The sequence below is a fragment of the Rattus norvegicus genome, chromosome Y, assembly GCF_021556685.1.
Source record: "Rattus norvegicus strain SHRSP/BbbUtx chromosome Y, alternate assembly SHRSP_T2T, whole genome shotgun sequence".
In the NCBI taxonomy this organism is placed as follows: domain Eukaryota; kingdom Metazoa; phylum Chordata; class Mammalia; order Rodentia; family Muridae; genus Rattus; species Rattus norvegicus.
This window is the reverse complement of record NC_141555.1, coordinates 55,496,770-55,568,858: the sequence shown is the minus strand read 5'-3', so window position 1 is coordinate 55,568,858 and position 72,089 is coordinate 55,496,770. Positions and strand designations below refer to the sequence as shown.

General features: G+C 40.7%; 1 protein-coding gene across 3 annotated transcripts; it reads left to right on the top strand.

Annotated features, from left to right (window-relative positions):
- Positions 1–32,704: 32,704 nt before the first annotated feature.
- LOC134484260 (Y-linked testis-specific protein 1-like) lies at positions 32,705–34,975 on the top strand. Of its 3 annotated transcripts, none has more exon segments than NM_001447563.1 (3): positions 32,705–32,900; positions 33,943–34,815; positions 34,895–34,975. In NM_001447563.1, a coding segment is annotated over 1 exon segment (795 nt). In that variant the 5' UTR covers positions 32,705–32,900; positions 33,943–34,019; the 3' UTR covers position 34,815; positions 34,895–34,975.
- The last annotated feature ends 37,114 nt before the right edge of the window (positions 34,976–72,089 follow it).

Sequence of the window (72,089 nt, the reverse complement as noted above, 5' to 3'; positions counted from 1 at the left end):
TAGTGCAGAATTCTATCAAACCTTCATAGAAGACCTCATACCAATATTATCCAAATTATTCCATAAAATTGAAACAGATGGATCACTCCCGAATTCCTTCTATGAAGCCACAATCACTCTTATACCTAAACCACACAAAGACCCAACAAAGAAAGAGAACTTCAGACCAATTTCCCTTATGAAAATCGATGCAAAAATACTCAATAAAATTCTGGCAAACCAAATCCAAGAGCACATCAAAACAATCATCCACCATGATCAAGTAGGCTTCATCCCAGGCATGCAGGGATGGTTTAATATAAGGAAAACCATCAACATGATCCATCATATAAACAAAGTGAAAGAACAGAACCACATGATCATTTCATTAGATGCTGAGAAAGCATTTGACAAAATTCAACACCCCTTCATGATAAAAGTCCTGGAAAGAATAGGAATTCAAGGCCCATACCTAAACATAGTAAAAGCCATATACAGCAAACCAGTTGCTAACATTAAACTAAATGGAGAGAAACTTGAAGCAATCCCACTAAAATCAGGGACTAGACAAGGCTGCCCACTCTCTCCCTACTTATTCAATATAGTTCTTGAAGTTCTAGCCAGAGCAATCAGACAACAAAAGGAGGTCAAGGGGATACAGATCGGAAAAGAAGAAGTCAAAATATCACTATTTGCAGATGATATGATAGTTTATTTACGTGATCCCAAACGTTCCACCAGAGAACTACTAAAGCTGATAAACAACTTCAGCAAAGTGGCTGGGTATAAAATTAACTCAAATAAATCAGTAGCCTTCCTCTATACAAAAGAGAAACAAGCCGAGAAAGAAATTAGGGAAACGACACCCTTCATAATAGACCCAAATAATATAAAGTACCTCGGTGTGACTTTAACCAAGCAAGTAAAAGATCTGTACAATAAGAACTAGAAGACACTGAAGAAAGAAACTGAAGAAGACCTCAGAAGATGGAAAGATCTCCCATGCTCATGGATTGGCAGGATTAATATAGTAAAATTGGCCATTTTACCAAAGCGATCTACAGATTCAATGGAATCCCCATCAAAATACCAATCCAATTCTTCAAAGAGTTAGACAGATCAATTTGCATATTCATCTGGAATAACAAAAAACCCAGGATAGCTAAAACTATCCTCAACAATAAAAGGACTTCAGGGGGAATCACTATCCCTGAACTCAAGCAGTATTACAGAGCAATAGTGATAAAAACTGCATGGTATTGGTACAGAGACAGACAGATAGACCAATGGAATAGAATTGAAGACCCAGAAATGAACCCACACACCTATGGTCACTTGATTTTTGACAAAGGAGTCAAAACCATCCAATGGAAAAAAGATAGCATTTTCAGCAAATGGTGCTGGTTCAACTGGAGGGCAACATGTAGAAGAATGCAGATCGATCCATCCTTATCACCCTGTACAAAGCTTAAGTCCAAGTGGATCAAGGACCTCCACATCAAACCAGACACACTCAAACTAATAGAAGAAAAACTAGGGAAGCATCAGGAACACATGGGCACTGGACAAAATTTCCTGAACAAAACACCAATGGCTTATGCTCTAAGATCAAGAATCGACAAATGGGATCTCATAAAACTGCAAAGCTTCTGTAAGGCAAAGGACACTGTGGTTAGGACAAAATGGCAACCAACAGATTGGGAAAAGATCTTTACCAATCCTACAATAGATAGAGGCCTTATTTCCAAAATATACAAAGAACTCAAGAAGTTAGACCGCAGGGAAACAAATAACCCTATTAAAAAATGGGGTTCAGAGCTACACAAAGAATTCACAGCTGAGGAATGCTGAATGGCGGAGAAACACCTAAAGAAATGTTCAACATCTTTAGTCATAAGGGAAATGCAAATCAAAACAACCCTGAGATTTCACCTCACACCAGTGAGAATGGCTAAGATCCAAAACTCAGGTGACAGCAGATGCTGGCGAGGATGTGGAGAAAGAGGAACACTCCTCCATTGTTGGTGGGATTGCAGACTGGTAAAACCATTCTGGAAATCAGTCTGGAGGTTCCTCAGAAAATTGGACATTGAACTGCCTGAGGATCCAGCTATACCTCTCTTGGGCATATACCCAAAAGATGCGTCAACATATAAAAGAGACACGTGCTCCACTATGTTCATCGCATCCTTATTTATAATAGTCAGGAGTTGGAAAGAACCCAGATGTCCTTCAATAGAGGAATGGATACAGAGAATGTGGTACATCTACACAATGTAATATTACTCAGCTATCAAAAAAATGACTTTATGAAATTCGTAGGCAAATGGTTGGAACTGGAAAAGATCATCCTGAGTGAGCTAACCCAATCACAGAAAGAAATACATGGTACGCACTCATTGATAATTGGCTATTAGCCCAAATGCTTGAATTACCCTAGGTGCCTAGAACAAATGAAACTCAAGACGGATGATCCAAATGTGAATGCTTCACTCCTTCTTTAAAAGGGGAACAAGAATACCCTTGGCTGGGAAGAGAGAGGCATTGATTAAAACAGAGACTGAAGGAACACCCATTTAGAGCCTGCCCCACATGTGGCCCATACATATACAGCCACCCAATTAGACAAGATGGATGAAGCAAAGAAGTGCAGACCGACAGGAGCCGGATGTAGATCGCTCCTGAGAGACACAGCCAGAATACCGCAAATACAGAGGCGAATGCCAGCAGCAAACCAAGGAACTGAGTATTGTACGTCTGTTGAAGGAATCAGAGAAAGAACTGGAATAGCTTGAAGTGGCTCGAGACCCCATATGTACATCAATGCCAAGCAACCAAAGCTTCCAGAGACTAAACCACTATGTAAAGACTATACATGGACTGACCTTGGACTCCGACCTCATAGGTAGCAATGAATATCCTGGTAAGAGCACCAGTGGAAGGGGAAGCCCTGGGTCCTGCTAAGACTGAACCCCCAGTGACCTAGACTGTTGGGGGGATGGCGGCAATGGGGGTAGGGTAGGGAGGGGAACACCCATAATGAAGGGGAGGGGGGGGGATGTTTGCCCGGAAACCGGGAAAGGGAATAACACTTGAAATGTATATAAGAAATACTCAAGTTAAAATAAAAAAAAAAACAAAACTAAAAACAGAAAACAAAAAAAAGATAAATGATATAGTAAAATAAGTTATAAAACAGAGAAATAAATCAAAAATTGAAACTCAGATTACCCCCACCAAAATCAAGATCACTGAAAATAAAGACCATGGCCCCCTTATATAAGTAAGTACCTGTGAGCACATGTTTGACAACACTCTAAGTTCTTTCCCTCCATTTACATTAAGGGAGCAGAGGTAATGAGTTCCCCTATGTTCTCTGAATTATTCATGGATCTGCTCAAGATGCAACAAAAAATCTAAAATGCCTGTTTATCGAAGATTCGGGTTTTTTTTTTTTCTTATTTGCATCCGTAATGTTTCATAATCGTTGAAATTCTAGATGCCTAGTGAAGATGTGTTATATAAATAAGTGATGAAGAAGATTCAATTTTAAATTATATTATGTTTATTAGAAGAATTTTTCCACTCAATTTCATAATCCATTTTATATAATACAGAATCTGTCATTGTTCTCCACAGATTCCAGTCAGGATGTATCTTAATACACCTCGCTTATTCAAGTGTATTTTGTACTTATTTGTATCCACCTCCCCATGACAATGCCCTCAATACATATTTCATATACTGGCAATGCCTACCGTGATACTTCCATTTATTAGGATGATACTATCAAGAAGATACAAGCTTCCTGTTTCTGGCTGAGTCCAGAGATGACATACTACAATAGCTCACTGTACCCAAAATCTGAGGGGGAGATAGCTGGACTCGCAGAATCATGGAAAATTCTGAGAACTTAGGAGAAACCATTACCTCTTTTCACATTCCTGTGCTGAGAGGAAGCTGCTTAGAGCCCTATGGACACAGGAACCTTGGGAGAGTAAGGGAGGTGATCCTTCCAGTATCTACCTGTGTTCAGAGATGAAAGCCAATGGCCAGGAAAAGTAACACAACTGAGAACACAGGCAAGACCAACACTTCTGCTACAAGTAACCAGGCTGGAGGCCTCAGGACACAGAATACAAGAGTAGTTTCCGACAGGACACTTCCTGTTTCTGCTTGCACCCATTGCTGATCTGGTCCTACATATCTCTCTACCCACATCTTGGTGGGAGAAAAGAAGTCTATAGGAACAGTGACAAAGAGTTTTACAGGATGGTCATGCCACTGTCAGAGACAGCAAGACCACGAAACACCAGAGGAAACCTGATGACAAGAGTCAAGCACAGAAACCTAAGCAATAGAAACCAAAACTACTTGGCATCATCAGAGCTCCCTTATCCCAAGAAAGCAAAAATTGGATACCCCAACAAACTGAAAAAGCAAGATGTGGATTCAAAATCATTTTTCATGATCATGATAGAGGACATTGAGTAGGGAACAAATAAAACTCTTCAAGATATACAGTACAACACAGGTATAAAGTAGAAGCCCTTAAAGGGGAAACACAAAATTCCTACAAGAATCACAGGAAAACACAGTCAAACAGATGAAGGAATTTAAAAAAAATCTAGGATCAATAAGTGGAAATAGAAGCAATAAAGAAAGCACAAAGAGAGACAACCCTGGAATTGGAAAACCTAGGGAAGGAAATCAGAAATCATAGACAGAAGCATCAGAAAGAGAATACAAGAGATAAAAAGTAAAAATCTCATGGGCAGAAAGTACTGTAGAAATCATTTACACAACCATCAAAGAAAATGTAAAGCTCAAAGAGCTCCGAATGGACAACAACCAGTAAATCCAGGACAGAGCGAGAAGATCAAACAAAGGATAATGGGTATAAAAGAGAGCGAAGATTCCCATAAAAAAGGGCCAGTAAATATCATCAAAAATTTTTGGAGAAAACTTCCCTAACCTAAAGATTGAAATGCCTATAATAATAAAAGTATCATACGTTTTTCCATATATATTGGACCAAGAAGAAATTTCTCCCTTCACATAATAGTCTCAACACCAAATGCATAAAACAAACAAACAAAAAAAAAAGAATACTAAAGTCAGTAACGAAAAAGTCAGGTATCATATATAGGCATACCTATAACTATTACACCAGACTTCTCACCAGAGACTATGAAAGTCAGATCCAGAGTGGATTTTATAATACTCTAAGAGAAAATAAATGCCAGCCCAGGTTACTCTCCCCTGCAAAACTTTCAATCAGCGCAGCTGGAGAAACCAATATATTTTATGATAAGCTAAATTTGCACAGTATATTTCACAAATCATGCCCTATGAAAGATAATAGATGGGAAAATCCAACAAAAGGAGGGAAATTACACCCTATAAAAAGAAAAAAGTAATCCTCTTTCAACAAACCCAAAAGAAGAGAGTCACACAAACATAATTCCACCTCTTCCAAAATAACAGAATACCACAATAACTATTCCTAAATATCTCTTAGCATCAATGCAAATTCTCCAATAAAAAGACATAGACTAACAGACCGCATACATAAAGAAGAACTAGAATTTTGTTGCATTAAGGAAACACAGCTCAATGACAAAAACAGATAGTATCTCAGAATAAAAGACTGGAAAACAATTTTCCAAGAAAATGGTCTGTAGAAACATTGTGGGGCATACATTCCAATATCTAATTCAACCAAAAGTTATCAAAAAAAAAAAAAAAGATAAGGAGGGACACTCCATTTTCATCAGGGAAAAAATTACCACCAGGGTCATTTCTCTATCCTGAATATCTATAAACTACATCCAACGGCACCTAAATTTATAAAGGAAACCGTACTAAAGCTCAGGCTAACGAAATAGTCGTGGGAGACTTGAACAACCCACACTCAGCAATGAACAGATCATGGAATGGGAAACCGGAGACACAGAGAAATTAACAGATTTTGAACTAAATGTATTTAAGAAATATCTATAGAATATTTCATCCTTGAACAAAAGAACATACCTTATTCTCAGGAACTCATGGTACATTCTCCAAAACTGATCATACAGTTGGTCATAAAAGAGGCATCCACAGATACAAAAGAATGAAATAACCCCATGCATTTTCTCACACTAACATGACCTAAGGCTGGACTTTAATAACAAAAAAAAATGTCAGAAAGCCCAAATACACATGGACGTTGAACAATATTTAATCAGTGATAACTTGGTAGAGGAAGAACTAAAGAAAAAAATTAAAAATGTTTTGGAATTTAAGGAAAAGTAAGGCACAACAAACTCAAACTTATGGGACACAATGATAATATAGCTAAGAGGAAAACTCAAAACTCTGAGTGTATCCAAAGTGAAACTAGAGAGAGCATACATTAGCAGCTTGACAACAAATAAAAAGCTCAAAAACAAAAAGAAGCAGATACACCAAAGAGGACGAGAAGGCAGGAAATAATCAAACTCAAGGCTGAAATCAACAAAGGAGAAACAAAAAGAACTCTACAAAGAATCAATACAACCAGGAGCTGGACCCAAGTGTAAATCAACATGATAGATAAATCTGAGCTAGAATAAAAAACGGCACAGAGAAAAAATGCAAATAATAAAATCAGAAAAGAGAGGGAAACAAAACAACAGAATCTGCAGAAATTCAAAACATTATCATACCCTATTACTGAAATTTATATTCAAGAAAAGTAGAAAATCTGGATCAAATGATCAATTTTCTATGCAGGCAGCAGATACCAAAGTTATGTCAGGGTCAGATAAAATATCTAAACTGTACCTTGAACCCTAAAAAAAATAGAAATAATTATTAAAAGGCTCCCAATTGGGAAAAGATCCCATGACCAGATGATTTTAGTTGAAACTTCTATCAACCCTTCCTAGAACCAAATACCACTATTGGTCAAAATATTCCACAAAACACAAACAGAGGAAAACTTCCCAATTCCAACGATGAAGCCAAAGTTATGCTTATACCTAAAGCATACAAGGACCCAATAAAGAAAGTGAACTTCAGACCAATTACCCTTATGAATATTGACGAAAAATAGTCAATCAAATCATTGGAAACCAAATCCATGAACACATCAAAATGATCATCCATCACTCTAAAGGAGACTTCTTAACAGGAATGCAAGGATAGTTCAATATGGAATTCCATCAACATATTCCACTACATAATCGAACAGAAAGAAAAAAAAAACATTTTCATCTCACTAGATGCTGCGAAAGCATTTGACAAAATAAAACACCCCTTCATAGCCAAAATCTTACAATGATAGGAATTCAAGGCCCATACTCAACAACAGTAACGTAATGTACAGCAAACCAGCAGCCAAAAATCAAACTAAATGAAGAGAAAATTTAAGCTCTCCCTCTAAAATCAGGGACTAGACAAGGCTATTCATTCTCTCCCTACTTATTCAATATAGTACTCAATGTGCTAGCCTGACCAATTAGACAACAAAAGGAGGACAAAGGGATACAAATATTAAAAGAAGAGATCAATATATCACTATTTGCAGGTGATATGATAGTATACTTAAGTGACTCCATAATTTCCACCAGAGAACTACTGCACGTGATAAACAGCTTCAGAAAAGTCCTGAATGTAGAATTAACTCAAACATATCAGTAACCTTCCATGAATAAACAGACCAAGAAAGAAACTAGGCAAATTACACTCTTCACAATAATCACAAATAACAAAATATACCTCTGCATAACTCAAACTAGGCAAGGGAAAGCGCCGTATGAAAAGAACTTAATTTCTCTAAAACAAGAAAATTTCAGAAGATGTAAAGACTTTTCATATTCAAGGACTGGCACTAATGAAATAGCAAAAATGGCCCTTTGCCAAAAGCATTGTACATATTCAATGGAATCCCCAAGAAAATCTCAACAAAATTCTTTATACAGTTAGAAAGAGAAATATGCAAGTTCATTTAGAAAAAGAAAAAAAAAAAACAAGGAAGTGGAAACTATTCTCAAAATAATAGAAATTCTGTGGAAATCAACATCCCTAAACTCAAGTTGAATACCCAGCAATAGAGATAAAAATTATATGGTACAGGTACAGAGACAGGCAAGTAGAACACCTGTGTTAGTTCATCTAGATATCAGAAAGTAAATGAATGTAAATCCATCCATTCTTATCACGCTGTACAAAGCTGAAGTCCAAGTTGATTAAGGGCATCCAGAAAAAAGAGATATACACAAACCAATAGAAGAAAAAGTGGGGAAATGCTTGAACACATGATAACAATGGAAAAGTTCTTGAACAGAACATCAAACCAGTGGCTTATTCTTTTCGTTGAAGAGTTGACTGATTGGACCTTGTAAAATGCAAAGTGTCTGTAAGGCAAGGAACACTGTCATTATAACAAAATGGCAACTAATATCTTGTAAAAAGATCTTTGCTATCCTATATCTGAAAGAGAATTAATAATCAGTATGTACAAAAAACTCAAGAAGTTATACTCCAGAAAGTCAAATAACCCTATTTTAAAAGGGGTACAGATCTAAACAAATAATTTTCAGGAGAAGAATTTTGAATGGCTGAGAAATACATAAAGAAAAGTTCAATGTCATTGTTCATCAAGGTAATGCAAATCAAAAGATACACAAGGCAGAATGGCTAAGATAAAAAATTCAGTTAACAGCAGATGCTGGTCACAATGTGGAGAAAGAGGAAGACTCCTCCATTATTGTTGGGATTAAAATGAGGAACAATATTCCGGAAATTACTCCGGACTTTCCTCTGAACATAGTATATGCTGAGGACTTAAATATCCCACTCGTGGGCATATTCCCAAATGATGCCCCAACATATAACTAGGACACGTTTTGTACTATGTTATAGCAGCTGTATTCATGGTAGCCAGAATCTAGGAAGAACCCATGTGATTTGACTACATGAATGGATATAGAAAATGTGGTTCATCTACATAATTGAGTGCAATTCAGTAATCAATACAATGACATCATGAAATTCATAAGCAAATGAAGGAAACTATAAAATACCATCATGAATGAGTCAACCAAATCACACACACACACACACACACACACACACACTACCCCAAAACCTTGAATTATGCAACATACAATTCACATACCGCTTTAAGTTCAAGAAGAAAGATGAACCAAGTGAGGATGGTCTTTATTAAAAGGGGAAACAAAAATATTCATAGGACTTGATATAGAGTAAGTTTAGAACCGAGATTGAAGGAATAGCCATTCTGAGCCTTTACCACCTGGGGATCCAGCCCACATACATACAGCCTCCAAACCTAAACAATATTGCTGATGCCAACAAGTGCATGCTTACAGGAGCCTGATATAGCTGTCTCCTGAGAGGCTCTTCCAGATTATGGCAAATACCGAGGATGATGCTTCCAGTCAACCATTGAACTTAGAACAGGTTCACCTTTGGAGAAGATAGAGAAAGTATTAAAGGAGTTGGAAGTGCCTTTCAACCCAGTAAGGACAACAGTGGTCACAAACCAGAGCTTCATGGGAATAAAGCACTTCCTTAAGACTGCACATGGACCGAATGGTGGCTCTAGCTGCATATGTAGCAAAGCATGACCATGTTCTATACCAATGGGAGAAGCCCTTGGTCATCCAAGGCTGGACCTTCTAGTAAATAGAATGTCATCCTGAGGAGGGAACAAGGGGATGTTTTTTGTGGAGGGGAAAACACCTTGGAAGAAGACAGGGCAGCTGACGTGGATAGGGATAGAGTTCTTATGGATGGAGACCACACACATAGAGCCTTTATTTTTTTCTATGGCTTTAACAGCTCAATGGCAAGGCCACTTCTAACCTCCATGTGGCTAAACTATCCCACCCTGATATTCACACGTTATTATTTGCTAAAATCTATATCCCATCTTTCTTGCCCTGGACACCATTGGGCAGCTCTCCTGGGTTTGCTTATTCTCATGCTCTTCTATGTCAGCTGCTTCTCTGTCCTGAAAGTCTGTCCTGGAGAATCTCCATGCATCTTCCTCTCTTGACCTTCGTTTAAGCATTCTGAAACTCCTGCTCTGTCTGCCCTGCCAAGACACTGGCTATCAATATGTCTATTTTCCAATCAGAACCAACTGAGGCAGGGTCCCTTATTCATAAGTTCAGGACACTATGAGAAGTATGAGAATAAAATCAGCTACAATAACTATTTGTATGTGATTTTCTGGGAACAATATTCCCCAAACCAGAGAGAGATACCTGTTAAAGTACTAGAATCATAGAAAATATAAAGTAGACACATAATAATAATAATAATAATAATAATAATAATAAATATTAATAATATAATATATTATAATAAAAGTGAAAAAATAATAATTATAATAATTATAATAGTAAATAATAATAAAAATAAACTAAACATCATCATCATTATCAAAATCATCATAATCATCAAAGTCAAACTGAACAGAGATATAAAAATACAAAAACTGTGAAGGAAAAAGACTAAGTCACACGTAAACTGATCACATGAGACTAACACCTGATTTTTCAATGGATATTCTAAACTATAAATGTGCTTGGATCACATTTCAACACGTTTTCAAAGAATACAGATACTAGCCTAAAATTTATTACTGAGCAAATTTATCATTCACTTCAACAAAAGAGGAGAAACTTTACATAGCATAATCACCAGGAAGCCATGTCTCTTCAGCAATCTTATCTAAAAATAGGAAACTGCATTCTGAAAATAATGGATATTATCAAGAGGAAAGAAATGGTAAATAAACCTGTAGTAATTCATCGGAAGAGGGAAAAAGTATGTGGAAACAACAAAATAAAAAAGACCCATAAATACTCCTCATTAATAAAGCTAAGCATAGTGTTTGGGGATTTGCCTTAGTGGTAGAGCGCTTGTCTAGCAAGTGCAAAAACCTGGGTTCGGTCCCCAGATCCAAAAAAAAAAAAAAAAAAAAAAAAAGAATGAAAGAAAGAAATAACGCTAACCATTAACTGTCCCACATCAATAATATACAGTCTATCAGTTTGTATAAGAAAACAGGTTTATTTATCCTGCATCCAAAAAGTACAATTGTTTTAGATACAATTGCATACTCGTGTTTAGAATGCAATTGCCCATATTTTTTTTTCTTTTTCTTTTTTCTTTTTTTTCGTAAGTATATTTATTGTTCATTAGTTTTTTAAAAAAATCTAGAAGAGTTTCTGTTTAATTGTAAGTATAGAATTTTCATTTAAATGTATTTCTTTTTTTTGTAAGTATATTTATTGTTCATTAGTTTTTTATAAAAATCTAGAAGATTTTCTGTTTAATTGTCAGTATAGAATTTTCATTTAAATGTATTTCTTATTTTTTCTTCTTTTTGGGGGGGTGTTCCCCTCTCCATCCTCCCCCCATTACCGCCCTTTCCACAGCAATCAAGTTCACTGGGGGTTCAGTCTTAGCAGGACCATGGGCTTCCTCTTCCACTGGTCCTGTTACTAGGTTATTCATTGCTACCTATGAGGTTGGATCTCAGGGTCAGTCCATGCATAGTCTTTGGGTAGTGGCTTAGTCCCTGGAAGCTCTAGGTGGTTGGCATTGTTGTTCATAAGGTGTCTCGAGACCCTTCAAGCTCTTCCAGTCCTTTCTCTGATTCATTCAACGGGCGTCCTGTTCTCAGTTCAGTGGTTTGCTGCTGGCATTCGCCTCTGTATTTGCTGTATTCTGGCTGTGTCTCTCAGGAGAAATCTACATCCGGTTCCTGTCAGCCTCCAATTCTTTGCGTCATCCATATTGTCTAATTGGGTCGCTGTATATGTATGACCCACATGTGGGGCAGGCTATGAATGGATGTTCCTTCTTTCTCTGCTTTAATCTTTGGCTCCCAATTCCCTGCCAAGGGTATTCTTGTTCCCCTTTTAAAGAATGTATGAAGCATTCACATTTTGATCATCGGTTTTGAGTTCCATGTGTTCTATGCATCTAGGGTAATTCAATCATTTGGGCTAATAGACACTTATCAATGAGAGCATACCATGTGTGTTTTAATGTGGTTGTGTTTATCTCACTCAGGATGATTCCAGTTCCCTACATTTGACTATGAATTACATAAAGTCATTGTTTTTGATAGCTGAGTATTATTCCTTTGGGTAGATTTACCCCATATCATAAGGCAATATTTTATATGCTAGAAAGTATACTCTTAGGAGAATATTTTTTTTTGTAAATTTAATTTATCCGTTTTCATTAGATTTATCTGAATGAATAAGATATGATAATATGTTTAAATTTTTAGGTAACTTTGTGTTTGAGTGTGTATATGTGTGTTTGTGTTAGATAATTCAACTCTAATATGACCTGGATATTGCTTGAGTAATAATGATAATTTATGGACACTGAGAATTTCTGTATATACTTTATATATAAACTTTATATATCTATATGTGTGTGTGTGTAATGTATATATACTTATATACATGAAAATATGTTCTGTATATTTTTTCAAAGCACTGTTTAGATATGTATACTAGATTAAGCCTTCTAATTGCAGTTTCAGCTTTTTCCAATGCTAATTTTATCTTATTAGGTGTCTAGAAAGAAATATATGGAAGCATGTATCATCTCAACTTCAAATGTAGGTACATTCAATGGTATATCTTCCTTTTAACATGATTGTTCATCTTTGGTCCATAAATATATATATATATATATTTAATTTGCTCTATTTATATTAGAAAAGTGTGCTACATTGTATATATGTATTTGTTGATAACTTTCTCCTGTGAACAAATTTTATGCATAAATGACTTATGTACATTATTATAAAATCTAAGATCATTGATTTTTTTCCCGAAATCAAATACCATAGTGCCTAAATATAAGAAGCATGTCCTGACTGTGGCTATTAACAAAAAATATTTCATATACAATTTCTATAAACTTATTATGATATTGTCCATTAAAGTTTCTACAAGGAGTTGTTCAACTTTTAGTAAAGGGAAGTCACCAATTATTCAATAATTTTTTCATTCTATATTCCTTTAAATTGTAAAATACATTTTTTAAATAAGTCATAACAAAAAGGGAAATATTATATAGACAGCAAAAGAGACCAAAGGAAATTAGTACCAAACTCTAATATTTGTGTCAATATCAGAAATGGCAAATGACAATTACTGTATTATTAATTTAATGAGACAAAATACCATTTTTATTTAATAATTTTTCCTGAATATTTTATGTATTTACATTTCAAATGTTATTTCCTTTTTTTTCTCCCAGAACACCCTGACCGTCTTCTGTGAAAATGTTCCAATTACCACCAATCAACTTCAACCTCAGTTTGAAGCTCTGGCATTACCCTACATCGGGGATACAAGCCTTCACAGGATTAAGAGCTTTTCTTTCAAATGAATTTAAACAGAGCAATCATCTGCCACATATGTGGCAGGACTCATGGGTCTCTCAATCTGTACTCACTAGTGGGTAGTTTAATCCCTCTAATTTCTGGTAGGTATGGTTGGTTGATATTGTTGTTCTTCCTGGGTATTTGCAAACCCCTTCAGCTCATTAAGTATACTCTCTAACAACTTCATTGAACCCCCCTTGTTCAATCCAGTGTTTAGCTACAATCATCCTCACCATTCTCAGTAGGGTCCTGTCAGAGTCTCTCAGGAAATATCCATATCTGACAACTGTCAACAAGGACTTGATGGCATCAGCAATAGTGACTGGTTTGTGTGACTGCATATGGGACAGATCCCCACATGGGGCAGTCTCTGGTTGACCCTTTCTTCAGTCCCTGCTTAACTCTTTATCCTTGAATTTCTTCCCATGAATAATTTTTTCCCTTCTAAGAAGTAATGTAACATCTGCAATTTGGTCTTCTTCCTGCTTTGGATTCACATGACCTGTGAATTCTTTCTTATGTATTCCACACTTTTTGGATGATACACACTTACATTTAATGTATAACATTTGCGTTCTTTTCTGAAAGGATTACCTCACAGAGAATGATAATTTTTGGTCTATCCTAAGAATTTTATGCAAACATTGTTTTAGATAATTTAGAAGAACACAGATGTGTAGATGTACTATATTTCATTTATTCATTACTATGTTGAGGGACATCTGGTTCCTTTTTAGCTTCTGGCTATTATAAAAAAGAAAGGTTTCTCTCAACCTGTAGCATCATGTGCCCTTCTTATATGTTGGAGCATCTGTTGGGTGTATATAAAAGAAATGGGATTGTGGTATCCTCAGGTAGTACTATATCCAACTTTGTGAGAAAATTCCAGACTGATTTCCAGAATGGTTATACCAGCTTGCACTCTGACCAACAATGGATGAGAGTTCCTCTTTCTCCACCTCCTTACCAGAATCTGTTGTGAATTTCTTATCTTAGCCACTCTGAGTGGTGTGCTGTGTAACCTCAGAATTTGTTGATTTGCCTTTTCCTGATGGCTAAGGATGTTGATATTCCACAGTAGAGAATTCTTTGTTTAGTGCTAGTCACCATTTTTGAAAGGGACTATTTGATTTTCTGGAGTCTAACTCCTTGAGTCTTTGTATAGACTGATTTTAGCTCTCTATCAGTTGGAAGATTGGTAAAGATCTTTTCTTAACTTATTGATTTTACCTTTTTCCAAATTCCAGTGTCCTATCCCTTACAAAAGGTTTATGAAGTTCCATTTGTCAATTCTCGATCTTGGAGCAGACATTTTGCTGTTCAGTTCAGAAATTTTCCCCACCTTTTATCTATTAGTTTAAGATTATGTTTCTTGTGGAGATCCGTGATCCACTTCGACCTGAGGTTTGTACAGTGTGATAAGAATTGATTGATTTCCATTCTTCTACATGCTAACCTCCAGTCGAATGGGAACCGTTTGTGGATAATGTTATCGTTCCATTGGATGGTTTAGGTTCATTGTCAAATATCAAGTAGCCATAGGTGTATGCCTTCATTTCTGGGCCTACAATTATATTACATTGATCTACCTGACTCTCTCTTTACCATTCCCATTCAATTTTTATTATTATTGTTTTCTAATACAGCTTGAAGTCATCGATAGTGATTGCCCCACAATTTCTCATATTGTTGATGAATGTTTTCTCTATCATGGGGTTTTTGTTATTCCAACTGAATTTTCAAATTACTCTTTCTAACTCTGTGAAGAATTGAGTTGGAATTTTGATGGAGATTGCCTTGAATCGGTTGATTGCTTTTGGCAAGATGGTCATTTTTACAATATTAACCCTGCACATGCATGAGCATGGGAAATTATTCCATCTTCTGAGATCTTCTTCAATATTTTTCTTCAGAGACTTGAAGTTTGTGTCATACACAACTTTCACTTGCTTGTTTTGAGTCAACCTGAGGTATTTATTATTTTTTGTGTCTATCTTGAAGGCTGTCATTTCCTTAATTTCTCCTCAAAATGTTTATCCTTGAAGTAGAAAGCTACTGATTTGTTTGATTTAAGTTTACATCCAGCCACTTTGTTGAAGTTGTTTATCAGCTGAAGGAGTACTCTGGTGGAATTTTTGGGGTCACTAAAATATACTATCACATCATCTAAAAATCGTGATATTTTAACTTCTTGCTTTCTAAATTTTTCCGTTTGCCTCGTGTTTTTGTCTAATTTTTGTGAATAAGATTTCCAGAACTATATTGATGGAGGAAGTAGAGATTAGGCAACCTTTTCTAGTTCGTGAATTTTGTGGTATTGCCTAAAGTTTCTCTCGAGTAAGTTTGATGTTGGCAACTTTTTTTTTTAATATTGCTTTTACTATGTTTAAGTATTGGCGTTGAATTCCTAATATTTTCCAAGACTTCTAACTTGAAGAAATATTGATTTTTTTTAAATTTTTTATCAGCATCTAAAAAGATGATCATTTGTTCCCACCCCCAGGAGTTTAGATAATTGATTCTTCTATATGCTGACATCCAGTTGAACCATAATTCTTGATAATATTGTCTTTTTTCAATTTCATGGTTTTAGCAACTTTTTCAAAGACAAAGTGAACATAGGTGTGTGCATTCATTTCTGGATCTTCAGGCTAGGATATATGGTGAAATTTTCAATTACATGGATGGAGAAACCGAGACATTCCATGACAATGCCAAATGTATACAAAATCTTTTCCACAATTTCAACCCTACAAATGATAGTAGATGGAAACTTCCAACACAAGGAGTGAAACTACACCTTAGCAAAAAGTAGGGAATTAATCTTTCAACAAACCCAAAGATGATATCCACACAACTGTCATTACTTTTCTAACAACAAAAATATCAAGAAGCAACAGTCCATTTCATTTAATATCTCTTATCATCAATGGACAAAATACCCCAAATTAAAAGACATAAACTAATGGACTGAATACGTAAAGAGGATCCAAGATTTTGCTCCATACATTAAATACATTTTAGAGATAAAGACAGAGTATCTCAGGGTAAAAGGATGGAGAAAAATTCTAAACAAATGTTCCCAAGGAACAAACTGGAGTAGCCTTTCTAATACTGAACAACATTGACTTACAACAAAAAGTTATGAAAAATGACTAGGAAGGGAAACATACCTGTCAAAGAAAACATAATACTAAGATGAACTTTCAATTCTGAACAACTATGTTTCAAAAGCAAGGACTCCTAAATTCATAAAGGAAACATAACTATAGCTCAAAGCAAATATTGCACAACACGCAATAAATTGTTGGAGACTTCACTTCTCCACTCTCATCAACGGAATATTTATGGAAACTGTAACTAAACAGATATGTTTAAAAAACATACGTTATTTTAATAACTTAAAAAATCCAAATGGATTTAACAGGTATTTAGCTAACATTTAATCCTAAATCAGGAGAATATACCTTTTCCTATGCACCTCTTTGTAACTTCTCCAAATTTGACCATATACTCATTCACATAACAGGCCTCAATTGATACCAGAATATTGAAGTAATCCTATGCATCCTATCAGATCACCATGGACTAGGGCTGCTCATCTATATTTTATTATTATTTGTATTTGTTTAAATTATCAATGATTTATTTATGTGGTATTTTTGAAACATCATCTTTTTTGATAGATTGTCACTATGCAATAAAGACTGGGTTAAACCTAGATGTAGTTCTTCCATTTTTGCCTCTACAGTTGCAAGAGTGAGCTCTCCATTCCAATCTTGGTTTAAGTACTACATTTTGAGTTAACTCTCTGTGCATACATTGCATTTAATGTTTTCCTGTTTGTTTTAATATATATTAGTATTACCTGACCTAACAAATTTGTAATTCTATAATGAAATTTTTAATTTCATAACTTCTGACTATAACTTTGATCTCATTTTGCTTATATTTTCTCCATTTTAAATGCATTTTTTCTTTGTGAATACTTTTCCCTCTTTATGAATATTCATGCCTTTATGGGATTTTATTATTGTTCAACAATGGAAAAATTCATTTTATTCACAGAAGCAGCCATATATGAAGATGAATACAAGAGTTAACTAGCTATTTCAATAGGATGGATTACTTATTAAAATAAGAATCTCTGATAAAAAGAACAATGATGAACTTCACACCACCCTTCCCCAATGATCCCAGCATGCAATAATGCCAGGTAGTGTGTTGTGCTCATGTGGTGGTGGGAAATAATTTATGGAAGAATAAAAGAACATACCATGGAAAATTTAAAGAATCCCTTTTCCCTTACACACAGATACATAATGGGATTGTAGGGAGGTCAATACAAATAATTGAAGCAGAAGTAAACAACTATGTTGCTACAAAAAATTTAAGTCAAGGAAGAGTTTTAAACCATGGTCAACTATATAATTGTGAAAATTTGTTCCCAAAATTGTAGGTTGTTCCCCAGGACAATAATAGCTGCACTGAACCCACATTTTATGTATACAAAGTGGGGAACCATGGCCCTAATTGGAATGATGAAGACAAAAAACAAAAACAATAGCAAAAGAGTATATTAATAGAAGAAAACCATTAATGCAAACTACCACAAACAACTTTATGTTCTAACCAGAAAAGGCACCAAAACTAAAGTCACATCTGAGCACCCCATGTGAAGACAAAAGTGAGAAGGCCATGGAATTTCTCCCTTTCATGTTTTTCAAATACTTTACAGAAACAGGAAACTCAGACTGCTTTTCCATGATTTATTAAAGGTTTTTATAGCCCTCATGTATTAAAATACCATTTGAAAGAATTGATAGCTGCTGTCTAGGTTTATTCCAAATTCACAAATTTATTGGACTAAAGTTCCAAAAAGAAACTAGGCCCAACCCTGAGCTGTATAATTATGACAAGGCAATAATAACAGATATTTTCAAGGCCCAAGCACTAAAGTACTATACTATTCAGTACAGTGATCCAAATTAATTCAAATAGCTCAAGAGAGTAGGAAGATACATCTAAAAAAGGGTTAGAAAAGTGTAGAAATATCAACTCCTTCCTCATGTATGAAAGCATTTAAGGTTCTGCAGTAAGTCCTATGAGGCAGTATTCAAGTAGCAATGGGAAGAAAGAATTCATTACAAGACAGGAGTTAAACTAGCCTGGTGGGTTTATATAAGAGAAATACTTAGAAATGAAAAGGTCATGTAAACTTAAAAAAAGATTTTTTTTTCCATTTTTTTTCATTCCAATCAAAACAGACATCCATGAATAATTCCCCTCTAAGGCTTCCATAAAACTGGTTAAACAAAAATTAACATAAACATATAAAAATTTGAAAATGGAACAAAAAAAAAAAACTTGCGTATGTTTCAGAGCAGGATCACAGGGAAATGAGGTGAATCTGTGCAAGATGAAACCTAGAGTGGCAAACAGGATCTAGAATTAAGAACTGCATGAGAGGCGCAGTGGAGTAGTGACAGGAACATGGCCACGCTTGACAGATAAGGCTGGGCCCTTTACAGGAGCAAAGAATGAGGTAAGAAAATATTTCAAATAAAGCAGAACCTTTCCTTTCTTCTCACCTCAAGTATCCCATCCCTGAAAAAAACCCGTTTTGATAATAATACAGAAAAGTTATGGTATGTCACTCACTTCCCGTTTGCTTTTAACCCTCTCTCCGAAGTCAGGAAATATGAACATTTCGAATTTCCAAGAAGAAAAATTCATCGGCAAGTATATGGATGTACTGTGGAACAAGTGACAAATTGAAATATGTGAGGACAGAGGAGGTGGAGACTGTCTCATTCCACAGAGCAGAAATGTGTCTGCCCAAATTAAGAAGGGATAAGGCAACCATAACAGGTAAACTAGTTCTCAAAACATTAAGCTTATTTACATTACTCATAACTATACTTAGTTCAAAGCACTTTCCAGCTCAATCTTCATTTTGAATGATGCTGATCTATCCTGCAATGTGTCTGTACCATCTTCTCTTCCTAGTATTTGGTTTCATCATGGGGATAATAGATGATTGTGGCTGCATAGTTGATGTTTTTATTTCTATATATCACTCCCTTTACGTACTATATGTGTAGTAACATATGTGGATTCTCAGCCTCCACATACTGGAAGCCCATTCAGTGTCCCCCAAGCGGAGTATAACAGCAGACTCCAAAGGGGGAAGACCTTGAGGGTTCCCAGCCTCTGCCACTTGAGAATGCCTTCAGTGTATCCCAACCGGATTATAACATCCAACCCCAAGAGGGGAAGCACTTGAACAGCAGAGACCCGAGCGACATTCCACCTCCGGGATTACTTAGATGTACTCGGCACAAGTTCAGGTGCTCAAAAGCCTAGGAAGACAAGAGATTCAAAAAATCTGATGCTCGTGTTACATAAATCCTTCAGAAATTAAAAAATCATATGAAGGGTTCAGTCAGTAAGAGGGCCCTAGATCCCAGAAGGGAACTGACAGAGAAGAAGAAATGGACTGTTCCACTTCCTCTGACGGTTCCTTAGGGCATGAGTAATCGAGTGACCAAGGATAGTAGATTACTGAGTAACCCACTGGCATAATATATATGTCGTATGTATGTAGTATGTGTATAGTATGTATGTGTGTAATACATGTATATATATGTAGTATGTATGTATGTATGTATGTATGTATGTATGTATGTATGTATGTATGTATGTACAGTCATGTGCAGTGACCTAGAGTTGGGGACCATATGATATAGTTGCTGGGAACTGAACCCAGGTCCTCTGAGGGGAATGCAAATCATCTTAACTGACATTATTTCAGTTTCCCATCATTTGTGAAACATCTTAGCATCCATTGTGTCTTGTACTATGCAGTATTCGTTTCTTAGTGCAATGGTTTACCTTCACTCAGACTGGGTTTTGACGGTCTGTTGAATATATAAGTCTGGCATGGCAGAAGGATATGGGGGGGTGCTCTGATGCAAAGAGGGACACTGCTCTAACTGCCTCAGTCACTGTCTCAGCTGGCCTGCACTCTGCAGCATGTGCCTTCTGCAAAGGCAACATCTTTCGGTATTGCCTGAGCTGACAGCCCTTGCAGCCTCCTCTAGATCCTCCTCTGTACATCCACAGGGTATCATCTTGAGGGATCCATGAAAGGAAATCCCAGATAAAATTTCTCCAGTGCTTACTAGAACCTCAGGCAAAAGCCCAAACTCGTTGTTGGGAAATAAAACCATCTCCCAGTCAACCACAGCCTGACATCGGGTCCTATTCATCCTGCCTGCCATTCAGCCCACTAACACTTCTATTCTGTTAGGGTAAATGATCATATTTGTTTTGGGACCTAGCACATTCCAGTGTGGCCTTCATTATAACCACTTACATCTGAAATGACTCTTCTTCCAATGGATATCACAGCCTGAGAAGCCAGGTGTTAGGATGAAAAGAGAGGCTGGTGCATAAGCCAGACATTCATCCTGTCTGCGATATTGACTAACTTCATTAAATGATTTAAAAAATGTATAAATAATTAGAGAAGTTCGCACCCGAAGAATGGATTAGCACTTTCATGTTTATAATACCTTCACTGCTCTCTATATGCCTCTACTACCTCCAGGGACTCAGTTAAGCCAGAATTCATTCCCTGTTTCCACTCTAGATAAGGCACAAGTAATCCGTAGAAAACTGCTAAACTGAGACTTGAGGAAACCTGTTGGAGACATCAGTTCAGGAAGCCAGATGCCCTGGCCAAGACCTTCGAGATGGGTCTTCACAGAGTTGGCAGATTTGGAAAGTCAACAAGGTTGAAGACATGATGCCTTTCTTGGTAAGGAATTGGAGACCTGCCCTTCAGAGAAGATGGCTTCAAAGAATGAAGTCTTCAAGCACCTCTCCTTATAACAAGTGCTTGTTCCTATGGGGGTTGGGGGGCAGCTGCATTTCAACTCAGGTCCTGGAGAGTGACGTGTCCAGAACTTCATGAACTGGCTCAGTGTGGGTTGACTTAGGTGGAGAACATCTAGCTTCCTCACATCAACTAGACCAAGGAAGGATGGTCTGCTCTGTCTCTCTGCCTTGGAAAGACACCTTCATCCCTGTTCATGCCCAAGGCTTCCTATGGTCCTCACCTGTTTGCTTATGAGTCAGCTGAGGTATGTTGACATACCTCACTTTGTGCTAGCATTCCTTAAGATCTCTAAACCCCCAACCTGTCCTGTACACTCCATCTCTATTTTTCTATTTAGCTTGATTTATATTTCTTCAACAAAACATGAGCAGGAAGTGGATTTCTCAAATGGATAATGCTTGCAGTCTTCTAAAGTTGAGGTCCAGGTGAACAAAATGAATTGTGGTTCGTATCTCACACAGACAGGTCTTTGTGCCTATTTTCTTGGCTTTCGATGATGTTTAAAATGTGAGTTTTTGGGGCAGGAAATTACAAAATGGTAGCAACAACGAACCATCGTGTGTCTCTGTTAAGGTTTGTTTTATTCAAAGTGACAAACGCTCCGCCCATCACTCCATATTTAAGGAGGTACAGAGGTGAGCTAGGTCCATAAAGCGATGGGCTTAGGACCCAGGGCTGGTGGTTGTCTTCCACAGTTTGTCCTTCAAATATATCTTGCCCTCAACCTGTTATATCTGCAGTTCACAACCTTTGTGTGTCACGATCCCTGTGAGAAACTTCAGTCTCCAAAGTGATTACCTACTACGATTCATTACAGAAGTGAAATTACAATAATGAAGAAGCAACAAGAATAATTTTTTCATCAAGAGACGTAACAACATAGGAACAGTGTTAAAGGGTGGCAGCATTAGGAAGGTAGATCACTTAATTATAGTCCAAGAAAAAATGTCTAGGTATGGGCCAAATAAACAAAATACAGTATTTCCAGCATGCCAGTAACCTGGGATTAAATGCAAGCTTGGGAGATATTTTTGTGGGAAGCAGTGCCTGCTGTGAAATTACCAGCATGACAGCCCATAACTCATGATTGGAGGGATAATGACAGGACACATGGTGGGTCCCATGGCTCCAGCCACATATATAGCAGAGGATGTCATTGTCTGGCATCAATAGGAGGAGAATACCTTCGTCCTGTGAAGGTTCATTTCCCCAGCGTGGGGGAATGCCAGGGTGTTGAGGTGGGAGTGGATGGGAGGAAGAGCATCCTCATAATATCAATGGGGGCTGCTGAGAATAAGTATACAAAAAAAAATCTATGATAGCTACCTGTGACACTCTCCTTGATTGTATTTATCAATGTTATGTAGTATTGTTTCTCACAAAGAGAATAGATCATCAATGCTGACCATGGCCACACCAGGTCTGTTTGAGGGTCCATGCCCTCTCCAGGCTCTGTGGATGGAGCCAAGAGAACCCTACAGGGCTTAGTGAAGCACTGACTCTAATTCACATGGCCCTGACATGAAGAGGGAGCATATCGATTCTTCTTGTTTTCGCTATGACAAAATACAAAGCAAAAACTTAACGAAGACAGGAGTGCTTGTTGAGAGGAGTCGGATATGGATGTCTCCTGAGAGGCTTCGCCAGAGCCTTACTGATACAGATGAGGATGCTTACAGCTAATCATTAGACTGAGGAACAGGACCCCAATGGAGGAGGAGTTAAAGAATGGACTGGAGGAGCTGAAGGGGGTTGCAACCCCATGGGAAGAGCAACAATATCAACCAACCAGACCCCCACCTCCCAGAGCTCCCAGTGACTAATCCACCAACCGAAGGGTACACATGGAGGGTCCTATGGCTCCAGCCACATATATAGCAGAGGATGGCATTGTCTGTCATCAATAGGAGGTGAAGCCCTTGTTCCTCTGAAGGCTCATTTCCCAAATGTGGTGGAATGCCAGGGTGTTGAGATGGGAGTGGGTGGGAAGAAAAGCATCATCACTGAAGCAGGGGGAGAGAGAAGGGGAGAGAGGGGATCCAGGAAAGGGGATAACATTTGAAATTTAAATACATAAAATTCCAATAAAAAAGTGACAGGAAGTGTTTATTTTGACCCATTGTTTTAGTTGGTACTATCCATCATGATGGGGAAAGCAGAGCAACTCGAGTGTGATGGTCACATTGCAGACCTGGAGTGTGTTCAGCTTTCTTTCTTTCTTTCTTTCTTTCTTTCTTTCTTTCTTTCTTTCTTTCTTTCTTTCTTTCTTTCCTTGTTTTAAATTCCATATACAGGTGTTTCCCTTGCTTTTATGTATCTGTATAAAAGATCCATATACAGAAGCCACAAGAAACTTAGGGAAGAAAAGCAGGTATAGCTGTCCAATAAATGTTGATTGCCAAAGGAGGGGAGGGTCTTTATGTCCTCTCCCATCTGTAATGAAGTGTTGAGTGGCCTATTCTTGTGCCCATGACCATAGCCACAATAAGTTTAAGAGTTCAATGACTAGGTACAATCTAAAAAATATCCTTTTGCTGTCCACTTCCCCATCTTCTGGTTCATATATTCCTTTCACCCACTCTCTCATGATGTTCTCTGAGCTGTTGAGGAGAAGACTTAGCTGACCTATATCCACATGATTAGTTCAACACCACTGATTCCCAACACTTTGTCCAGTTGTACGACTCTGCCCATGGTAGTCAGAGGCTTCTTCTCTGATGAGAGCTGAGTGCAACGCTGATCTGTAGATACAAATATGGATATTTGGAAGGAAGTTCGACAATGTATTTAGCATTAGGTTCTTTCATAGGGCCTATATCACCCTAAATATAGGTTATTGATGACTTTACAGAACCTCGTGTTGAATATGCCTTGTATCAAATTGGAAAGCCACCGGTTACTCCCATGACTGTGATGCCACTAACACATTATGGGCACATCTTGCCTGACATTTTACCTTGAATGATTCACCCCCGATTAAGGTCGTAGATGATTTTCTCCCCTAGAAGCATACATAGCACTTTCTTGAACCATGAAGGCTATCCATTATAGAGGATGATTCCACCTCAACTTCACATTTACCCTTCTGTGACCTGTGAACAAAAGGATTCAGTACCTTCAGAAATAGTGTCTTACCATCAAGTTCTGGAGGCCTACAAAGAACAATGGCAACAGCCTGTAAAGTTGTTAGGGCTTTTGTGATCTCGCTGGTCAGCAACTTTCAGGAAGACATCCCACATCTGGCACTGTGATTTTTGCTTAATTTTGGTTTTCTGTTGCTCTGATGATACACTCACCAGAGCCAACTTGGGAAGAGAAATCTTTGTTTCATTTTATCTGTTCCAGCCCATCATCAAGGAAAACCAAGACAGGATTGTGAAACAGAAGCTACAGCTACAGAGATTGCTCAGTGGCTTTCTTCTAAGCTCACATTCAACTACTTTTACAGAGTCCAGACCCACCTGCATAGGGCAGTGCTGCCAACAGTAGACCAGGCACTCCAACATCAGTTAACAGTCAAGGAAATTCCACCTAGACGTAGTCATGGCCAATCTGACGGAGGAATCTCCTCAACCGAGGTTGATTCTTCCTAGAATAGCCATCAATGACTAGACTAGAAATCAATGAAAATAAAAAAAGAAAAGAAATAAATATCTTCAGGAGGAGCTTGGCTTTTCCATGGAGGGTGCCTCCATTTGAACTCAACAGTCGATTTTGTAAATATATTCTGTAACACAACATTTTATAACCCCTCTCACCAAACCCGGTTCTAACCTAATCACCTAAGGGGAGATGGAGTGGAAAGTAAGTTTTAAAAAAATAATTGGAGCAGAAAGAAATGCTTCTTGGAAATAATGCAAAAAAGGAAGCATTTCTGTATTCTAGATGCTTTCCTGGCATCATCTGTGCAAAGGTAATGAAAACCGTTACGTTCCAGTTACCATAATTTCCAATGTTACAAATCATATAAATAATATTGCTTATCATTCATAAAACACATTGGCACTAATCATTTTTTTTGGTTCTTTTTTTCGGAGCTGGGGACCGAACCCAGGGCCTTGCGCTTCCTAGGCAAATGCTCTACCACTGAGCCAAATCCCCAACCCCGGCACTAATCGTTTTGATGTGTTTTTTTTTAACTCATTCCTAATGTAGATCTGATGAAGTGGAATTGTTCGCCTGCTCATTTATATATGAGGGAAGTGAGGTTTAAATTTCGAGCTAATTTCCCATTACTCTAAAGTAATAAATGGCAGAGTAAGACATCCACACCTTCTCTGGCTTCATGGCATGGCCTCGTGAGCAATGCAAGTCACGGTACCTTGGCAGGGAATTCCAAGGATCAGTACATGGCAGCTGAAAGTTGTCTTGGATGCAATACTGGGAGTAAGGCTCAAGTCAGCCAAGCCCCACCTCAGTATTCCTGAAACGGTACACCAGAATATGTTAGAGAGCGAGGAGACTAAACTAATCATCTGGTTGTCCTCAGCAGGTTGTATACATCCGTTACTGAGGGTTCATAATTATGTTGGTCTTTATGGGGATGGAAAGGAACACTTATTTAGATCGCCACCTCCTACTATGTGCGACTACAGTGGAGACAATGCCTTAAGACCAAAGTTTTTTGTTTTGTTCGTGTGTGTGTGTGTGTGTGTGTGAGTCTGTGTGTGTGTGTGTGTGTGTGTGTGTGTGTACATGCATACAAGTGCAGTGTATAAAGTATGGACTAATACATTTCTCTTCTACCTTATTCATTGAAGCAGCATTTCTCAGTCAAAACCAGAGTTCTCCAATATGACTACACTTGACAGCTATCTTGCCCTGGGTATCTGCCCTAACTCTTCCTCCCTGGACTGGGATTCTATGTGAGCAACAAAGCCTACTCATCATTTACCTGAGACCTGTGAGCCATCTCCTCAACTGCTAAGGTTCAAGTCCCGGTGTTGGGCCCATCTCCTTTACTTTTGTTTTCTTATTTTTTTTGTCTTGGTCATAATATCAGAACCAGGTTAAGGTATGACTGGCTCACTCAAACAATCACTCAAATCCCACAAACAAATGTGTCCTAATAAGGAGGAGGACCCTGCTGACTCTTTGTTCTGTAAAGTCTTACCTTAACAGATGAGTTAAAGGATGGGATTATTCTAGTAGGTGATTGTGGATGCTGTTGTTGATGTTGAAGGAGGCTGGCAAATGAGGGGCCACAGCTGTGTCAATTATAATAACAGATACAAAGCTGAGTGTGGTAGTGCATACCTATATTCTCAATACTCTCAAAGATCACAAGTTCAAATCCAGCCTGGGCTACATAGTAAGTCCAATGGAAGCCTGGGCTACATCGTAAATCCCAGGCCAGCTTGGGCTACAGAATAAGTCCATGTCTAGCCTGGGCTACATAGTAAGTTCAAGGACAACCTGGGCTACATAGAAAGTCCAAGGTCTGCTTGGCCTACTTACATGACTCTTCTCCAAACAACAACAGTTTTTTTTTCTTTTTTGGTTTCTGTCTCTTCTATTTCCGGTACACCAATTCCAGTGCTGTAGTTTGGGGTTGTGGAGGAGAACTTTCGTCATGTCTGATGGTCCAGGATTTCCCAAGCAGCATGGCAAACAAAACAGTGCAGCAAACAAGTCCGTTTCGATTGTTGAAGAAAAATATGACACATGGAAAGTGCTGTCTGAAGAAATGGCTCTAAGATGAGACAACGCCTCGGGAGACTGGGCTTGAATCTTGTGCTAGTTTCCTCATGATGAAAACAATGATGTTCTAAACCACATTCTGTTTTGGGAATACAATGCTGTGCTTCCATTTCAACAGTGCATTATCTCCATATGGCAACCCTGGAAATCTTGTCTGATATTAAACAGATTATAGGAGAGACAGGTAGAGAATAAACACTGTCATTAAAAAGGGATTATACGATGAATATTTTTTTAATTTTTGTCTGTCGTACCAGGTTCAGTGTTCTGCATAAACTCTAAAACACGACAATTACTTTTTGTTTTTAAAATTGCCAAAGAGAATGGACCTCATACTTTCTATCTAGGTCTAATTGAGACGATGAAATACCATTCAATGCTTGAAAAAAGAAAACAAACTGTGTTTCATTGTCTTTTTTTGTTAATTTCTTATTTTTAGTGTTTTGGGGTTCATTTTAACAATTATTTTTTTCATTGAATTAATTATTTTCTTATTTTCTAGTGTAGATAAAAATTTAGGTTGCTGGTCTTTGTTTCTAATCTAAGAATTATTGTTTTAAATAAAGTTTCCTCTTAGCACCGTCATAGTTATGTCTTACATATTTTGATAGTATGTTTCCTATCTTCTTCTTTTTTTCTTACTGTTACATAATTTAATTATTTCTTGACATATGTATTACTTGTGAATGTGTAATTTAATGTTTCTAGACTGGGAGACTCCTGTTGTCTCTCATTGAAGACTTCTATTTTAGTTATGTTGTATTAGCAGAACACATCCCTAGGGGCTGGAGATGCAGCTCAGTGGACAGAGTGCTCACTTGGCTCTCACACAGCTCTGGTCTCCACCTACAGTGGTGTGGTGGTACATGCCCATAGTCCCTTTACCAGGAGAAGAATCAAGACTTCAAAATCATCTTGGGTGCATAGTGTGTTTGAGGCCAGCCTGGGCTACATGAAACCTGTATAAACATATATGTCCCAAAACACATCTTTTCTTAGGCATTTTCCACACTTTGTTCTATGGTTTCTGAGTGTCTGAAAAGTCCAGGGGTACTTGAAGGAAAAGAACAACCTGGTGCTACTAGGGACTGTTAGTTCAGAGACATTGCCTGGTGAAGCCATCTCATCCTAGCTGGTTTCTGCCTGCCTCTGTTGCTGATGGGCTGATGTGTGTCCACAGCTTTACTCATAATTGCCCTGCTTCATTTTTAGCTGGACACATTCTTGCTTCCTGGTAAGGCTTTGATGGAGTAGTGACATAAAGAATTGGGGTATCCTTCATGCCCACTGATTCTCTCAACAATAAGGTCTTTCTCTGTAGAAATAGTTTCTCTGTTGCATACATTATCAGAAATAAATAAAACACTCTTTTGTGTTTTATTTTGACACTGAGTTTCATTATGTAGGTAGGGCTGGCCTGAAACTCACTTTATTAACCTGGTAGGCATTGAACTCACAGAAATCACCTTACTTCTGAGTACTGGGATTAAAGGGACATACCTGGCTCCTTCTCTTTTTAATTTGTTTTTTTAATTTTTCTCTATGGTGTGTGTGTGTGTGTGTGTGTGTGTGTGTGTGTGTGTGTGTGTGTTTTGACCAAAGAGTCTATCAGATCCTCTGAACCCTGATCCTCTGTAAGAGCAACCAGTGTTCCTATGCAGTAGGCCATCTCACCAACCCCTTCTGCCTGTTTTGTAGGTTTCTCATTGACGACGCTTGAATCCTGGCTTTAAAATCCTTGTTGACAATTCTGACAATGGTTTTCTCTTGGTGTCACCACCAGGGAACTGGTTTTTCTCCTCTGCTTTTCATTTAGGGGGATTGTCATGGTGTGACGTGATTTCCATTTTGACACCACTTGTCTAGATGTCAGTAGTCCTGACACTGTGGGTACAGTGGCTGTGTATCCTTCATAAACTTTTGGTGGTGTATTGTTTTTTTTTTTGGGTTTGCCTGATTGAATAAAAGGGATTATAACTCCAGTTCATACCAACAGACATATTTTAGACGGGTCAGGAAGAGTGGTTTCCAACCTTCCTAACACAACCTTTTAATACAGCTCCACCAACTGTAACATTATTTCATTGCTACTTCATAACTTTAATTTTGCTATAGTTATGAGTTGTAATGTAAATATCTGGAATACAGCATATATGATATGTGACTCCTGTGCAAGGGCAATTTGAGCTCCCAAAGCGGTCTCAATCCAAGGATTAAGGACCACTGATCTGGACTTAGTGGGATGCCCTTACCGACGTAGATGGGTTTCCCAGTGTTGGTGGGGAGGAGTCTCCTCTCTTGAAGGCAAAGGATCTTCCAAGATCAGGCTTTTTCCTGGGTCCCTCTATAATAGTGTACACACTCTTGATGGTTACTGATGTATCAAGTGACTCCAGGCAGTTTTCTTTCACATCCTCGAAGATAGGATTCTAAAAAGGGTTCTGCTAGACAAAAGCAGTGGCTGAAGCTATCCCTAGTGATCTTTCCCTTTTCCTAATGGCTCCTTGTCCACGAAAGGCCAACAGTAGATGTCTGAGTCCATTCTAAGCTGCAACTTTCCAATCTACACTCTTCCTCTGTGCTGTTTCTTTAACAAAGAGCACTCATGCTAAACCTGAAACCATCTTGTCTTCAGTCAGCACTAACAACCTAGTCCTCTCTGCCAGCTATGCTTTCCCATATGACCCAGCTGCTCACAATTCTGAGGCATGTTCATGCTTTTATGGACAAACAGAATGGCACTGATTGGCTAGTGTATAATGACACAGATTCTGTATTATTATGATTCAGAAACCTGTAAATACAAGATGAAGAGACCATCGGCAGAGGAAGGAGTTCTTGTGAAATGTTGTCACCACAGAAGGGATCCAGGGGGCTAGGAATAAAAGAGAGGGAGCCAAACTCCTTTTTCATAATTTAACCTTTTTCCACAATAGCATCATTAATGGATCTTTATTTGTAGGTTGCATCCCTCTTAACCTAATCAATTCTTCACAACTACATTCCCACTGGGGATTAATCTTCAGAAAATAAATGTTGGGTGATCACATTCAAACCAGAGATGATGGTGAATATTTGGAAATCTATAGTGGGGGTGGGTATTATTCTTCCCACGTGGTGTACCCTTAAGATCTCTAACTACCTCCTTCCCCACGGTAGCCTCACTGAATGACATGAATTCCGGGTTATTAATGAGGTACAGAAACCAAAGCTCATTGCCATATCCTGTCACAAGTATCAAGCTCGCAACAGCAAGAGCCCAGTGGGAAGGAAAATATGAATAATCTTTATGGTATCTCTAAAGCATAAACCCCCAATTTAATCAAAACATTGTTTTAGACTCAGCTCTCTTATATCGATATTCTTTAAATGTACAAGTCAGTGGGCTTGCATGTGACTCCTAGTACAGGTTTATACTGTACATTAGCCATCTTCTTTCTCACAACTCACCACCATTTCCACCTGCACACACACACACACTCACACACACACACACACTCACACACACACACACTCACACACACACACACACACATACACACACACACACCCTGCTGCTCCCCTTCCTTTTCCTAAATGCCCAATTTCACATAATATCCCTTATTAAAATCTAAATTTTGCAATCATCTGTTTGAGTCTGGCTTGTTTCACTTAATATACTGTATTTTACAGTTCCATCCATTTTTCTGAGAACAAAACCCTTTGCTCTTACACATAGATGAAAATCACATCAATGTATATCAACTTTTTTAAGCCATTCATCCAGTGATCAACAGCTAAGGTTATTCCAATGGCTTGTCTATTGCACACAGTGTGGCAATCAGAATGAATGTGCAGGGGTCCTGGTTAGTTTTTATTGTCAGTTTGACTCAACCTGGGAAAAAGGAGCCTCAGCTGAAGAATTGCCTCCATCAGAACGTCCTTTGGCACATTTGTAAGGATTCTTTTTTGATGGTTGATGTAGAAGGGTCTAGCCCACTATGCATAGTGTCATCCCCTATGAAGGTGGCCCTGGGTTGTATGAGAAGGAGAGAAAGCTGAGTAGGTCATGGATAGGAATCCAGTACTCAGCATTTCTAAGTTGTCTCTGCTTCCTTTCCTGCCTCTAGAGTCCTGCCTGAGTTCCTGCCCCTACTTTGCTCAGTAACAGACTGGTACTTAGAAGCCTAGAGTGTGAAAATTTTCCTCCTCAAGTTGATGGCTATGATGAGATTATTCTTCTTGTTGCCTACTTGTTCTTCACTTTTTTGAAAGTTCTGTCTGTTTAATGTTCTTAAAATGATGATATCACATGTTTTCTCATGGGCTCTCTGTCTCTCACCGTGTCTCTCTCTGTCTCTGTCTCTGTCTCTCTCTGTATTTGTGTGTTTGAGTGTGTATATGTGTATGTTTGTGTGTGTGTTTGTGTGTGCATGTGTGTGTGTTTGTGTGTGTATGTATGTGTGTGTGTTTGTGTTTCTATGAGTGTTTCTGTGTGTATGTGCGTATGTTTGTGTATGTGTGTGTGTGTGTGTGTGTGTGTGTGTGTGTGTGTGTGTGTGTGTGTGTGCTTTCCAGGGTTAAAAAAATCCCCAATGCTTTAAATCTCTGCAGGTGCCTAGAGAAGGAAGATTAAGGGGAGAGAGGGGGGGAATTCATGTCATTTGAGTTAACCCCACATTGAGGTCAGCCACATAGTCGACCAACAGTCACATAATGGCAGAGTAGTCATAAGAGCAGAGAGAGAGTAAAACTCAAAGTGTGAAAGAAAATGTGCTTAAAACTACGATAGAAGGAGAAAAAGAAGACGGTGCACTTAGAAAATTGGACAGATTTTAAAAAGCTGACATAAGTTGTTAAGCTCTAAGTACATTTAAAAAATTATAATGTTAAAGTGGAAGGGAATTATTGGGAAGAGGGAAGGGATGGTCAGAGTGTAGTGGGGACAGGGGAGGGTTCTAAAAAGAATCCTTTTGAAGATCTGAAGAACTATGTGACACAAACAATTAAAGTGGCCTGTAATTTACAGGTAAATTCCATACTTACCTGGATCCAGTATTCTGTCTACCCATATTTCAAAAACAAAATTACCTCATCTATTTCATCCTGTTTTACTGCATTTGATCTAATAAATTCCTTGTAATCAGAAGTGCTGATAAATTTTAAAGACATTTAAAATATGACTGGTCGATATTGGGTTTGTGATAAGTTTATTCCGACTTTGGAAGCAGGTCCAGGAGCTAATTTTTCCTCGCTCTTTGCAAAGAATCCATAATTCATGATTGCCATTGTCTTCAATACAAGGTATTTAATCTTGTCAAATTCCAGCTTTGTTTCAATAAAAATGGCCCTCCTCTAATTGTGGGTTTTGATAGAGCTAATTTTGTTGTTCTATCCTGTGTGCTGCCTCGGAAAGAGAGCCTAGCAATATTTCTGATACGGAGAATAACTTAAAGTTAACCAAAGAAAACATAGGAGCTGGGAAAATAACCACCAAGGATGTTGGTGACTCAGAAACCAAAGAGTTTTTCAGAAAAATAAAAAGCATGAAAAGAGCTACTTGGGCAGACTGTGACTCGAGTCATCAGAATATTTGGGTGGGGACTTTATTTTGGTTCACCAGGAGGCTACATGAGAAGCTAAAACCTAGATGCTGGAAGTTTCTAAGCGTAACTAGGGAAGGAACTGGCCTGAGAGGGGTTCTATGACGTAAGCAGAGCCTGGATGATGTCACAGAGCACAAGGGCGGAGGTTGCGCATCTCTTCCACTTGGAGGCGCTAGACTACTTTGAAGGTGGGTTCACTATCTTTGGAGCGGGGTGTGAAAGCTAGTTCAGCTCCTGAACCCCACAACTGTTCAACAACCTATTGGTGCCTGACCGGTTTCAGAAGACAGAATCTGGACGACTAGGACATTTTCTTTTGGTAAATACGTTTATGAAGATAACTGGGACCCTTGTAGCACAGAAAGCTAAAAGTTTTCCCTCGTACAGCAAGTAACCTTACGTTCTAATGTCTTCCACGTTTGAGAGCTAGGCAGATGGTCTAGGCTAGTCAGTCTCCGGAGTTTATTATTCTTTGCTAACAATATCTAATTCAAAATTCTACTAAAATGCCAAAGCTCCTCTCTGTGCCTGTGTATTTTTGGAGAAAATATTTCTCTTTTTTTTTTTTTTTTTTTTTTTTTTTTTTTTATGGAGCTGAGGAACCCAGGGCCCTGTGCTTGCTACGCAACTGCTCTACCACTGAGTTAAATCCCAACCCCAGTAGATATTATTTCTAAAAGGCTATTGTTGCCTACACAAAAGACTCTTGTTGCGGTCGAAAATGCAACAGCTTCGGGGAATAAACCTGGGGCTGGGTCAGGATGCACAGTAGAGAAGGCCAGTGGACTGCTGTGCTTTGTCTCTGGGCAGATACTTGTGGATGTTGCCAAATAGCTCATAGTTAGAGGGTAGAGAAGGGGTGTGGCCACCCTTCTGGCTCCTTTGCTATCCTTTCTCTGTTCTGCTTGCTTAAAGTGGGGACAAGGATACTTAATCCCACACTGACCTAGCCATTCAAGGAGATGTTCCTCAGCATAGGCAAAGTGCCTCGGGCTGAAGAAATATGTCTAAATATGTTATTCTGAGCTGTAGAGAACCATTTTTTCATTTTCCTTTGAACTTTAGATTTTGATTTATGAGATTGGGTTTTTCTGTGGGTAGTTTTGTCTATCCTGGAACTAATTCTGTAAACCAGCCTGGCCTTGATCTCACAGAGGTCTGCTTCCCTCTGCTTCTGGAGTGCTGGAATTAAAGGTGTGCTCCACCATTGCCCAGCACTTCTATGAACTTCTGATTATGACAGCATTAGATTCAGATGCTCAAACCTGTTTACCATCGCCTTCCTCACCTGCTCCAAAGTTCTCATAGACAAGAGCCTTGGTCCAGCACCATCCCCAACCCCACCCCCATTGTTATTGCAGGTACTCATATGACAGAGGTACCAGCTTTGTCTCTGGTTTAAGCAGGTGAGCTCTTCAAACCCAGGCCATGGGAAAGTATGAAGCCTGAACGCAGAACAATAGCCACAAGACAGTGGACCAGGAGTACCGTGGCCTACCACACTAGGTCTACAGCCAAGAAGAAGAGGGTGTCTGTGAGGAGGATGAGCACACCATCCTTCCAGAAGCGGAAGAGGAAGAGGCCTTCTCCCCAGTCCCTGGGGAACATTGTGGGGTGCAGAATTTCACACGGATGGAAGGAAGGTGATGAGCCCGTCACCCAATGGAAGGCCATAGTTCTAGATCAACTGCCAACAAATCCCTCTCTCTATCTGGTCAAGTATGATGGAGTTGATTGTGTCTATGGACTGGCACTTCACAGTGATGAGAGGATTTTAAAGCTTAAGGTCTTGACTCACAAAGTTGTGTTTCCTCAAGTGAAAGACGCCCAACTCGCAAGTGCCATGGTTGGCCGTGCTGTGGAGCATAAATTTGAGGGCAAACATGGCTCTAAGGACAACTGGAGGGGGGTGGTCCTAGCCCAAGTGCCAATCATGAAGGACTGGTTTTACATCACCTATGAGAAAGATCCAGTCCTATATATCTATCAACTCCTGGATGATTACACAGAAGGTAATCTCCGTATCATTCCAGAGATTTCGCCAGCAGAGGTGAAGTCAGAAGTTGGCAGCGACATCTTAACAGGTCAATGTGTGCAGTTCACCAGAAGTGACGGGTCCAAAAAGATCGGCAAAGTCATTTACCAAGTTCTAGCCAAGCCTTCCGTGTACTTCATCAAGATTGATGGCGACGTCCACATCTATGTCTATAATCTGATGGAAAAGATCCATTAAGGTGAAATTCACAAAGTGAGGGGACATATATGGGGAATTTATAGGATTGGGGTGAAAATGTTTGTTTTTCTGTGTTTCAGATACCCAATGGCCTTTGACATCCCCAGTATCTTTTCCAGTGGAATTTGTTTTTGCTCTAAAAATTAAAATGTGTGATGTGATGTGTTGTGTATGCACACTTTTGTGGAGGAGACTGGCTGTGGTGGATGGAACATTGAGAGGAAGCCGGAAAGTTCAAGGCTGTGAACAGTAAGTCTAATGTCACATACACTAAAACAAACAGTACTGAGCTAGTCTGGTCTTTAGGGAGAGGAAAAAACTGGAGATAAGGCTTAGAGGAGCAGGGATGGCACAGGGGAAAAAAAAGATGGATGTTTAGGAAGCAGTGGAGAGGGGCCAGAAATAGATAGACTCTCTGAGGGGAAGTTTGAGGGAGAAACAGATAGTTGGCGAAAGAGTGGCAGGTAACAGAGAGGTGGTCTTGGAACCCAAGGGGAAACCCAATAAACTGATCCAAGCAGACTCAGAATCAGAGAAGATCAGGGATTGTTTGACTAACAAAACCTAATGAAACCAGTTTCACATATGTAGATGTATTATTTTTATTTATCTAGGTAGGGCAAGGAATGAATACAGGAGACCACAGTGACAAGAATAGTCAGGTCCCCTGGAGCTGAAATTAAAGGTGGTTGGGAGCCATCGGACATGAGCTCAAAGAACAAATCCCAGTCCTCTTTCAAAGCAGATGAGCTCTTAATCCATTGGTTATCTCTGAAGGCCCCTAAAGTCATCTTTTTAAATAAATCCAACCTTCACATGCAGAGAAGAGACCAGGATGAGGGTAAGAAAGAATAAATTGATGGTGATGTGGAAGAAAGACTAAAGAACACATGTGGGAGTTGAGGATACTGAGGGACGAAGGAATTCCAAGATGGAGTTCTCAAAAAGTGAAGCAGGAGACCCAGGAAGAACAGAAAGGGTCTCGAATGACTTGAACTTGGGCCACATCCATATTGGTCTCTTTGCTTCCTTAAAGAACAGCCAAGCTATCACTACAGAGGGTGGATGTGAGGTGGTGGCTTCCCCAGAGGACATTTTGACGAGGATAACTCAAGAATAGTGAATGCCAAATTAAGTTTATATCTATCGATTCCTGAAAGTGCCATAAAGCCCATTATTTTGTATGATCAGTAAAAAGAAATTTAAAAAAGAACATGAGGATGCCATGAGCTTATGTCAGGTATTACGTGGATCCTTTGTTTAGCTTCCCTGAGCACTGTTAGACTCTGTTGGATCCTGTAATATTTTTGAGGTCTCTTCTGAATGCCCCTAGATGACCACAAAGGGCTCCTGCACTGGCTTATCTTGCCTGACTCTCCTTCGACTGGATGGCTTCCTACAGACCTCTGGGCCCTTTTACCTTATCTAGCCCCAGGAAGTTCCCATCTTTTACTCACATGAAAGCTTATCCACAGAAAACTCTTGATGGTGCATCCAATGCAGAGGTGCTGATCTCTCCTATGCCATTTGCCGTGACATTAAAATGCTTTGCGGTTCCTGACCACGTAGCTCTCTCCTCCTGAGAAGCTCCTGTGCACTACATGGGGACTCTCTGAGCCACATCTACACTCCAAGTGTTTCTTTGTAGGCAACCTTACCTTCTACTCATTCATTGCTGTTTCTTCTCTCAAGAATAAGTTTCTCATTGTAGGACTTGAAAATATTTTCTATCTTTGATTAATTCTGCTGTTTGGAATTTTTATACTGGCTGGTTGTCTACCAGTTTCATTTCTGCGAAAAGACACCATGACCAATGCAACTTATAAGGGATAAAATTTTCTGGGGGGGGTTCTATTTTTTTCAGAGTTGGGGATCATACCCAGGGCCTTGGGCTTCCTTGGCAAGCGCTCTACAACTGAGGTAAATCCCAAACCCCAAGGGACAACATTTAATTAGGGCAGGCTTTCAGGTTCAGAAGTTCAGCCTATTTTCATCAAGGCAGGAATCATGGAAGCGTCTAGGCAGACATGTTGTTGGAGAAGCATATCACCCTCACAGTGATATGCTTCCTCCAACAACACCACACCTACTCCCACAAGGCCACACCTCCTACTTGTGCCACACTTACCATGGGAAAATCACATTCTAAACACCACCCTGATTTTATGCCAACTTGAAACAAGCTAGAGTCATCAGAGAAGAGGGTGCCTCATTTGAGAACATGCCTGTATAAGATCCAAATGTAGGGCATTTTCTTAGTGATTTGTGGGGGAGGGCCCAGCCCACTGTGAGCGGCACCATTCCTAGGCTGGTGGTCCGGGTTCTATAAGAAAGCAAGCTAAGCAAGACATGAGGAGCAAGACAGTAAGCAGTGCCACTCCATAGCCTCTGCCTCAGTTCCTGCCTCCAGAATCCTGCCTGTTTGAGTTCCTGTCCCAACTTCCTTTGGTGATGAGCAGCAATGTAGCTGAATAAAACTTCTCTCCCTAAATTGCTCTTTTGGTCACGATGTTTCCTTACACCAATAGGAACCCTAAGTAAGACAATGTCTTATAGAAACAGTGTATCTAGTAGAGCCACAGACTCTTACCTCATAACCACAAATAAAAGGTATAGACACTTTGTTTTAATTTAAAGGTAAGGGTTGCTCATGTACTGATCTGTGAAGTTCTAGTTTGCTTCCTTCTCTCGGTGATGAATGTCATGATCAAAACTACCTTGCGTAGGAAAGGGTTATTTGCCTTACAGGTTAGAGACCATCACTGAGGGAAACCAGAACAGGAGCTTGAAGCGGTAACAAGGACACTGTTTGTTGGCTTGCCCCCTGTCTCAGTCATTGTTCTGTTGCTGTGAAGAGACACCATGGTCAGGGCAACTGCTATAAATGAAATTATGTAATTGGAGGATAAATTACAATTTCAGAAGTCTGGTCCATCATAATGGCAGGGAGCAGAACACTGGAGAAATAAAGAACTACTGCTTTGTAAGCAGAGAGAGAGAGCGAGAGAGAGAGAGAGAGAGAGAGAGAGAGAGAGAGAGAGAGAGAGAGAGAGAGAGAGAAATTCTGGGAAAGCACTGGGCTCTTGAAAAATCAAACACCACCCTTGTCAACACACCCACTTCCTCCAATGAGGCCACACGTCTTAATGCTTCTAATCCTTGAAAATTTTGTCACTCCCTGTTAACTAAATATTCAAATATATCACTGTGGGAGCCTTTCTTATTCAAACCGCCACACTCCCCATGTCTTGCTCCATTACTATTTCTTACAGCCTAAAAGGCTATTCCTTTTATACATGACTACTGATGAACTTTCCCACAATGGTGGGCCCTTCCACAATAATCATTAATCAAGAAAATGTTCCATAGACTTACCCAAAGACTAACTATTGGAGGCAGTTCTTGAATTGTTCTCTCGTCTAAGTTGACTCCAGATTGTCAAATTGGGGGAAAAAAAGAGAGAGAGAGAGAGAGACCCAGCACCGTAATGTTTCTCTTACTCCATGTTACATACTCACCACCAGACACTCTCTTCTCTCAGTGTATAGACCCACTTCCCTGTATGGTAGAACTGAAGAGTAACTACTGTCACCAACATGAATACTTGAGTATATATGACAAGAAATGAATACATTCTACAGCTCAAAACGCCAAGCAAAAGCATTTTAGTGTGTGCTACACTTACTGGGAGACTGTCAGTCACTAGCCATTTAATGGCTCACAGTAGACCACAGAACCAAAAAGTAACAACCTACATATCATCTCCTCTCAGCAGGAGACAAAACCCTTTCTCAAAACCCATGAATATATCTGTACGCTTAGATTTTTTCAAAACCTACTTTATTTAGGGTTCTAAAACACTTCAAACACCCTTCTAGCCCACCAACCAGAGGTAAGAGAGAGAGAAAGTTGATAGGAAAAGGTTGAGAGTTGTGGACCTATTTAGAAGTAATTCTTTGGGGTAACTCCAATCTTCATTGTGCAGTACTGTCCAATAGGAGATGCAAAAAATGAATCAGTAGCAGTGCTTTGATCTGGCAGAGACCACAAGTCTCTAAGAAACCAAAAGAAGCAGCAGAAGCATTCAGAATCAGCCCGAATAGCTCAGGTTCTTTTGTGCATTTATCATTGCGGAAGGAAGACTATCGAAGAACATTGAAGCCTTGCTGGTGTAGCAATGTAAAAATGTCATCTCCCTGTCTGTGGGATTTCATTTATGTTCTTCATAAACATCCTGTCCCCATTCAAGCGTGTGCTCCAGCGAAATATCATATGCCTTCTCATGTGTCTGCTTCAGCAAAATATCCTCTCCTAACATAGCTTCCAGAAAAACATCCTGTGACAAAAGTGAGTTTCCAAAGAAACTAAATTTTTTCCACTTCATCTAGTCTTATCTCCCACTTGGCCATGACATCTCAAAACATATTATGGCAGTCTTGCAAGGCTCCTAGGCCTCAGCTCCATCACCAACTGGAGCTTCTGCAACTGAACTCCGTGAAACTCATCCCCTTTTATGAGCACAACCTTCAGTTATCCCCGCAAACATTGTGTTCTCTCCATCTTTGCTCTCAGCCAATAGCTGTCCAACTAACAGCCAACTAGGCTGTGACCAGAAAAACCCTCATCAAGAAAGCCAATGAATTTGACATGATTTTTTTTTCCCTGATGGAACGGAGTGTTCTGCTTGTATGGTTAACCTGGTGTCTGAGTCATCTGTAATAAAACCCACTACTATTAAGTTCAAAATCACAGGAACTATGACAAATAGCAAATCACACGACAAGCATCATTGTTGTCCAAGCCTTTTCTGCAGCCTTATTGAAGTATAATGTACATACTTAAAAATCCATTTATTTTAAGTGTGTATTTTAATGATTTTATAGCAAAATTTATAGCTTCCTTCCCTTTTTTAATACTCATTTCCCACTATTTCATACGATATCGAAGTCTATTAAAAACACAGAAGTGAAGTCAGGAGAACAACAAGAGGAGGAAGCAGGAGGTTCTTGATTTGCTAAGACAACAGATACATTGGCAGAATCGTCTGGATAAAACCACTTGGGATACATTGGTTCTTCTCTTAGAGTGCAGCCTCCAGAAAAAGTGTTTAAAGGATTAAGTCATGGGTCCTCCTACATCATATCCAGACATGACCTGGTATGGTCAGCATCACTTTGGCCACTTTCATGTTAATCCCATTCATCACTCTTACAAGTTGCCTAGCAACTCACATAGTTAACAAACTTATTTGGTTCATGGTTTCATAGGTTTCAGTCCATGGTCACATGATCATGAAAGGGTCACGATAGAGCTCAACTGCTAATCCCACTGGCATCCAGGAAGCATCAACACAGGAAGAGACCAAGAACAAAAAACACCCTCCAAGACATGTCGCAAATGACTAAGTTCCTTAATTTCCTATCTCCCAGTTTCCTGCCACCTTCATACACATCCATCAACAGATGAACTCATTGATTACAGCACACAGGGTCCAATTGCTTTTCATAGTCCCACCTTTGAACATTGTACTGGGACAATGTGTATCTTAAACCCATAGGGTAGGGCCAGAAGGTTGTGTCAGAGGTCTAAACTTCACCTCACATTAGAAACAGCTGGGTAGGTTTCTCAAAATCTCCTATTTCTTTCTGGTACTGAGCTACACCATGTCTGCATTGCAGCATTTTGTCTGCAATCAATTGTAAAGATGCCCCCCACCATGTGTTGGTTTGAATGTAAAATGGGACATCACTAATATAGACACACAAGTATATACACAGACTCAAAGTGAGAGGCAAAAAGGGAAGGAGTTGAGTCTTAGGAACCCACAAGGAAGAGGGAGTGGAAATATAAGATACAGATGTTATCGAGACCCAGAACAAAGCATTGTCTTCTATACAAGACAGGACCACTAGCGTCAGCCCTAGCTGACAGGAAAGGGAGAGTCAGTTTTCTACAAACATAAAGATGGTGATAAGTTGGGCAGGCTCCAGTGGCTTGCCCAATGCCCATGAATTTATGGGCAGCATAAATGACTTTAGTGGGTTATTACAGAGGGGAGAAAGAGAGCCTGAATTTGGGAAAAGGAATTAGGTGTATATGGAACTGGGAGGAGTTGGGAAGAGAAGTGAGAAGTAAATTCTATCATTATATAATGTACAAAGTTCTCAAGGAACTAATAAAAGTGGTTTTTAAAATACCATATCTGTACTGAACACATACAAACCCTATTTCTTTACATCTCCTAAATAACAGCCCCTCATACAAACTCATACTTGATTCTTTCAATAAATCTACCTGTAACTCATGTGTTTGTTGATATTAGGATTAAAACACAAATTGGATATCTCGACTTAAGAGTTTAACGTGTGTGAATAGCTGCCAGTGGAAAGACTTGTCCTTGGATTTCTCAAAAGGCATGAAAAAGCCACCGTGGAGTTACTGAATTTTGTTTCAAAGACTTTAGCTCCTTGTCTGCAGGGATGCAGAGCCTCAAAGGAAGGGCATGGGACCTCCTAAGAGGTAGCATCCAACAACTGAGGCCACAGAGAGAGGTAGCCTTTCTCAGAATATGGAGATAGGAGAGCTAAAAATTAATGCAACATATCGATCAAATCGCTGTAATAAAACGACGGCAGTCAGTTCACAGAGCGAAGGAGCTGTCAGCGACTCGGCCAAGACTAAGAGAATTTGAAAAGATAATAACAACACAGAGTTCACAGAAGGCACTATAGACTCATGGGGTCTTCGATTTAATCCCATGTACTGTGGGCAGAGAAAACAATCCAAACCAGAGATCCCTCTTGCTCAGCCCAACCGAAAGCTGTGCCGTGCCGCGGATGTCCCACGTCAAGGTCTCAACCTAGATGTTGGACGCCGTTGAGAAACCGGAACTAGTTCATTTAAGTGCAGACACCGGAAATGGCTCAAGTCTGCACCTTCATTGGAAGGAGAAAAAATAAGTCACACAGCATAGGAAGTAATCCTTGTCAGGGTCTGTATGAGGTCGGAAGTATACGGCGCCCTGATCAATCAGTAAGCACTGCCTACACGTGTCCGTGAGCCCACACAAATGAGGAAATCATTTTTAAATTTAAACACAATTTCTAATAACTAGTAACTTTTAAGTGTCCAGTGTTAGCACAAGCTTCCAGATTATGTGGTTTCTCAGGCAGAACAACGCCGCAAAAGAAGTGAGTTTGAAACTTTGGAGGTTCCCACTATATGACAGCAAACTAAGAAAAGCATGGAGGGAAGGAGAAGGGGAGGGGGAGCGGTAAGAGGAGGCGGAGGGGGAGAGAGGGAGACAGAGACAGACACAGAAAGGGAGACAGACACAGAGACATACACACAGACACACACATGCAGAGATATACACGAAGACACACTCAGCCCAATTGAGGATTTATAGAAAGATAGCCATCAAAGGACCCGAATATTTGGTGCAAAATTAGGTGAGCTGTGTGGAGGAATGAGTGCCAACCAAATTTTGTAAGTTCTGCAGCCACCTGCATGTTTCCGCACCCCCTTAGCTGTCGGGGTATCGCATACATGGCTGTCACTCCTGCTTTCTTCATTTGTATTTTACTTTAAATCTCCCTTCTCCCCTGTTCAATGTGGCCAGCGGTTTTCCATGTGGAAGGACTCACAATGCACTGTGTTGAGGGAGGCAGGGAAAACAATTTCAAAATAGGCTCAGTGCTAGGGCAAACAGTACAAACAATCCATACTTCACCTCCCAAGGAGGGGCTCAAAGAATACAGAGGCTCTGGCTGGAGCACAGAGCCAAGCTTACAAAGTTAGGGCCCACAGCATCACTGGGAACCAACCAGCAGCTCTCACTCAGCCCTCCATGCTAATGACTCATTCTCATCTCTTGAGACCAGAGGAAGACGCATTTGGAAGATCTTCTCCCTAAAAATGAGGCTTTTATGGAAACTCTTACGAAACATAAGAACAATTTTTAATAGGAAAGCACACACACAGTAAAAAAAAAATAAATGGCAGATTCGACAGCCTTTTCTGTGATACCATCATGTACACACACACACACACACACACACACACACCAGAAGAATAGACCTACATAAAGGATATATTTCCAGGCACAGATATCTGTTGGGAGGAGTTTGACGTTCTAACAAACTTCAGCCAAGGACTCCATTCGGAAGATTCAGAAGGTCAAGACATTGGTTTACTCCTAGGAGCAGATCACTATCTATCTCACAGAACCTTTATGGAAAACAAAGGCAGATCACCCTAGAATGAGTTAAATAGAATCCCTTTCAAGGCTATTTAAGAAATTTGGAGCCAAACTCCACAGACAGTTAACAGCAAAGAAAGTTACCCATGACTGCAGTTTGTATAATACTACTGAACCTGGTGAAACATTTCCTAGTCTCCTAGGAATCATAGAAGTGAGAGGGAACCAAGGCAGCCTGGGCATCAGACTTCAGTCTCCATACCAAGTGCACTTTGCAGGCTAACACCCACATGGCTAGTCTGCAGTTCACCAATCCTGGTCATGAAGACATTGAAGAACAGTAGACGCCCAACCTGGTAGAGCCACTGTCTCTGGTTCCTGCCTTCAGGAGGCTCCATGGTCATTCCACTCTTAACTCTCCACAATCCTGTTGACAAGTGTCTGGGCTTTATCTTTGACTTAGGAGTATATTTTAGTCCTTTAGATCTCTCTCTCTCTCTCTCTCTCTCTCTCTCTCTCTCTCTCTCTCTCTCTCTCTCTTCTTCTCTGTGTGTTTGTGTGTGTTTGTGTTTGTGTGTGTGTGTGTGTGTGTGTAAATGTTATAAAGATTAATAAAAAGAAAAAGTTTCTGGTTACAGTAAAAAATTAAATAAAGATTCATTTTTTAAAGCTTTATTTATTTATTCCATGTATGTGAGAACACTGTCACTGTCTTCAGACACACTACCAAAAGAGGGCATCAGATCACATTACAGATGGCTGTGAGCCACCATGTGGTGGCTGGGAATTGAACTCAGCCCCTTTGGAAGAGCAGTCAGTGCTCTTAACCACTGAGCCATCTCTCCAGCCCTAAAATATGTTTCTTAAGAGAGCAGTATAGCGTGGGAAGCAATAAAGATGCCCCATTTATGGATGAGCACTCAGTCTCTTTGAACCCCTGGGACTCGGGAAGCACCTTGGACAAGGAGGTGGGAAGAGTGTAAGACCCAGAGGGTGAGAAGAAGGGCTGGGATTTGCTGCCTTCAGGACATGACATGGCTGCTGCAATTGTGAGCTCACAGCAGCTGTGGTCACCTGCATAGGTCTATAAAGGTCCACCAGCTAGACAGAATCCCTTACTGAGGAGGTTTTCAGGTCCTGATGGCTGCTGGGGTAAAAGAATCATTCTTCTCTAAGGGTTCCGTCACTGGTAGAATTCCCACATTCCTGTAGATGGTCACACACCCATAAGTACATAACCAATGCTAACTGGGCTTAGTGGTTAAAGGTTGGGAAAGAATTTATGAATTTTGAGGGATGGTTATTGGCAGGGAATTTGGACAGTGCTGAGGGTGAAATGGAAGAGGTTATGGCCATGTTTCATTGTATACATGTATGAAATTCTCAAGGATAAAGACAATTTATTATTTAATAGAAAATTTAGACTATTAGCTTTAGCTCCGTAATATAAGGCTGTATGACTTTAAAGAATTCAAATATTGAACATAAATCAAACTAATTGACTGCCTTATGATTCAAGGAGCAAATTATACGTACTTAATATAATACACGTTCTCCCTCTTTCAGTCTCTTTCTATCTCTTTTCTCTATGTCTCTCTGTCTCTCTCTCTCAAACACACACACACACACACACGCAGATGCACACTTACATTATTTTTATGTTAAGGTGTTAAAATTCATGACACAATCAATGTGAAGGAATAGAGGTTTTATGGGCAAACAGTCACAGTCATTGTGTTCAGACTGTCGTGGAAATGACCACATGGCAACAGTGTATTGATCTGTGTCACTGAGAACTTGCAGGAGCCCTGTTTATATTTGGGTGGATCAGGCATCCAAGAGTTCAGTCTGAACCAGCCAGCTCCCTCCTTCTTGCCCCAGTGACCTACTTCTGCTAGGGCACATCCTGAAAGATTCCTCCACCTTCCTAGACAGTGCCATCAGCTTGACACAAAGTGTTCCCACAGATGAGACCCTGGGGAAATTTCACACTCAAGCCCTAACAACAAGGAGCGAGGCAACTGGGAAATGCTTTATGAAAACAGTTTAATTTCAGTTCTGTAAACAGGACAGGGAAGAACCCTTTGATATGGATTGATTTAGTCTTTAGCTTACAGAGTGCACCCCAAAAGATACATAGTGTAGAAAATGCACAGTTTTCTATGTAGCAAGCATGGTGCTGAAAACAACACATTAATGAAAAAAAATGCAAAGAACTGGGATATATAGTAACAATTCCAATAGTCAGTTTAAAAGGCTTTTTATTTTTATATGCGAGCTGTCGTTATTAGTTCCCACCTGGGTTAATTTTACAAGGAAAGAAAATCTCAAGCTCTGACTATCCCATCGACCATGGTGTCATTCATCTCGGTGTTATGGGTCTCTCATCTAGGGATTAATAATCAGGGTTTGACCACAAAATCCATCAGCTCAATACATGAGGCTTTAGCGGAGAAAGTGAGGTTACAAGTATGTAATGCCCTTTAGTGTCTTCTCTGCCTGTCTGTTGCATGCATGCCTTGTTGTTGACTATTGTCAATGGTAGTGGTTGTTGTTGTTTTTAAATATGAAATGTTGAATGCAAGGGCAAGTGGCAGTGATCCAATAGATCTTTGCATCCTCACTTTCTCTTTCCTATCTCGCGCTAAGTCTCCCAATCCTCAGCAATCATTCAAATACACTGAAACAACTCAAATATAATGAAACAAGGTGAAATCAAGACACTGAAACATCTCAAATATACCGAAACAAGGTGAGGTCAAGATGCACTTGCCATCTATAATTTGTGTTTGCATGTTGACCATAATCGTTTGGTAACCCTTAAAAACCACATGATGGGACTTAGGAGGATCGGTGGGTGAAACCGCCTGCTGCCTAGGCAGAACTGAACTCAGATCCCAGTCATCATGAAACAGGCAGGGGAAACCTGTAACCCCAGGGACAGGAAGGGGGAACAGAATCATTAAGGTCTGCAGGCTTCCAGCCCGGAGGAAATTTTGAGAATTTGGGATCAGGCAATGACACCACCTGTCTTAGTTAGGGTTACATTTCTGTGAGGAGACACCATGACCAAGGCAACTCTTAATAAAGGAAATATTTAATTAGGGCTGACTTACTGTTTCAGAGGTTCAGTCCATTATCATCATGGTGGGAAGCATGGCAGTGTCCTGGTATACACGGTGCTGGAGAGTGTTCTATATCTAAATCCGAAGGCAGCCCAGAAAGAGACTTGTAGCCACAGGCAGCCAGGAAGAGCATCAAATCTACCTCATTGGGCAGAGTTTGAATACTAGGAGTCCTCAGAGCTGGCCTACACAGTGACAAACTTTCTCCAACAAGGCCACACCTCCTATTAGTGGTACTTACCATGGGCCAAGCATATTCACACCACCGAAGTGCATCAAAAGAAAATCGCAGAGAGACATAGAGAAAGATACTGCATGGTATCCTCTTGTAGCACGGTGCTGCAACCCCCCCACACACACACATAAACCCATGCACCTGTGCACACATGAGCAGATTTATTTATTTATTTACTTTGTTTTATTTTTTTTTCCTTAAAAACTTGGTACATTCACATAATGTGTTTGAGCGAATCCATCCCCATCCCCTCCCCTCAAATCCCTCCCCTTTCCTCCCTCCTAATACCACTTGCATTTTAATAGAAACGTCTGAGTCCATTTATTGCTGACTAGATATGTGGGGGTGAGTACAAACATCCAGTGGAGCATGGACAGCCGTCAGGGGCCAAATCCATGAAGAAAATGGGCCCTCTGACCTGTAGTCATCAGTTGCCATTAGTTCCTCAGTAGGGGGAGGGGAGCTTCAAGACTTTCCACCCGACTATTCTGGGATTTATCTGTGCAGATTTTGTAGATGGCATCCTAGACACTGTGAAACATATGAACACACAAACACACACACACACACACACACACACACACACACACATACACACACACACACACACACCAAAATTTAAACCCGAGAATGGTTTTTAAAAGGTTACACAATGTCCTAAATTCAGTTCCTTGGTGTGAAATATTTGAACTCCACACCAGATCATAATACTATCTATATAAAATAAAATTATTCAAATGAATATTTTAAAGTTCAGCGGATATTTATCTGTTAAATAGCACAGGCTGAATGAAATCAGTTGGTGCCAAACTTCCCTAAGGCTGCACAAGAAAAATTGTAAATCAGAGTTCAAAAGCATCAATACACAAGGGTGAGGGTATCATCAGAGATAGAGGACCTACAGGATAGGGTACAGAGGCTCAGTAGACCAGACAGGTGGATCATAAGCAAAGAGCCTGGAAAACGGGCCATTCATACCTTGACAACCTTCAAAGGCTAGGGGAAACGTAAGGGATAGGTACCACCCAAAGTGAGAAAAAAAAAAAACTTTAATACATTTACAGGACACTTAGCTTCTAAATACAGTGTGGATTCGAATCTACAGTGTGATTATTTTCTTATGATTATGTAAGATGCTAATATATGGAAATCATGTGTAGGTTATATGGGAAACTTCAACTTTCCAAGAGATTTCTAAATAAATGTGTTTTTTAATGCAAAGTCGGTAGTGATATTTATTCCACTTCCATTTTTCAAGTCTCTGTCTATTCTAAAATATATGTGTTTATTTTATCTACAGTAGAAAATGTCCTTGTAATGTAATGAAACATTAGTCAGCCCAACTAAGATGCTTTCTGGAAATCAGTTAACCTCAGGCACTGAGAGCTGTGATGACTTAAGATGACGCTAAAGCACTTTCAGGATCGCGAACTTATGAGCATGGGCTTGTGGACACATTCACTCACAAAAGTGACCACACACACAGACACAGACACACACACACACACACACACACACCACACCACACACACAACACACACACACACACACACACACACACACACACACACACACAGTGGACATCACTAACTATACCTCAGCTAGAGCTATGGCTTTGGGATCCTGGAGGAGGTGGCACTGGGTTTATATGGCCTTATACTTAGGCACAAGCATACAGCCACACTCACAACTCTCCCTCTGGTCCCCCTCTTCCTTCACAGCGACTTCCAACACAATTTGTTATTTCTGATTTTATCCATCCAGTCTGGTCATCCCTCTTCCAGAACATAAATTTTGTTCAGTGTTTGTGTTTGTGTGTGTGTGTGTGGGTGTGGGTGTGGGTGTGTGTGTGTGTGTAAGAGAGACTCTGTGTGTGTGTGACAGAGAGAGTTAGAGAGGGAGAGAAAGAGAGAGAGTGAAAGAGAGAGACAGAGAAATAATTAGACACCCAGTTAACACATGAGCATGCACACACATGTGGAAGACCAAGGTACATTCAGGAAATATCCTTAATGTCTTGTCTGTCTTGTTCACTGTGGCAGCAACTCTCACTCACAGGCAAAGCTCCACTTGGTATGGGTCATCTTTCCAGACAGCTTGCTCTGGGCATCATGCCTCTGCCTTCCTAGGTGGAATTAAAGGATGGTCTCCACATCCATGGGGCATCTATGTAAGTTTCTGAGGAGCGAGTACTTAACTGCTAGACGGTCTCCCTAGCCCCTTCCAGAACTTTCTGTCCCAAAGCCCCTTTACCTTTCTTTTTGAGATTTATCGAGTATGCTTGACAAATGGAGACTGTATACATTTGAAGTATGAGGTGTAATATTCTGATCATATTATACATTGAACAAATATTTTAAGATCAAGCTCATTCTCTCTCTCTCTGTCTCTCTCTCTCTCTCTTTCTCTCTCTCTATCTCTCTCTCTCTCAGATCCACTGTTTTAACATACACCACATACACAAAACCTCAGTGACATCAGTTTGAAGGGTTAAAATTTCTAATAGTTAGTCATGAACAAAGTCTGGCTATGCCTAAAAAAAATTGAGGTAGGGCTCACTGGCCCGACTATCAGCTCCCAAGGACACTGGCCATCTGGAGCCACCCCCTCCCCTTCCTACACTCCCTGAGGATGGGTCATCCCCCTGCTGCAGTGAGATGAGTTGCCCTGCCCACATTGCTGAGATCCTAGATTACACATATGCTTTGTTGATGTACCTCCGTGCCAAAAGTAACTGTGCACCCTTTGTATTAGCCAATTATGTGTATCCACACGAAACCCCTGGTTTTCCTTATATAAGCTCCTGCCTAGAGAGGCTCAGGGCTTGACTCAATCTCCTGTGTGAGATACGTGTCAGCCGGAGATCTCGTAAATAAAACTGCCTGTTGTTGATTACATCAAGAACGGCGTCTTGTGTTTCCTGAGGGTACCACAACCCGTGACTGGAGCGAGAGTCTTCCGAAGTCTGGGGGTCTTTCAAGTTTACTGTTCCCAGGCTCTGATGTGTTGTTCATCCTGTAACCGAGTGATGTTATGCATTCTGTCCAATCTATTTCTCACAAGGAAAAATGAGGATGCCAGTCACCCAGTTAAAACCCTCAAATGGCTCCATGTCACTGAGGTTACGTTGCAAAGCCCCTCTGTTGAAGTCCCTCCGTTGATAGACAAATGCTGTTCCAGAAAGACCAAAAGCTATGACACACCATACCGAGGCTGGGAAATCATAAGTTTAGTTTCTTGTGTTTGTAAACTGAACAGAAAATGGGGATTACAAGACAAGGAGAATGTAAAATTTCGTGTTCCTATAATACTAAGTCACATAGGATATAGAGCGGCTGAACTCAGGTTTTGACAGGGGTGTGGTTGGGGGATTCATGTGTGTGTATGAGTTGAGTGCCTTTTCACATGTGTGAGGGCACATACAAGTGTACATACGTGCAGAGATGAGTAGAATGTGCATTCTCTTACTCACTATTCTCCGTCTTTCAATGAACCACAGCCCACTATTTTGACTTGTGTGGCTGGCCAGGATGCTCTTGGCAATCGAAAGAGTAAGGACAAAACAGCTCCCTTTGGCAACCATCTCTGCTAAGCGAGTTCCCCATCAGAGCCAGAGGTTTTTCACTGCTGCTTCAGGTCCTGATCATGGCTGTAATGCCTGTCTGTGGTGCTGACCTTTTCCTCATAAAGTTCTTTCTAAGGAGTAATTTACCTCCACCCTACAATGTTGAAGACAGGATTAGCCATGCCTAGAGTTTTACAAAGGTGCAGAGAGAATATGAACTGTTCAGGCTTGCAAAGCAAAGGCTCTTGCCCACTGAGCTATCTTCCCAATCCCCATCTGGATATTGTCTATTGCATCCTTCATGCCATGCTTTCTGCTGTGTGTGTTTCTCAGTGTCCCAAGGGATTTTCTCTCACAAAAACGGTTCCACCTCCACATGGCTCTGTGCTTGCACCCAGAACAGACTGTCTCTTTTATCAGGAGAACTAATTCAGAGGTGGACATGTTCTGATTGCAGCCTGTAAGTTACAGAGAAGAATAACTGCATCTTCAAGACTTGGGCTTTCTTACCCTGTGAACTGAAAGCTGGTGTCCCTCCCTGGAGGATTGAGAAATGGAGAGAAGTATGAGGGAAAGAGAAGGAGGCAAAGGTGTAGGGGAGAGGTTGAAGTCACACTAAAATTTCCAAGTTAGCGTCAAACCTGAAGAGTAGACAGGGAGAAATTGACAGTGTTACTGCTGTCACCACACACACACACACACACACACACACACACACACACACACACACACACACATCTGCTGTGCCTCTGGTGTCATTACCCCACTAAATAAAATGCTCTATTAGGCTTATCTGTCCATCTCAAGAGTAGCCTGTAATTAAATAAACACCCTTTAAAATCCTGCTAGACTGAAAGAAAGCCATTTGAGCATTTTACTTAGCTGATGAATTACACAGACTAGTGGTCCTTGATAAATAGGAATGTTCTAAAGAGATGCATGAGAAAAAGTAAACACGTCTAAAACAATTGATGGGGGATTAGGTTTCAAGTCTCCCGCCTCACTCAGTAGACTCTGTCCCCAGCAGGGAGCAGAGCCCAACTAGGACCAGCTGCAACACTGGTCTTCCAGAGTGTGTAAGGTACAGAAGGGCCCCTTTCAGGACTCTGTCAGACCTCGCTTTTCCCAGAACAAATGCAGTTGCTGCCATCCTGAGACACTGAAGCCAAAAGAGTGAGGACAAAACAGCTCCCTTTGGCAACCATCTCTGCTAAGGGAGTTCCCCATCAGAGACAGAGGTTTTTCACTGCTGCTTCAGGTCCCGATCATGGCTGTAATGGCTGTCTGTGGTGCTGACCTTTTCCTCATGAAGTTCTTTCTAAAGAGTAATCTGTCTCCTGATCCTTCCCATGGAACCCACCATGCCATTTACATAACCGATGTCAGAATATCTTTTTAAAAAGAACACAACTCAATCCAATTCTACCCTCTGGCATCCAAATCGCTTATCATTTTCATAGCAAAGTACTTTAGAGTGCTGACTCACTCCTGAATCAAAAATCTCATCTAAATCAGTTCCTGGTGAGACTCGGGTATGATTCACCTTGGGGCATATCTCTGCACCGTTTATGAGTCTACAGAATCAAGAAAACAAGATGCATGCTGCAGCTAGCATAAACTGGTTAACTATAATCTCTGATCAACTCAGCATCATTTGAAGAGAGAGAAAGACAGACAGACAGAGATACAGACAGACACACAGGTGAGGGGGGGTTTAGCAAATGTCTTATTGTGTTATTCTTTTGGTCTGTGGACAGGCCTATGAGGAATTGCATTGATTGTTGACTGACTTACGAGGGCCAAGCCCACTGTGGGCTGCACCATTCCCTAGGCAGGCCATTCTGAGATGTATAAGAAAGCTAGTTGAGCTTGAGCAAGCCAACAAGCAGAGTCCCTTGGTGGCATCAGCCTCAAGACCTTGTTGTAGTTCCTACTCTGACTCCCCTCCATGACCTGAAAGTTGAAGTCAAAATATTTTTCTCCCCTACACTACTTTCCATCCAAGCATTTTATCACAGCCACAGAAAGGAAAGTAGAACAGACTCCATGAGGCAGCAGGGTGGAATGATGCTTCACAGATTCTCAGGAGCCTGTGCTTGCAGCTTCTGACTCTTCTATCACTGTAAGCCACAGTGAACTGGGCAGGCTCAAGGGAAGGAAGGACAGTCTGCATTACGTAGGAGATGACACAGTGACTTCTGTCCTCATTCCATGTACAAGAAAGATTGCTAATGACCCAGTGGTTATAATGTTTATCAGTGGAAACAGAAAGAGAGGATGAACTTAACGCTTCATTCAGGGCCAACAAGAGGACCAGAGGCAGAAGTTAAGCTGGACTCTGTAGTACATTTCCTATGTGGTCTACCTTCCCCCACCTAGTAACCAAACAGAAGATTCTCAGTCAAGAAAGAAAGAAAAGAGCCACAAGACAAAAGAAACACAAGTATCTCAATAATGCCCCTGCCTCAGCACCACAGCCCAGTGTTTTGTGAGTCTGTGGACATGTCTACGAGGAACTGCTTTGATTATTCACAGACTTAGGAGGTTCAAGCCCATTGTGGGCAGTAGCATTCCCTAGGCAGGTGGCTTCTGAGCTGTATAAAAAGACCCAGTTTTGGAGCTTGTCTGCTGCTCATGTTTTGTTTTGTTTTGTTTTTTTGTTTTCTAAGTGACAGAGAGGGCTACGGTATTGCCTACAGCGAAGCATTGAGCCTGCTGCACCAAACTCAGCATCTTATTGTAAAAGAACTCAAGGAAAATTCCAGATCTCATGAAACAGATAGTGGCCACCTTCCACCTTCTCCAATTTCTAGTCATTAACAAATTTTTAAGCTCCTGTTATCCCAACTTAACCACAACACAGTCTGATTTTCATAAGACTGCTGGCACTCAAGCAGTGAAAGCCACCAGACAGAGGAAAGAGGTAACAAATGTTAACATCCACCTCAGTTCCCAACTCAAATGCTTACAAAAGCCTTGTCAACCTTCAGTCAAAACAGGCATCAAGTTTCTCTCATTACCTACCATTTAATTGTCAAAACATTTGCACGTCTATGTTATTTCTGTTAAAGGGGTGGGGGAACTACTTTCTACTTTATGAGCCATTTACTTTAGTGTTACAAAGCAGAGAAGAGGACAATCCAGTCGACATTTACTCTAATAGGTGACTGATGTATGCATGAGGCCGTTCCTATTTCTCCAGTAACTATAAACCTAGATGCCTTTTCCTTTAAGGATATAGGAAACTAGCCTTCTACCCAATCCTTCCTTTCTAATTCAGCAGTTCTCATGATCACGCTGGCATCCACCTCCTACCAGATCAGAAAGACTGGCCACAATCCCATCTGCCATTAAGGATGAGACCCCACTGTGTGATGGAGAGACGGCTCAGTAGCTAAAAGCACTGGCTGCTCTTGCAGGGGACTCAGGTTTGATGTCTTGTACTGACATGGCAGCCCCCACACATCTGTAACTCCTCTTTCAGGGAAGACCATCTGCTGGCTTCCCTGAGCTCCAGGCATGCCCAATGTAAATATACATGCATGCAAATAAAACACCCCTACAAATAATATATATATACGTATATATATATGTATGTATATATATATGTATATATATATATATATATATGTATATATATATATATACGTATATATATATAAGACTTAGAAGACAAGGAGGAAAAGATAAAGAAGAAAGAGAAGGAGGCAGCCCTATGAAAGCCATAAAGACGCTGCGTTCAATTTTTTTTTTATTTACTTTATTTATGAGTACACTGTAGCCATCTTCAGACACACCAGAGGAGGGCATCAGATCCCATTACAGATGGTTGTGAGCCATGATGTGGTTTCTGGGATTTGAACTCAGGACGTCTAGGAAGAGTAATCAGTGCTCTTAAAATCTGAGCTATCTATCCAGTTCCTTGATTATTTTAACTTTGTACTCCATATGTCCGGGCTCTTACTTTGAAGGAAATGCTGGGAGTGTGTGTGCACACTGTATATTATTAATCTGGTGCTGATGTATAGAGATAGGTGGATCCTGAGGCTTGAGAGGCCAGCCTATCTAGCCTAACTGGTGAGATCCAGGACAATGGGAAACCTTGATTCAGATGATTTGGGTGGTGTTTCCGAGACTGACACCAGTCTTTCAGCCTCCACAAACATGTGCACACAACCGTGAGTACACATGATGCATACATTACAAAAATGAAAAATGAAATGTGGTAATTCAATAAAGAAAGCTCCTTTTCAGCTGGTGAGGTATAGAAAGTATTGCTTCTACGAGTATAGTTATCTCTGAAGAGGAAGTCAATAAATGACTCAGACAAGAGCTTTTGAAATATCAGCTGCCTAGCCAGGGCCAGACCTCCTCTCTGTCTGCAATTACCTTCTTAACATGGCTCCACATTGTCTCATGGGACCCAGGTTTCCCCTTCCCCATAGCTCTGCCCTACTTTGAGCCTACGAACCCACAGAGCTAGCCAAGAAAGGAGGGGAGAAAGAACACAAAGGCCTGAAGAGGAGGCTGCCAGTAATCCAGTCATATACACAGACCATTCCATTGGCACTAAGTCCATGGATGCCAGGCAATATCACTGAGCTGGATGCCCAGGAGGCAAAGGCACGGTTTAATAATCACATAGGTGGCAGTTTTTCCCACAGTAAGTATAGCCAGCTGTGAACACAGTCAGAATGACACCTGTCTGTGAAGTGTGAACTCCTGAGTGTGTGTGTATCCTTGTGTAGAAGGACTGTGTGTCTATGTGTGTGCGAACGCCTGCATTTTTATTTAAGCTGGGTTTCTTTCTATTAATTTCATATATTTTTAGTCCTGGGACTATTCATGACTTAATAAATCTTCCCATATTTCTTCCACTGTGCCTGTTTTCTCTGAAAACCCCTGCTGGTCACCCGAGGGTGAGCTTTACCTTGTCAATGATTTCAGGGGACTCGTGGGTGAGACACTTTCCGTGAAGCCCAGGAGAAAAGAAGAGAACAGAAGCCCCACCTAGGCAACATTGGGTACAACTTTGTCTGAAATGATTCTGTGTGGGCGAGAACTCGGATAAGAGAATGCGATGTGAGAACTGAGCTCAAGCTGGACACACAAATGGGGACATTTAACCCCAAACAACCTCCCCACCAAACGGTGCCTGCGGGTTTAGGAATAAAAGTACCCTTCCATGGAGAGCCCAAAGGAATCTGTACTGAGTCTGTTGGGACACTGGGGAGAATAGAAAGCCTTTGCCTCCGCTCTCAGTAGAAGAGATGGCAATAAAATGGGTTACGGATGTGGGGTTATTGGCAGAAGCAGATTTAAAGAAAAGAACTTGACTCATCAGCTTTGACTTGAAATCTTTATTTTGGCAAGTGGTGGTTATTAGATGAAGATGCCTCACACATCCTCCGTTCATTCACCATGGCACTTTCAGCCCATGTCAGCTGGTTATGTGTTCATGGATTAAAAGCCTTTTAATAATATCTATTAATTTTTTTTTGCTCTCTCCCAGGGCAATGTAGTAGCAAAATGCGCTGTATATCCATTATCTGAAGCCTGGACCAGAAAGATAAAGGCCCAAGGTTTACAAGGCAGGTGGAAACGATCAATTATACCCCCACAACTGACAGCATAGCTCTCTTACGTGATCAGGAGGAGTGCTGGAGTTAACCTGGAATTCAGTAGCAGCAGATACCCTCTGTGACCGATTTGGCTTCCCCGGGTGCAGGTCTGTCTCTTGTGGCAAAAGGCAGGGAGTGTTCTACCAGCAACTCTGAGAAGCAGCAAGAGGACACTTCATGGAAACCAGGGCAGGAGAGAAGAGAGGAAATGTGTCCTTCTCTGGCTCATAAACAAGAGGTCAGAGACCTGAGTACCTGCTTCTAACTGAGTACAGAGCCACTCCCACTTTGTGTGTATGAACTCTGCTGGGGTCTACAGTCTATGATCGTATTCACTTTCAGTCCATCATTTCCTACCAGAAGGAGATGACAATCAGCTCCATCTAAAGTGACACTGAGAAGCAGGCCAGTTACGGCATGGAGTACAAGACTAAGTAGCATCAACACAGACATACACTTACATGCATACAGACATGCATGACACATATATCCGCATGCATATGCACACCAAGAACATGTGCACACATGCATGCATGCACACATAAGCATACATACATGGAATGCACTGATAATTTTATAAATGCATATATACATATTAGCGTGTGTGCACTTAGTTTCACACATGTGATATCTTTTAACTATATATATACAATATACTATACATATATATATATATATATACACACACAATACATACAAACACATATATATAAACAATACACATACATATACATACATATATATGTGTATGATATATATGTATATATATATATACATATATTTATATATATATATATATATTTATATATATATTTATTTATAAAATCCTAGTTTTGTGGAATCTGATTATTGTATTCACCCTAGAAAGAGTCAGCCATTTGGTGCCCATTCTGACAGATTTTCTTTTAAAATGCGTGACTGCAAAGAAGCAGGTCACTAAGTCAGTAAATTGTCTGCCTCACATAATAGTCTGCCTCTCTAGAGTTGTCATAAAGCACTCTAGCCAAAAACAACTTGTAGAAGGAAAACATTTCTTTGGCTTGCACCTTGGCTTATCAGCTTTTGTGGGCAGTCAGACAGGAACTCAGTAGAGAATTACAAAGGAATACTACTCACAGCTTTACTCACTTGCCCTTGCTAAGTTGGCGTTCTCATGAAGCCAGACACCCTGGCCTAGAAATGATGACACCCACAGTGGGCTTGGGCCAGCTTCATCAACTGTCAGTCGAGACAGTCTCTCACACTTTAGGACACAAGCCAATCTGATGGTTGCAGCTCTTAAGTTGAGGTTCTCTCTTCCCAGGTGACACTATGCCAAGTCTCTTCTAATTTATGTCAAGATGTCAGTGAAAATCAACCAGGATACAACATAAGCATGAAGACCTGGGTTTGATTCACGGAACCCACATCAAAATGTGAGTGGAGAAAGCATCTAATGCCAGTTGGGTAAACAAGGACAGGATCTGCAGGATCTGCTGACCACCACAGCTGGCATGATTGGTAAGCTCAGGCTCGCAGGTGTAAGACCAAGGAAGCACAAAAACGAGTGAGAGGAGCACCTCCAGTCCAAGAAGGAGGAGATCATTAAGACTCTGTCCAAGGAGGAAAAGACCAAGAAATAAAGCTTTCTTCATGTCTGTGCATAGTGACCTCACTGTGGCCTCACATGATCAGTCATTAAAATAAAACAATCCTTAAATTAAAAAAGAGTTACCTTGCCTATGGTGTCTTTTCACAGCTATGGAAATCTAATTAAGACAATGTGTATTCATGCTGCCATTTCTGTTTCTCTGGAAACCCTAATACAATAGTGCTCTAGAGAGAGGAACAAGTACCCACCAGACAACATAATTTCCAGTTTAATTTTCTGGTGAATATGAAGTTGTTGTGGTATTAAAAAAAATAAAAACTTGGTTATTTGTTTGTTTTGGGGTTGTGTTGTTGCTGCTGCTTTTGTTGTCGTTGTTGTTGTATTTGTTTTTAAGGAAGAAACACATTAAGCCTCTTCATCCCTTACTGGCTGGCAAACACCCGAGCCCACATCAGCTAAAGCGATTAAGGCATTAGGAATGTGTTTACACAAAAACATAAAGTTATCCTGTCAAGTGCAGATGAGAGACAACATCGGCCATGTGGGCAAGCCTAGAGCCTCTACCATTTAACACAAACAAATCAGGACACACTGTCAGAAGCCTGTCAGGCCAACAGAGAGGAGGGCCTGAGTGTTGTGTTGTTATTTTATTTTATGAATTTTTGGAGCCACCCTGCTCATTAATCCTGTTTAAAATATTAGCTCTGGCAATTTTTTCTTGCCTCATCAAATATTTCCTTAATGAATGGTCAGCTCACACCCCCCCATCTCCATTGTAATGACTTTCAAATTAAGTTCATCTGGACCACAGAGGTTTTTAGAACTCTATGATGACAGAAAACATGGGGAAAAGAACCTCTTTCATTGTGTTTGAAGAAAGACATAGTCATTTACCTGAAGCTTTCCCCCAGTGCTGACTCATCCAAAGCTCAGTGCTGAGACCTCTGCCTCATGGGCACCATCAGAGCCCTGAGATGAGCATTTCCAAACCAGGAGGTATTATACTAATGTGACCATACTGTGCTCCATCAACTACAGCCACCAGCTTCCAAACTCCTGGTGTCCCTCCTCCCCTTAAAAGATAGCTGTTGGGGTCGATTCCTCTGTCTCCTGTGTGAGATATGTGTCGACCCGGGATCCCGCTAAGACCCGGGATCTCGTTAATAAAAGCTACCTCTTGCTGTTACATCAAGAATGGCTCCTCGTGATTCCTGGGGGCACCCCACCCTGCGATCGGAGCGAGAGAAGCAGCTCCCCATTATGGAGTACGCTCTTTCATTTGGGGGCTCGTCCGGGATCGGAGCGTGACCCCCTGGAACGCCGAATGCCACTTGGATGTACGTTGGTGTGAGTGTTGAAAGCGGCCGCTGTGTATGTGTATGTATGTGTATGTGTGTATGTTGTGCTTCTCGTACTGTGTATTGTGCCATGGTCTAAGGTTTAAGTTGGGTGTGCTCGGGTGGAAGGGCTTCCCACCCCGAATTTGAGAGCACCCCGTTTTCGAGTACATCTGGGCAGATGGGTTTCTTGCCCCGTATTTGAGTGCACTCGGGCGGAAGGGTTTCCCGCCTCGGACAGACAGTACACTTGGGCAGATGGGTTTCCTGCCCTGTATTTGAGTGTACTTGAGCGGAAGGGTTTCCCGCTCCGGACAGGCGCCTGTGAGTAGAAGGGTTTCCTACTCCGAATAGTCTTTTTCTTTCTTTTTTTTTCCTTTTTAGAAAGCGCACCGGGGGACGCCCCAATCGCACAGGCTCTGGGACGCGTGAGAGACGTTCCGCGAGCCAGCCTTTGTAGGGTCCTGGCTCTGGGACGCGCGAGAGACGTTCCACGAGCCGACTTTTGTCGGGAGGACCCGGCAACGGACAGTCAAAAAGATCTGACTGTGACTTGACTTCGGAGGTTGCGTTCGGCTGCCTATTTGAGTATAGGCATGGACAAGTGTGCTTAGATGTGTTAGTGTCTGTTGTCTGTATTCTATTTCTGTGTTTGGTATCCCAGAAGCAACTAAGGTTAAGCTGCAGTTTGGGCCAGGTACTGAAGGTACCAGGCATCTGTGGAAATTGGTTATAGGATGCTTTGTCTTGGTCTTGTTTGTCTGGATTGTTTTCTGTTATTGTAAAATAGTGTTTTATCTGTGCTTGTGCTCGCAGCCAGCTGTGATAAGCTGGAAAAGGATTTAAATTTTGCTCGGGAGCAAAGAATCTTAAAGGCGGAGTTTCAGCCGATATGACACTTAGTGCATAGCTGCCTAAAAGATCAGAAATGCTGTCAACAGGCTATAAAAAAAAAAAAAAAGGGACAGTCTGTGTTAGAAATGCTACAGGAAGAATGATCAATGATCTAAAAAGGCTGAGAGCTAGGTGGGGCTATAAGGAATTTCTGACTTTTGCTCACAGTAGGAGAGCACTCATTTAGAGAAGTTCTTTAAGGAAGCCTGCCTTATCTGCTGTCTTTATTCCAAGGGAGGAGTCATCTCCAGCACTATTAATGTTTTCTTTTCCTTGGGCCCTTTAAACCCAGTGAGACAGTTTGGTAAAGGGCTACTACTGAGGTCCTGATAGCCCCAGGAGAACTGGTTATCAGTCCCCTGGCATCTAGCACCCTAGTTCTTTTTTTTTTTTTTTTTTTGGTTCTTTTTTTTTTCGGAGCTGGGGACCGAACCCAGGGCCTTGAGCTTCCTAGGTAAGCGCTCTACCACTGAGCTAAATCCCCAGCCCCCAGCACCCAGGTTCTAACCATCTCTCCATCCTTTTGTTACTAGAAGCCTAGTGTCATTTGGAGGCTGGTTCTCTTCAGAGGCAAAGCCATGGAGCTGATACTGACAATGGCCTTTTTGTTCCAAGAAAGGCCTCCTGGTTTAGCTGTGTGACTAAATGCTATTTGTCCTCTTCAGTGGACCTCTCTTCTCTAGATTCCCTTCTTGTTTTCTCACCATCCCACGTGAGATGCTTGTTAATAACTGTTACAGATCTTCTTTACCACCGAGGAAAGACGGAATCCTACTGGAGACCAGAAAAAATGTTCCAGACACGGATAGAAGGCCCTCACTTCTGCCTGCTCTCTTCAGATGCCTGAAGGTAGGGAGTGCCAGGTCTGCCGCCAGGCTCCAAGGGTGGGTCTCTGAGGGGCTGGAAAATGCCCCACCAATCTGGCTAAGATAAGGAAAGGATATGAAGAGAAAGTTACAGAAACTTGAAGGGTTAATAAGCTAAGTCACTGAGAGAGTTATTGTAAGTTGCAGAGAAAATAAGTTGATGCGTGGTTCAGGGTCTGTGCAGAAAAGTGGACAGCACCTAATAGCTGTAGAAGAAGATGCAGAGAGACTGAAAAAAGAAAGAAAGAAAGAAAGAGGATAAAAAGAGCAGGAAGCTAGGGAAGAAAAGAGACAAAAAGAAGAGGAAATTAGAGAGCTAAAGAGAGATAGAAGACAAGAGAGGAACATATACTGGCCACAGTAGTTAGGGAACCTAGGAAGATAGTACCTGGCAACAGAAGAGAATTCCTGGCTAAAGATCAGTGTGCCTAATGCAAAGAAAAAGGACACTGGGTCAGGGACTGCCCAAGAAAGAACAAGAGGGGCCACTGGAGAGCTTCTTGGTCCTAGAGTGCTGGCTATGTACAGAGATAGAAGGGAAGTGTGGTGGTAGAGTGCTTACCTAGGAAGCGCAAGGCCCTGGGTTCGGTCCCCAGCTCCAAAAAAAAAAAAAAAAAAAAGAAAAAGAAAAGAAAAGAAAAAAAAAAAAAGAAGAGAAGTGTGGATACAGGGACCCAATGCTCTGTGCTCCTATGCCCCCCAGTGGGCCAATATCCAAAGACCTTGAGTGCAAGGGGCTACTGTCAACGAACAATACTTATGGACTGCCCGAAGAAGAGTGGACCTTGGCGTGGGCCGGGTAACCCACCCACTAGTTCATAGTCATCCCTGACTGCCCCTATCCCTTGCTCATGAGAAAATTGCTCTCCAAAATGGCTTGCGTGGGCTGAAATGGCTGGGTGAGGCCATGTGTATGCATATCTGCAGACTGTGTATGTGGAGCTTAAGACCTGTCTCAGTGCACCAGTACCTGATGTTGGGAGATGTGTGACTTAGTCCTGATCTGCCTGGAACACATCACTCCTGCCAGCCGGGCACTAACAATTATCACCCAATCCAGGACTTAAACTGTGATAGAGTGGCTGATGTTCTGCCTTTGAATAGAGTGTCCCAAAAGATGGGACCACTGGTCACCTGCCATGGACTAGATTCTCCACCGGTTGGGGACAATCTGGTCACCTTGCTGCCCAATCCGGACCTGGAGCCACCACAGCAAGAGTGTCAAGTACTGGCAGAAGCCCATGGGTGGAGGAAAGACCTCTGCGACTGGCTGATTGACCCCTGCTGAAAGCCGAGAACCTTGTCCACAGACGGGAACAGTTCTCTTCATGAATGAAGGTCAGAGACAAGTGGGTGCTGCCATGGTGGACAACACAATGTCATCTGGGATGGCTCAACCCCCCAGTACATCAGCGCTGCAGATGCCTTTGCCATCTCTTGGATGCCCTGATGAAGCCAACAACTGTGAGTACTATTCATTGCTCAGGATATCAGGAGGGAAGAGATTCAGTAACATGGGGCAATAATGAAGCAGATCAAGTGGCTCGAAAAATGGCTATGCAGGAGCCTATCCTGGTTGCAGACCTGCAAGAGACAGCCACTGAGAACTAGGATCGGACTAAGGGATGGCCTCACTTAGAAAAGGCCCAAATTGCTTAAAACATAAAGGACAATGGCACACTTGAGGGGAAAGCTATACTTCCCAGGGAACAAAGAAAAGACTCACTTTGCCAAATACAGAAATGGACTCATTTAGGAGATAAGAAGTTTGTCCAAATAGTTAAAGTGTATGTAACAGACTTTAAGATTTTAGCCAGAGAGACAGTAGAAAGTATAAGGTATGTCAATAAGTGAATGCTTAGCAAGCAAACAGGGCAAAGAGACCTAGAGAGTCGAAGTGAACTTCACTGAGATAAAACCAGAAAAATATAATCACAAGTATCTCCTAGTGCTTGTAGATACTTTTTCAGGAATAGATAGAAGCTTTCCTCACCAAATGAGAGACGGCCCCTGCAATCATCAAGAAGATACTGGAAGAAATCTTCCCCCGATTTGGAATGCCCAAGGTAATCTGGTCAGACAACGGCCCTACTTTTGTTGCCAAGGTAAGCCAGGGTGTGGCCAAGTATTTAGAGGTCGATTGGAAATTACATTGTATTTACAGACCTCAAAGTTCAGGACAGGTAGAGTAAATAAATAAAATTTTAAAAGAGACCCTGACCAAATTAAATTAACAATGGAGACTGGCGCAGACTGCGTGACACTCCTTCCCTCTTGCTCTCTTCAGAGCAAGAAATACCCCTTCCAGATTCAGCCTTACCCCCTTTGAGATCTTATATGGGGCCTCAGCCCCCCTGACTGTATTAGATGATGTTACTGAACCAACATGTCATAGTGCCATAGTAATAATGATTTGTGTGCCAGGCTAAAAGACCTACAGGTGATACAGAAAGAAATCTGCTCACAGCTGACAGCAGTCTATGCCCCGGAGACCCCTGAGACATCCCATCAGTTCCAGGTTGCAGCTACACTGAGTCCAGACACTCGAGCCTCGCTGGAAAGGACCGTACCTGGTGCTGCTGACCACCCTGACAGCTGTCAATTCTCAGCCCTCACCAGCCGTGTACTAGCTGTTGGGGCTGAGAGCTGGGACCTAGAGGGAAATTCAGTCATGTTTGTCCTGGGTTCTATCAAGATAGGTGTGGGATATGCTTGATCTCCATTACAAATGATGTAACATTGCATATGTTAGTACTCTTAACACTTCTTGGGACTGTGCCTCAGGGATCACAGTCTGTATAAGCTTAGAAGTTCTAAAAGCTAGTCATGACCTTGGTGGATAGGCTTGGATGGTGTCCAGGTTAGAATCCTCATGTTAAGACAACAATACCAAGCTGTTATGCTAGATGAAGCTGAGTTCTCCATGAAGTTCTAGGACTAGAACTATTAAAAAAAAAGAAGTGGGGAATGTAGAACTAGAGTTTCATAAAGGTTACTCATTGTCAGAGCCCGAATGTGCAGAACTAGAGTTTCATAAAGGTTGCTCATTGTCAGAGTCCAGATGTGCAGGGCGGGACGTGCCTGAGGGAGAGCCAGAGATAGGACTTGCCAAACCAGCTATCAGCCCCAAGGACACTGACCATCCTTCCTTCCCCAAGGACACCCTCCCCTTCCTTCACCCCCCTGAGTGAGATGAGCCACCCTACCTGCCTGCCAAGCTGCTAGAGAGCACGTACTCCTTGCTGATGTCATTTCGCGCCGAAAGTAACTGTGCACCATTTGAATTGACCAATCATGTGCAACCTCGTGAATGCCCCTAACCTCCCCTATATAAACCCCCGAGTCTGGAGGCTCGGGGTCGATTCCTCTGTCTCCTGTGTGAGATATGTGTCGACCCTTGATCCCGCTAAGACCTGGAATCTCGTTAATAAAAGCTACCTCTTGCTGTTACATCAAAAAAAAAAAAAAAAAAAGATAGCTGTTGGGATCCATGTTCAGCATCACCCATGCCCATAATCCAAAGCTCATACCTTTTAAAAATCAGATGTGTTCATATTATTGAATGTGTGAATGTTCTGGCTACACAGAACTGCGTGCACCACGTGCCTGCCTGATGTCTGAAGAAGCCAAAGTAGGGCATAAATCTCCTGAAACTGGCTAACAGTTCAACTGTGAACCATCATATGGATGCTAGGAATAGAACCTGAGTCCTCTGCAAGAGTAACAAGTGTTCTTCATGGCTGAGCTGTCTCTCTAAACCCCAGTATATGTGCCCTGTCCCTGGAGATGCTTTGCTACTCTACAAAACCACATTGGAGACTTGGTCCCTGTCCTCGAGATTAGACTTCACCCTATCAATGAATAGAATGCCATGGCTGGAGGTAGTGTAGACACCAGGAGACTCTGAGCAAAAATGCCTTGTATAGGGGAGTCCTGTGAGAACCAAGACTGGAGGAACACACTGGACTGGATAGAGATTGGGTTGGGCCATTGCCAAAGATAAAAGAGTGATGGTGCCAAGGGCATATGAGCAATCCAATGAACTATCCAATCTGGAATCTTAATTAGGTTTCCAGTGTTGAGAAGAGACACCATGACCAAGGACAACATGTAAAGGGTTTAAGAACTCTTACTAAAGTAGGTCTTGAAAGATCTAAGCCTGCAGGATAGAACACCTCCTCCAATAAATGTTGATTGCTACGTGAGGGAAGGGTTTTTATGGCCTCTCCCTTCTTTAATGAAGTGTTGAGGGGCCCAGTTTTGTGCCCATGACCATAGCCAACATCAGTTTAAGAGTTCAATGACTAGGTCCAATCTAAAAGATATCCTTTTGTTGTCCACTTCCCCATCTTCTGGTTCTTATATTCCTTCTACCCACTATTTCATGATGTTCTCTGAGCTGCGGAGGAGAAGACTTAACTGTCTTATTTCCACCTGGACAGTTCAACACCACTGATTCCCAGCACTTTGTCCAGTTGTAAATCTCTGCCCATGGAAGTCAGAGGCTTCTCTGATGAGAGATGAGTGCAATGCTGATCTATAGATACAAATATGGACATTTGGAATGAAGTTTGACAATGTAGGTTCTTTTGTAGGGTCTATATCACCCTAACAATAGGTTCTTGACAAGGTTACAGAACCTGGTGGGTATTCCCTCATGTGGAATATGCCTTGTATCCAATTAGAAAGCCACTGGTTACTCCCATGACTGTGATGCCACTAACACATTAGGGGCCCATCATGCCTGATATTTTAGATTGAATTGTTCACCTCTGAGTAAGGTTGTATTTGATTTTCTCCCATGGAAGCCTACATAGCACTTTCTTGAACCAGGAATGCTAGCCATTATAGAGGATGCTTCCACCTCAACTTCAGATTGACCCTTCTGTGACCTGTTACCAAAAGGATTCAGTATCCTCAGAAATAGGGTCTTATCATCAAGTTCTGGAGGGCTACGAAGAACAATGGCAACAACCTGTAAAGTTGTAAGGGCTTTTGGGATCTCGCTGGTCAGCAACTTTCAGGAAGACATCCCACATCTGGCACTGTGATTTTTACTTAATTTTGGTTTTTTGTTGCTCTGTTAAATACACTCACCATTTCCAGCTTGGGAAGTGAAAACTTTATTACATCTTTTCTGTTCCAGCCCATCATCAAGGAAAACCAAGACAGGATTGTGAAACAGAAACTACAGGGACTGCTCACTTGCTTGCTTCTAAGCTAACATTCAACTACCTTTACAGAGTCCGGACCCACCCGCATAGGGTGATGCTGCTCACAGTAGAGCAGGCTCTGCAACATCAATTAACAGTCAAGAAAATGCTACCTAGACATAGTCAAGGCCAATCTGATGGAGGAATCTACTCAACCGAGGTTCTTTCCTCCAAAACAAGCCATCACAAGAAATCAATGAAAATAAAAAATGAAAAGAAATCAATAGCTTCAGGGGGAGCATGGCTTATTCATGGAGGGTTCATCCATGTGAACTCAATAGTTGGTCTTGTAGATATATTCTGTAACACAATGTTTTATAACCCCTCTCACCAAACCCTGTTCTAAACTAACCACCTAAGGGGAGATGGAGTGGAAAGTAAGTTTAAAAAAAATAATTGGAGCAGAGAGAAACGTTTCTTGTTAATAAAGCAAAAAAGGAAGCATTTCTTCATCCTAGATGCTTTCCTCGCATCATCTGTGCAAAGATAATGAAAACCGTTCCATTCCAGGTACAATAATTACCAATGTTACAAATCATATACATACTACAGCTTATCATTCATAAAACACATTGGCACTAATCATTTTGATGTGTTTTTCTAACTCACTCCTAGTGTAGAAGTGATGAACAGGAATTGTTCGTCTGCTCATTTATACATGAGGGAAGTGAGGTTTAATTGGCGGGCCAATTTCCCAATACTCTAAGCTAACAAATAGCAGAGTAAGAAAGCCAAACTTTCTCTGGCTTCATGGCATGGCCTCATGAGAAATGTAAGTCAGGGTACCTTGGCAGGGAATCCCAAGGACCTGTATATGAGAGCTAAAAGTTGTCTTGGATGCAAGACGGGGAGTAAGACACAAGTCAGTCAGCTACATCTCAGGATTCCTGAAACAGAACACCAGAATATGTTAGAGAGCGAGGAGACTAAACAAAACATCTGGGAGTCCTCAGCAGGTTGTACAGATCCAAGGCTTAGGGTTCATAAGTATGTTGGTCTTTGTGGGGGTGGAAAGGATCACTTATTTAGATCCCCACCTCTTACTAATTGCTACTACAGTGGAGGAAATGCCTTAAGTCCAAGGTTTTTTTGTTTTGTTCCTGTTTGTGTGTGTGTGTGTGTGTGTGTGTGTGTGTGTGTGTGTGTGTGTACATACATGCACGTGCAGTTTATAATGTAGGGCGTAATCCATTTTCACTTCTACCTTATTCATTGAAGCAGCATTTTTCAGTCAAACCCAGAGTTCACCAATATGACTAGTCTTGACAGCTATCTTGCTCTGGTGATCTGCCCTATCTCTACCTCCCTGGACTGGAATTATGTGTAGGCCACAAAGCCTACCCATCTTTTACTTGAGACCTGTGAGCCATCTCCTCAACTGCTAAGGTTCAAGTCCCGGTGTTGGACCCATCTCCTTTACTTTTGTTTTCTTATTCTTTTTTTCCCTCTTGCTCATAATATCAGAACCAGTTTAATGTATGACTGGCTCACTCAAACAATCACTCAAATCGCTCCACACAAATGTGTTCTACTAAGGAGGAGGACCCTTCTGGCTCTCTGTTTTGTATAGTCTTACCTTAACAGATGAGTTAAAGGATGGGATTATCTGAATGGTGATTGTGGACGCTGTTCGTGATGTTGAGGGAGGCTGGCAAATGAGGGGCAACAGTTGAGTCACTTATAGTAACAGATACAATGCTGAGTGTGGTAGTGAATACCTATATTCTCAATACTCACGAAGATGACAAGTTCAAATCCAGCCTGGGCTACATAGTAAGTCCAAAGACAGCCTGGGCTACATCGTAAATCCAAGACCAACCTGGGGTACAGAGTAAGTCCATGGCCAGCCTGGTGTACATAGTAAGTCCAAGGACAACCTGGGCTACATAGAAAGTCCAAGGTCAGCTTGGCCTACTTACATGACTCTTCTCCAAACAACAATAGGTTGTATTTTTTTTTCCTTTTTCATTTCTGTCTCTCCTATTTACTCTAAACTGATACTAGTGCTGTAGTTTGGGGTGTCTAAGGGAGAAATTTCGTCATGTCTGATGGTCCAGGATTTTCCAAGCAGCACGGCAAAACAAACAGTTCAGCAAACAAGTCTGTTTCATTTTTTGCAGAAGAATATGACACAGCTGAAGTGCTGTCTGTAGAAATGGCTCTAAGATGGGATAACGCCTTGGGAGACTAGGCTTGGATCTTGTGCTAGTTTCCTCGTGATAAAAAAAATGATGTTCTCAACCAGACTCTATGTTGGGAATACAATGTGCTTCCATTTCAACACTGCACAATCTCCATATGGCAACCCTGGAAATATTTTCTGATAATAAACAGATTATAGGAGAGAGAAGTTGAGTATATACACTGTCATTATTTTTTAAATATTTGTCTGTGGTACCAGGTTCAGCGTTCTGCATAAACTCTATAACACGGCAATTTCTTTTTTTTTTTTTTTTTTAAATCGCCAAACAGAATGGACCTTATATTTTTCTATCTAGGTCTAAATGAGACGTTGAAATACCATTCTTAGCTTTAAAAAAGAAAACTTATTGTGTTTCATTGGCTTTTTTTTTTGTTAATTTCTTATTTCTAGTGTTTTGGGGTTCATTTTAACAATTATTTTTTCATTGAATTAATCATTTTCTTATTTTCTACTGAAGATACAAATTAAGGTTGCTAGTTTTTGTTTCTAATCTAAGAATTAGTGTTTTAAAGAAAGTTTCCTCTTAGCAACATCATAGTTATTTCTCACACATTTTGATAGTATGTTTCCTATCTTCTTCTTTTTTCCTACTATTACTACTATATTTTTACTACTATTACTACTATTGTTTCATTATATCATGACATATGTATTACTTGTGATTGTGTAATTTAATGTTTCTGGACTGGGAGACTCCTGTTGTCTCTCATTGAATAATTCTAATTATTTTTGTAGTATTAGCAGAACACCTCCTGAGGGGCTGGAGATGCAGCTCAGCGGACAGAGTGCTCACTTGGCTCTCACACAGCTCTGGGCTCCACCTACAGTACCTCATTAGCCTGGTGTGGTGGTACATGCCCATAGTCCCATTACCAGGAGGAGAACCAGGAGCTCAAAATCATCCTTGGGTGCATAGTGTGTTTGAGGCCAGCCTGGGCTATGTGAAAACTCTATTAAAAATATGACCCACAAGACATCTTTTCTTAGGCATTTGCCACACTTTGTTCTGTGGTTTCTGAGTGTCTGTAAAGTCCAGGGGTACTTGAAGGAAAAGAAAATCCTGGTGCTACTAGGGACTGTCAGTCAGAGATATTGGCTGGTGAAGCCATCTCATCTTAGCTGGTTTTCTGCCTGCTTCTGTTGCTGATGGGCTGATCCGGGTCCACAGCTTTACTGATAATCACCCTGCTTCCTTTTTAGCTGTACCCATTCTTGCTTCCTGCTGAGGCTGTGATGGAGTAGTGACACAAAGAATTGGGGTCTCCTTCCAGCCCACTGATTCGCTCAACAATAATTTCTTTCTGTGGAAATAGTTTCTCTGTTGCCTACATTATCAGAAAGAAATATAACACTCTTTTCTGTTTTATTTTGACACTGGGTTTTATTATGTAGGTAGGGCTGGCCTGAAACTCACTGTATTAAACCAGGTAGGCTTTGAACTCAGAGAGATCTGCTTGCTTCTGAGTGCTTGGATTAAAGGGGCATGCCTGGCTCCTTCTTTTTAATTTTTTTAAAAATTTATCTCTATGGTGTGTGTGTGTGTGTGTGTGTGTGTGTGTGTGTGTGTGTGTGTGTGTGTCTGTTTTCATCAAATAGTCCATCAGATCATCTGAACCCTGGTCCTCTGCAAGAGCAATGAGTGTTCCTAAGAAGTGAGCCATCTCCCCGGGCCCTTCTGCCTGCTCTAAATTCCATTTCATTTTTCATCTTGCCCAGACATGTCTTTAATTCCTACTCTTAGTGTTTGTTTTAATTCAGTGAGTTCCTATTCGATTTTCTCTTGTTACTTCTATTACTTCACCTAGATTATGTGTATGTTTTTGTTTTGGAAGTTTCTCATTGACGACACTTAAATCCTGGCTTTAAAATCCTTTCTGACAATTCTGACAATGGTTGTCTATTGGTACCACCACTAGGGAACTGATTTTTCTCATTTGCTTTTCATTTAGAGGAATGGTCATGGTGTGACTTGATTTCCATTTTGACATCATTTGTCTAAGATGTCAGCACACCTGACACTGTGGGTGCAGTGGCTGTTTATCCTTCATAACCTTTTGGTGGTGTTTTGGTTTTTATGGATTTGCCTGTTTGAATAAAAGGGATTATACTTCCAGTCCATACCTACAGGCATAACTTAGAGGGGTCAGGGAGAGTGGTTCTCAACCTTCCTAATGTAACTGTTCCAGTTTCTTGCAGTTTCCTCTCCAACCAGAATCGGACAGTACAAAGAAAACACAACTCAATTAATATGAAAACAATCTAGCATCTAGAATGGGCAGATCCACCCTACACTGTCCTATTCCTAGCTCCCAAATCCCTCATCCCTTGCACCTTTTATTTGCCTGGTCTCCAGCTTCTCCTACTCCCATGAAAACTATCTCCTCGCTTCTTTCCTATATTTTTCCCTGACTCCTCCCCCTCCAGACTGCCCCCCTACTGACTCCTCCCCTCTCTCTCCTGACTCCTACCTCTGCCCAAATCTCGAGCTCTTGCCTTTATTTTACTAATTCAGAGAGAACTACAAGGCAAACCACAAGATTTCCCCCTTTTTGTCCAGTTAAAAAAACTTTTCCCTATACATATGTGAACTAAATATTATTACCATTCTGCAATTTATAAAACCAACAATACACTCATCAAGCAGTCCATCAATTTTGTTCATTAACCATGTCATCTATACTAAAAGCTATACCTGACTATATCCTGGTTCTAGATCCTATGCCACCTGAAAACTATCCTAACAGATTTACCATCTTTCTCAATACTAAACCGCTTGCGTTGTCTATGAGACTACCAGTCTCCAACCACATCAGAAATCCAAGTATGGCTCAGAAATGGGAAAATGTCTCTCCAACCTCTCTCTGTCTCTGTGTGTGTGTGTGTGTGTGTGTGTGTGTGTGTGTGTGTGTGTGTGTGTGTGTTTGCACGGGCGCGGGTGTGAAGTTGCGGAATTAACGTTCTTTTCTGAGACCTGGTCCGGGTTTGAGTAGATTATCATGATACTTTTCTGAGCATCCAGGCCACTGTGGCAGAGCTCCTTACTTCAGATTTTCATTAAGATAGGAAGGGCTGTGTCACAAACAGGCCACTGCTACTGCCTCACAGTTCCAAGTGATCTGCAGAATTACAACATCACTGTCCCTGCACCATGAATATCACTGTCTTTCCTAGCTTTCAGTTAAATTGTGGCAGAAAGGTTTTAGGAATGCTCCTTAATGATAATGTGCACTTTATCATGGAAAGTATAACAGAAAAAAATATAAAGACCACCTCTGATTCTTTATTTGCTTTTTTCCTTTTTGTAACCTCTAGTATTCATGTCTATGACTTCATTACTGAATAACATTGCAGTCATTTTGTACAAAACAGATTGGATTAAAATGCATGAATATGCTAAAGACCATTTTGAATTACAATATTCAATTTCAGAAACATAATTACAAATGTGATTATCCAGTCTTCCATTTCTTGTTCCCATATGAGCCACAAGAAAGCCAGAGGTGTATGATCATGTAACGAACTCAGGAGGCTGATGGATTGTGGCAACACAACTGTTTACACCTTGCACTAAGCACTTGAGTGGGTTTCTTTTCGAGAGCATTGACTCAATGCATTTGGATGAGGTTTTTTGTTGTTGCTGTTGTTGGTGAATGGTCAAGAAGTAGGCATTTCAAGTTTGATTTGAGGTAAGAATGTTGCCCTTTGAATTACTTCTCTATTCTGCCTTTCAACTACTTCATGCTGCTTGCAGTTCTCTGAATGCCCTCCCACTTATATCAATCATTTTTTACTTATAAATACCTGAAGGCTTTAGGGAAATATTAGATATTTGTTGATCTGTGTTTGTAACTTTTCATTTTTCATGTTTCTTCAGCTGTAAAATGAGATTGATGAAATGCTTGTATATGAATGTGGCTCATAACTGCTTCATAAATAGAGGTAAATAGCCAATGTGGAGTCAATTTGAAAATAGCAAGCCTTTGAAAATATTAAAATGCAGTTATAATATTTTCTTTTCTCATATGGTATCAAACTTCAATTTCCTGGAGGATTGGGTCCATAACTTCTGTGTCTTGATACCCACAATGGCATTGTATACAAAAGTTTGCATAGAAGATGAAAAATAAATGTATTGAAGAACCTGAAAAAAAAAGAAATCCAAGAATGATTAATATTACCTGAAAATATTGGAAGCACAAAACATGGCTTCCAAGCTTTGCCAATTTATAGAGACTGCTGATCACCTGGACAGTCCCCCTATTCCTTGATATGTCGGAGCATCAGTCTTCAGCCTTCTCGCCCAGGATAATCTGACAGACCTTTGCTTTGCAGATTTTGAAGGGCTGATAACTCTGCCTTGGCAGAGATTATCAGTCGACTATTCCGCATAATTTGCCCTTTTCTGGACAGTGTTTTGTCTGTAGA

Coding starts and splice junctions, on each gene's coding strand:
- LOC134484260 (XM_087601291.1), top strand. CDS start 34,020: ATGAAGCCTGAACGCAGAACAATAGCCACAAGACAGTGGACCAGGAGT.